The sequence below is a fragment of the Sciurus carolinensis genome, chromosome 6, assembly GCF_902686445.1.
Source record: "Sciurus carolinensis chromosome 6, mSciCar1.2, whole genome shotgun sequence".
Taxonomy (NCBI): Eukaryota; Metazoa; Chordata; class Mammalia; order Rodentia; family Sciuridae; genus Sciurus; species Sciurus carolinensis.
Genome location: NC_062218.1, coordinates 136420621 through 136492709, shown reverse-complemented (window position 1 = coordinate 136492709; position 72089 = coordinate 136420621). Strand labels below are relative to the sequence as shown.

The following is a 72089-nucleotide window of genomic DNA, read 5'->3' as shown; positions in this document are numbered from 1 at the left end:
TTCAGGGCCTCTTCTCCAGAGTTCCATCAGGATCTTCTGATCCTGGTCTTTCCAAGTCCCTGATCATCCAACCAAACCATTCACCATTGCTTAGGAATTAGAGAAGATTCCTATTTCTAGCCACTTCTGTGTGCACCATAGGTAGTGGACAACCATAGGTAGTTCGTGAAGTTTTATCCTCTGGGAGGATTTATCACCACTGTCTTCCATAGACACTGCTTACTAAGGTTTAAGACCATACCAGTCCTCTTCCAGAATGTGCCAGCATGTCATAACAAACCACATGTAAACTAGGTCCAGCGTTTCCCTCAGTCAACTAGTTACAAGAAACTTCCCATCTGGCCATTAGTGTGCATTGAAGGAAAGAAGTCAATGCAGTAAGAGCAGAGTCAAAGGGGTCTGGGTCACTTACAAAACTTAAAGGTACTTCCATTCTTTTGGATACCACTTTCATTTGACGGACTTCTGCTGTACAAGCCCAGTCTTATGGTTGGGTGCCAAATAACACCCAGTGCATGATGGGTAGCTCAGGTTGACTACTCACTCAACATCAGGCCCAAAAAGCCAAGAATTGCTTCTCAAGAGAGAATAGCTATTTACATAAGAAAACATAACTTTTCATCAAAACTCTCAGGGTCTATGTGGCAATCATCCTACTGGGACTTACTAGAGTCTATACTGCATCCTTACTTACCACAGACACCCCCAGTATTATTTGATCGGTTGGATCAGGAAGCCCAGGGTCAAAGTATTTAGTACTGCTGCCTAGACATCCTCCAGAGTCCCACGCAAAACATCAAACCTTGAAGTTAACAAATGGATCAGAGCAGAAAACTCAAATTAGTATCTAGTTCTTCCAAATAGAAAGAGACCCCCAAGCACTGTGCTTCTTCAAAGCAGAAGATGCAACAAGAAAGATTCCCCAACTCCCACTCTATATTCTCCAAACCATGGGATTCCCAAAAACTTCAAAGACTTTTCATGGGTTTATCTCCCACCCTCTGGTTCAGATGTGTTTTACGAGGACTTCTAAGATATAAAGTACTTCCGGCTTATCAGGTCCAATCAGCACGCTGGCATCAAGGCAGCAGATTCACTGATGTTTTTTGCAATGGGAAGATGATCAAGATCTATCTCTACAGTCTACATTATGGCCAATAGCAGAAAAGATGGCGTAACCCTGAGACAACCCAACAGTGCCTCTGACAGGTAAAAGTAAAAGCACGTCACATTAAAAACCTACAGGCCAGGTGCTGGGGCTGTGCTGATTTGTTTCAATAAAGATACCACAACAGGAAGAGCAGCTGCAATTAGAGTCTCCAGCTGATTTAGGTTTATGGTAATCAATCATAATTTTCTAAGATCCACCCACTTCCTGCACAGACCAGATAGATAAGTTAAATGAATATGGGAAATAAATCACCACCTCTGCATCTTTGGAGATTTTTTGATGCTAATGTTTGAAATCCTCCCTCCACCCCCTGCCAAAAATGCAATATTGGTTTTGGTTTATTATTTTTGTCAGAAGGGAAAACTTCATAATCGTTCTGGATCCACAGGTTAGGGAGCTAATGTAATGGTTCTGCTAATTGCGAAGTACATAGGTCTATTCCAATTAAAATTTCAGAGACTAGAAAAATATCAGAGAGTGGGTCCCCAGATCCAATTTGAGATGAGATAGGTTTATCACCTACCTATCCACCCACAGTGGCATTTGGAGGCTCCCAGGAATTAGCAAAACTCAAAACCCGGTGGCAAGCATCTCCTAAGAGGACTGCAGATTTCCTCAGTCCTCGGATTCAATGGCAGTGGATCCCAAAGAGGAATGCTCAGGGGCAGTTTTCCAACACACATGGAACCATGTTTCTGGCTCTGTTGCAAATTTCTTCCTCTGGAGGGTCCAGAGCCACCTTCAATCGAATACTTCCAGTATGTCAACTGGCTGAGGTCTGAGATGAATGTGGGACCATAGTCTCCATTGTGAAGTTTAGCTCTCACCCTCAGATCTAGCTTTCCCTGCTAGATCATCTTTGTGCTTCCTATCAATTTCATTCCAGGTCGTGGTGATAAAGTCATTGCCACCAAAAATGCCCATTGGTTCAAACAGTCTGGTCACTACATTGAGTAAGTGTGGAGGGAGAAGGAAGAGGACAGAAAAGACATTATCAGTGATCATGACCAAAGTCATCTTGGCATTGCCTTTCTCTGGTCTCAACTCATGTCTAAATCTGGTTTTCTCTGGAATCAGCCTTATTCTTATGGAGCACTTTTGGGGATTCTTTGAAGACCCCAACTTGGGACATTGGGTTGCATTTTTCTCTGGTTAGCTGCTTGATTTTCTCCTTCAAATCCTTCCAGATTTCTCTGGGAATCTGGGGGCCACCTATCTTTGGGGTCACCTTCACCTTCTGGGAAGAACTTTTTTAAGTTCTGTCCCTAGCACTCCACATCCATTCTACAAGAAACATTTGTCCACCAGCAGGCAAATACAGCTCTTCTCTCCCTCTCCCTCTCTCTCTTTTTTACCCTACCCACTCACCCACCCTCGCTCCTCCTCTCCTCTCTGCTCCTCTTGTCTTCCCATCTGCCCCACAGTGTCTCACTTTTAAACCCTTTGCATGTGTATCAGTCGCCAGCCCTCCCCTAGTCACACAGGCCACATCTAAGCTACCCAAGTGGTCTTCCTGAGGTCCCTCTTGCTAGACTGGCAGCTTTGGGGACATCAGGTGAAATTTAGAGTTCCTTTACAACAGCCTGTCACATATGAGTGTTTGATTTTATCTGCATGAATACACGAGAAACAATAGCAGTGATTACATCAGGGCAGAGAAACAGGGGGACTGGACAGAGATGAGACTTAGTTGTCACCATACCTTTTTGTAGGGCCCAAATTAATTTGTCCTTGCACATGTATTAGCAATTCAAAAAATAAAAATTAAGGTTTCACACTTTATATTAGATGATTTTAAAAGTGACCTTTTGCTTATGACCTTACTGGACTGTTTTTTCAGACAGAGATTATCAAAGTCCTTCTCAGGATCTATATTGCCTTGGAAAAGGGACCAGGAAGCTGGTAAGTTCCACTATTAATTAGTGACCTTGAGCAAGCTCCTACACTTTCTAGCCTCAGTTTCTCCACCTTCTGGACATCTGCCTTGCCATCCTCCTAGAATTCCAAGGAATCTGTCCTATCTATCAGAGCCAGGTATGGAAGAACAATTCTCAAGTCTAAAGAACAAAGCTGTTCCTCCCTGTTTCAAAAATTAGCTGGGGCTGGGGAGAGGACAGTGCAGTGTGGATAGTGCTCTGATCACAAAGCCCTGTCTCTCTCCATATCAGATGGGTGCCAGCAGTTGGCATGGGGAGGGATCTGAAACTTGTCTCCTGTTTGTCCTCTGGCCTCCTCTGAGCCCCTCCCCAAGTTGCTAGCTTGAGGACTTACTGAGCGTTTGATTCAACCTCTCCACAGCTCTGAGTCCACCTTCCACAAGGAGGCTATAGGCAGATAGCCACTTACATGTATTGTATTATTTAAGTAGGGAGAGTGTTTTATACATGGTGCCTACATCATAGGGTTCTTGTGAGAATTAAATTGACTAATCTGTACAAAGACCCTAACTAGTGTTAAAGTACTTAAGAAATGCAAGGTAGTATTTAGTATTAGTATCAACCAGAGTATATAAATAGCCCCAGCTGATATACTAGGTCAGGAATCCAGGAACATTTCCTCCACAGGTGAATCTCACAAAAGACCAGGGGCACAAGCAGATACCTACACCTCTGAGGCCCACAGAAGACTCCGTGCCCACACATGCATGCCAGCATAGGCACATGGGAACACCTACATGCATGTGCGTGCACACACACACTCAGAGGCAGCTTCCTTGAGCAGCTTCCCTAAGCTGTAGGACTTAGTACAGGAAAGGCTGGATTCAGGGAGTCACCTGGTAGGTGGGAGCAGGGCATAAGAACTGGACAACAGGCATTGCCCTGGGATACCCAGCAGGTCACAATTTGCAAGTTTTCTGATGAACCGCCTCCCACTGTCCAACAGTAAGTGGATGGTTATCTCAGGGTTGCCAGGCTGAGATAGGCCAGCCGTTTCTTCTCACAGGAGCCTAGAGAATTATGGAAGGATTGGAGAAGCTACAAAGATGACTCGGGTTGCTGTGAGCATCTGAACCAGGAGCCCCTATGAAGTTAAGGAGGTGGGCGGCACCAGCAACTCCTCAGAGCTAGAGCTTCCAATGTGGGCCATGCTGAGGGCCCAGGAACTGAACCGCTCACAGAGGTTGGTCAGCAGTCTCCCAGCCTATCTTTGAGGGTGACCAGATACCAAAAACCACTCTTCAGGAATGGAAGGAAGGAAGGAAGGAAGGAAGGAAAGAAGGCAGGGAAGGAGGAAGGAAAGAAGGGAGGGAGGGAGGGAGGAAGGAAGGGTGGGTGGGTGGGCCCTCAGAGTCCTGAGCAGGTCCTGGGGTTGTCATAGATTTCTGTGGAGTCATTTCTGGGAAGCTGTCGCCCAATCCCCAAACTGTAAAACCAAACCCAAGAGCTGGGTCAACAGAAATGGCCCAGAGCAGGGAACCAGCCTGTGCCTTACCTTCTCACCAAGTTCCCCTGCAGGCAAGAGTGATCAGAGCTTGACACAACTGTGTCCTAGCAACATCTCACTCACTTCCCTCCTGAAATTATACACTGGGCACAGCTGGCCCCAGTTATGGGATAGATGAGGCCTTTTACAAGCTTCTGGCTAATATGCTGTAGCCATCCAGGGGATTTTGCCTATCAAACCAACTGTCCCAAATGGCCATCTGGCCTCTCACCAAGCAGGGCCCATCACCTGATGTGTATAACATGCCTGGGAACCAGTGAACCTTCAATCTCTACTTCCTGCCAAGTGGTTCCTGGTGTGTGCCAGGTTTCCTGCCACAGTGTCAGCCTCATGCGCTGAGGCCAAGTCAGTCTCCAGGTTCACACCTACCCCGAGTCAAGGAAGCCCAGACTGAACACAGAATGACTTGAGGGTGGGACTGCTGGACCCCCACGGCGACTGTTGTGCTTCCTTCTGCACACACAGTCTGTCAGAGCCTTGGGCTCACTGTCAAAGCCAGAAGCAGCCTTCCAGGATCTGGCAGAAACGCAGAAGCTTCCCTTTCCCTGAGTGGAGGACAGTTCACTCTGTGTGGTCACACTGCCCCCTGCTGGAAAAAATGTTGTAAGGCCAGAAGAGGTTGCATCTGTGAACACTGCCAAGAGCCTGCTGTGGGCCAGGCAATGAGCACTGGCTGAGTACTCAGTAAGTGTCAGTTATTGTTATCGTTAGTTACAGTGTTGCTGATGTTGTTACATGGTGAGTAACGCAGGAGGGCAGAGAGTGAAGAGTCAGGGGATCTGGAACAGCCTTAGGAAACCAGTGGAATTTGGAAATTCATATGGGACCTGGCAGGAGAGGCAGAGGGACACCACTGCTTCCTGGCTGCCTCAGGCTGTCCACCCCAGAGGGGATGTTCACAGTGAGTAGCTGCTTGGCACCCACGGCAACCCAAAGGCACCTCCCGCTGTCATAGAAGGGCTCCACCAGCCTGGCCCCAACTGCCCAGCAAGCATCCATGTTTGCCAAGTTGTCTCTGTTCCCATCATTCACACACTGCAAATATTTGCTCATCTGATTCAGCTTCATTTCAGCTGTAGTGGACCAAAACCTCCAGTGAGCCACCGTGACCTTGCTGTTTTCATTTTCATCAAGATAATGGAATGCTAAGATAAGTAATTGTCAAAGTTAATCATTTAACAATGCGGTAGACCTTGTAATGAAAAATAAGCTGAAGGGGCCACCAAATGATTATTACAATATTTAAAGGGCCAATTACACAAACACCTCCTCTCCCTGTGACAGAAGATCAAGGAGGGAGGAAAGAGACCCATAGGAGCTCAGAGCACGCTACACATTGTGAAAATCCTTTCCTCAAATTCTGGTCTATCAGAAAGTTTTGAATACTGGTTCACATCTTTCTCTCTCTCTCTCTCCTTTTTATTGAGACAGGATCTCAGTTGCCCAGTCTGTCCTTAAACTGCCATCAAGTTGTACACTTCTTCCCAAACAGGTTTTTTTTTTTTTTTTTTTTTTGGGGGGGGGGCAGGGTATTTGTTTGTTTGTTTGTTTTTCCAGAAATCTAAGCCTAACCCATGGAAAAGCACTACACATGTGAACATCGTCATCCAGACAGTGATGAAGGAGCAAAGGGAAAAATGGATTGTGCCACTCAGTTGGGGAGGCAGAGTAAGGATAGGGCAACCAGGACAAGGCAGGATCAAGGGCATGTTCAACACGTAGGGTCCTGAGAAGCACCAAGCCCCAGACTGGAGGCTTTATCCAACATCACAGTCCGAAGAACTCCAAAAATGACACCCAGCATTAAGACAGCCCTATCTGAGAAAGAGCGTGACCAAGGAATGAAGTCCAAGGTGTATTTGCAAAACTAACAAAAAGAAACCCAAGATGCATCTCTGGAAACCTTGGAAGTCTCTAGAGTTTTAGAAACACCAGGCCTTTCAGAGAACTCCCTTCAACAGAAACAGGATTTTCAGAAATTTATGCCAAGACTATCTGAGGGGTATGAATTCGCTTTCCCAAAGAACACACAGAACCCCCAAAACGTTCACCCTGGCTAACAATCTCCCTGCTCCACAGTGAGACTCAGGGCAATGAAAACAGAGCTACCCCCTTTCTACCTACCAGAAACTTCCCCACAGACTGACAGCACCAACGATGGAGTCCTGCGAGCCACACCTAATCCTACCACGTGGGTAGACCCCCTCGAGTTCAGACATCTGCCCTAGGACAACTGATGAGGAGAGAACCAGAAGGTGTCCTCGACCCCTCACCCCCAAAAAAGACCAGAGATCATTTCCGTCTTCAGCTATGAAAACAATTAGGTGTGAGCTCCTAAAGGGACTCTGCTAAGAGGAGCGGGATAGGCAAGGGTAGAGGTCCCCCTCAAAGTGATACTTTCAAGCTCCAAAATAAAACCCCTGGGTCCCTTTCCAAAAAAAATTAAAATTGGCTTGTATGTTCTTTTCTTCAAAGGTGGAAACAATGAACTTTTGTCCTTTCTTCCTTCGTTTCCTTTGGAACCAAGATTTGACCCCAGTAGCCAACTCACACACCATGTTCTTCTTGAAGAATCTTTCCCCTATCCTGTATCCCCAGCTCAGCACAGGGCCTGGCTCAGTACAGGCAATCACGAAATGTCTGTTACGTGAATGAGTCGCCTGTGGGCTCTGGAGCAGGGCAAGAGGCCACGCTCCACATTCCTTTGAATGTGCAGCATGTCTCAGAGTGGCTTCTGGGCTCCAGTGTTTGACTTGGCTGGGCCTCCTTCCTAATGGGCTCAAAGACGTCCCTTGTGTGCCCCCTCCCCTGGAATGCTGTTTACTACACGGCTTTCTGCCTACAGGCCCAGTGCCAGGAGTCCAGCCCATGTGTTAATGACTTTTAGCAGCAAAGAATCCCATAGACCTTTGAAAGAGTTAGTTTCCCATCCTCCCTCAGCCAGGCAGCTCAGCAGCCTTAACTTCCTTTCTGCACAAGGGCAGGCTAAAACAGGCAGCACTAGATTTTTTTTTTTAATGAGAACTGAACACCCTTTTTATTTGTTGGTAACAATAAGGTGAATGAGTTCCAGGATTCAAATAATCTTGCCACCAGTGGTCTCATGTGGAAGTCCCTTCATTTGGAGCATGTTGAGCACAGGACCTGCAAGACATCATACCTGTGCCCTTGCAGAGCTGACTGACCAACTTACTGTTTATAGAAACCCAACAAAGGCAGAAATCAGAGAGTGGCTAACTCTGCCTGGCATCTGTCCCAACATATTTGCCAACACAAGCTTCATTTCATTAAGAAATGAAAAGGGGAACTTTTGCCTCTAAGTAAGATGGAGTAGCTGATACCAGACTAGTCCTCCCACTGTAAATAATTATAAAAATAGAAGACATATAATCATATTCATATTTGTATACATAATATGTACACACTCATGAATATCTAATGCTACACATACCTGGCTACAGCTCAGGCAGGGAAAGCAGGCAGAGCGTAGGACTATGATCCCTAAAAGAAAGGAAACTCATGAGAGAGTTGGACAATCACCCAGTCACCCAGCTCTCTGCTTGGGGACGATTTCTCAGTTATGTTTCAAAGAGGTAGAGGCCAAACAGCATGATGTTACCACAGCTGAGGATGCAGAGATCAGAGTTTGAAACAGCTAAAGAAGCTGGAAACTGGGAAGCAGATGGTTGGAGAGAAGAAAGCTGTGCAGGCAGAGTCCAACGGATCAGTGAAGGGGGTCCTGGGAAATCTGTGGCTGAGGGGAGGGAGAGATCACCTCAGGCTTGCCACTTGAGGCTACAGGAGTAGATGAGACTGCCCTCAGTGTGGTAGACAACATCCAATGTGCTGGGGGCCTGAATAGAATAAAAAGGTGGAAGAAAAGCAAATTCCATGTGTGTGGGGGAGTTGAGCTAGGATATCCATCCTCTCTGTTCTCGCCATCAGACATCCATGACCCTGAGTCTCAGGGACTGGACACACAACATCATACCCCTCCTCACCCTACTCCACCCTCATTTCTCAGACCTGCAGACTCAGACCAGGACTTATACATCAACTCCTCTGGTTCTCAGGTCTCTGGATAAGAACTGAATTGTACTCTTTGGCTTGCAAACTTCAGATCATGGGATTTCTAATATATCGTGTTTCTAATAAGTGATCAAGCTAATATATCATATACCTAATAAGTGATCATGACCTAAAATGAATAACACCGTCAAATCAAAAATCAAACAATTCAGTGTAAAAACAGTCAGAGGACTCAAATAGAGAAGTCTCCCAAGATATATAAACATCCAATAAACAAAAACTCAGCATCCTTTTTCATTAGGGAAATGTAAATCAAAACTGCAATGCAATACCATGCCACACCTATTCAGATGTTTATTATGAAAACAAATAAATAAAACCCAGAAAACAAGTTTGGACCCAGATGTGGAGAAGTTGGAACCCTCATACATTGCCAGTGGTGATATAAAGTGGTGCAGCTGTGGCGGTAAAGAACTTGGCAGTTCTTCCAAACACAATCTAGCATCACCAGATGACCCAGCACTTCTACTCCTCTGTATGTACCCAAAAGAATTGAAAACAGGACCTCAAATGACACTTGCATGTCAACATTAATGGCAGCAATATTCACATTAGCCAAAAGGTAGAAACACCCCAAGTGTCTATGAGTAGATAATGGACAGATACTATGTAATATATATATTAAATTGAATATGTATTGTATATATACACACACACACACACACACACACACACACAATGGAATACTCTTCATCCATAAAGAGAGGTGAAGTTCTTATATACACTGCAATTGAGTCAACTTCATACATTATGCTAAGCAAAATAAGTCAGACACAAAAGAAAAATATCAAATGATTTCAATTTATATGAAAATTTTAGAATAGGCCAATTCATAGAGACAGGAAGTACAATACAGGTTTCAGGGGCACGTGCAGGATGGAGTTATTGCTTAATGATTGCTGAGGTTCCATCAGGGTGATGAAAAAGTTTTGAAAATAATGGTAAGGATGGCACAACAGTGTGAATGTAATTAATATCATTGAAATTTATGCTTAAAATGGCTACAATGATAAAATTTATGCTACATATATTTTACTACAACAAAAGTTTTCAAAAAAAAAAAAAGCTCAACAACAAAAAGCAAATCATTAAGCCAGGAGTGGGGGCTCATGCCTGTAATCCCAGCAGTTCGGGAGGCTGAGGCAGGAGGATCGTGAGTTCAAAGCCAGCCTCAGCAAAAGCAAGGCACTAAGCAACTTGGTAAGACCTTGTCTCTAAATAAAATACAAAATAGTGATGGGGATGTGACTCAGTGGCCAAGTGCCCTGAGTTCAATTCCTGATACCCAAAAAAAAAAAAAATCACTGCATTACAATCAGAGCAAAAGAAGAGTTATGTCACTGAAGAGAATGTACACACGACAATAGGCATATGAAAATATGAAAAGATTTTAACATAATTAGCTATAAGGAAATACAAATTAAAACCATAATAAGATATTACTACATACCTATTAGAATGGCTAAAGTAAAAACTAAAAAATTAATGACATCCCAAATGTTAGCAAGGATTCAGAGAAACTGGATCACTCCTATGTTGCTAGTGGTACTATAAAACAGAACAGCCACTCCTCTGAAATACAACTAAAAATGCAACTACCATATGACCCAGTAAGTGCACTCCAGGACATCTATCCCAAGAAACGAAGACTTCTGTTTCACACAAAACCTGTACGCACACCTTTACAGCAGCTTTATGCACTAATGGCCAAAAACTGAAACTAACTCAAACACCTTTCAGCAGGCGAACAACGAAAGTAAATGCCATACCATGGAGCACCACTCAGCAAGGAAAGAGAAGGAAACATTGAGACTTGTAACCACCTGGATGAAGCTCCAGAGAATTATGCTAAGTGGAAAAGACAATCCCCAGAGGTTACATACTGTATTTTTCCATATATATAAAGCCTTCTCAAAGTGACAAAATTATAGAAATTGTGAAAGGAGATTAGTGGTTGCCAGAGATGACTAAAGAGGGGCTGGAAGTGCAGAGCTAAAAAAGGGCAACAAATAGTATCTTTGTGGTGATGGAAGTGTTCTGCATCCTGACTGTATCAAGCCAATATCCTGTTTGTAGTGCAGACCATATAGACCACCTAGTAGAGTGCCTGCCTCTCATGCTGGAGGCCGGGGTTCAAATCCCCAGCACTGTGGGATTGTGGAAATAACAAACAAATGAAACCAATATCCTGTTTGTGCCGTAGTGCTACAGTTTTGCAAAAAGTTATCATTGAGGGAATTGGGTAAAGGGCACATAGGACATAGTTGTTTTTTACAACCGCATGTGAATCTATAATTATTTTGAAATAAGTACATATTCACATTTAATATATATTAAATATTGTCATAAGCAATAAATAAATTATTGTTTTGAACTGCGTAAACCTGTACAGTGAGTTGCTGCTTCTGGGAATCCAAGAGTGCCAAGGGAAACGCCCATTTGCAGGGTGACTCCTGTTGATAGGGAGAATTCTGTGCTTGTCATGGAATTTATTAGTTCAAAAGCCTTGATTTCAAATCTCAGGAGGTAGAAGAGAGGGGTGCAAACTGATAAGCCCCAACTCAACTTCATTCTGTTTACCTCAAGAAGCCCTTTCTCAGTGAACCCCTTTGACGTTTAAAACCTAGAAAAAAAACATGCAGATCCCATTGTTTGTTAGAGGCAGACCCATCAGACCTGATCGGCCCACCCAGTCCTGCTTCCACTCATAATTGAGTCCTTGTCTTTATTTCTATAATTTCTAAATTTCCTAATCTTACCCATGATCTGCACTTGGAAGAACTGTTCAATCACCGTGCAGGCACGGGGCGAGAAAATATTATCAAATATTAAAATACATAATAATACATCAATATATTTATAATGCTAAATCCAAATATAAATGTATTTGTTTACATGTACACATATACAATGAAATGATACAAATTTGCATCAGTAGAAGAGTAGATAAACAAATTATGGTCTATTTGTTCAATGAATACAATAAAAAAGCATGAGTGCTGGGCTTGGTGGTGCATGCATGTAATCCCAGTGACTCAGAGGCTGAGGCAGAAGGATCACCAGTTCAAAGCTAGCCTCAGTAAAAACAAGGCACTGAGCAACTCAACAAGACCCTGTCTCTAAATAAAATACAAAATAGGACTGGGGATATGGTTCAGTAGCCCAGGGCTCCTGAGTTAGATCCCTGGTACCAGGAAAAAAAAAAGTGGGAGGGGGCATGAGCCACGAGTAATGCACATATTAACAAATCTTTCATGTATGATTATATGAATGGTGTGACTCTACATCATGTACAACCATAGAAACGAAAAGTTGTATCCCATTTGTGTACAATGAATCAAAAGGCAGTGTATAAAAATAAAAAAATAACAAAAATGATAAAATAAAAATTAAACTAATAAAAATATGTTGACTGAAAGAATGTACACGTTTTATTCAGTCTATATGGAATTTAATAATTAGGCAGAACTAATCTCTCAAGACAGAAACTACAGAAACCAGAAAGTAGTTACCTCTGAAAGGTGTGTGAAAAATTGTCTGAAAAGAGGCATTTGGGAGTTTTTAGGGGGTGATAGAAATATATATTGTTTGGTATTGTGGTTATATGTGGTTGTACACACACACACACACACGTATATATTTTTATACGTATGTGTATATATGCATATATGTATATATTTTCATATTTTTGTCAAAACTGATCTGAACACTTGAAAATCTGTGAATTCATGTATGTAAGGTATGCTTCAATAAACAGCTATAATTTCCTTTTTGAAAAACAACTTTGAAGGGCGCAGTGACATCAGCAGCAACATGGCAGAATGGGAAGTTCCAACTCTGCCTCCTCTCGTGAATGTACCAAATAAACACCTATTGATCTATCCATGCATCAGTTTCTGAGAGTAAGTGAAAGACCAGTTGAGAGATTCCTATCCACTGGGCAACTAAGAAAGCAAAAGCTAAGACACATCCCCACCCTCAGTATGGGCCACACAACCAGGAAAGGTCTCCCTGACCCCAGCTGTTCCCTGTGGAGAGAAAGGTTCAGACTTAGCACACCACCTTAACCCTAAGGTTCCCTCTTGGCTCTGGTTGCAGAGGAGTAGACGCAAGCTGTCTCTTTAGACCACAAGCAGAAGGTAGAGGTCTTGCAGGGTGGTGGGGGGGCAGATTAGTAGTTTGATAAGGGCACTCAATCACCTACAGGAGCTGCATCCCCAAGAGAAGTCCCAAGAAGGAACTTTCTTCCAGGAGTTGTTTATGATGCTCTTCCAGTAGCTACTTGGTAACCTGACTTCTAACTAAGTTGCATTAGGGAATTAAAGGGACAGACAAATATTAAACCGGCAGACAGCCTGAGGAACCAACCAGCATTTCCCAAGCCTGTTCCCACAGGTGCCCCAGCCCTAACTCCAAGTCTCTTAATCCCTCCTAGAAGGAGTTTGTCCACACATAGATGCCCCAACTTTCACAGTTCCTACCTGAGGAACCACATCTGAAACCCCCTACCTCTGGGAACAGAGGGAACCTAGTATATGTAGTCTACCTAGGCCACAGAAAAAAAGTCGCTGTTTTAGCCAGGCACAGTGGCGCATGCCTATAATCCCAGCAGCTTGGGAGGCTGAGGCAGGAGAATCGCAAGCTCAAAGATGGCCTCAGCAACTTAGCAAGGCTTTAAGCAATTTAGCAAGATCCTGTCTCAAAATACAAAATAAAAAAGGGCTAAGGATGTGGCTCAGCGCGGTTCACCACCCCTGGGTTCAATCCCTGGTACCAAAAAGAAAAAAAAAAGTATTCATTTTTTATAGGCATGTAAATACTTCCTGGGGCTTCATCACTCAGGAACTGTGCAGACAAGGGGCTTTAAAAACATAACTCCCTGATTTATGCCACACATGGAATTCCCCACTCTTACAGCTATCTCCCAAAAGACTCCATCCTAAATCTCTTATCAGGCATAAGGGCCTCCCTAGATCCCAGAATGAAGAGTTGGTTTTAAATGGATATGCAAGCACTTCTGGGATTACAGAATCTAACCCTTGGAGCAGTACCAAGAAGGGGCGGGAATGTGCAGTTCTCATTTTCTCTCTGTAAGGAGCTATGGTACACAATCCCAGTGGCTACTCAACATCCTGGCTTCTAATGAACTTGCATCAAGGAGCTAATGGGACAAATAAATAATATGCCCTCTGGTATCCAGAGCCAGAGCTCAGGACTTGATGAGGTTTCCCTCTAGCTCACCCCAGTGACTAATCCAGGTCCATCATTCTTCATGCAAGGAGTATGGCCATGCACTAAGTGTCACAACTTCTATAGCTCCCCCACAAAGGACGGGTTCCTTAGCACACTAGTTGTATTGCATTCCTGAGTGGCCTTAGATCACAGAAAACAGGGAGATGGATGTAAAAGAGGCCTACTTCCAACAGTTATCTCCCCAGAATCAGAAGATGCAGCCTGAACATGAGTACAGGCATTTGCCACAGAGCCTTTGTTCAGCTGTGCAGAGAGAGTGGGAGATAAATGCTCATAGTCACCTTCACCATGAAGATCAAAGGAACTGGCACACAGTCACTGCTCTGACCTTTCCAGCTACATCTAGATAGTCTGCCTTGGGGTACTACAGGACATGGTACAGAAAACCATCAAAAAAAACCCCAGAAATCTGGTCAAACACAGAGATTTGAGAGGTACCTTAAAATCTTTGACTGTATAGATTGATGAGATTCTTCCCATATGTGAGGCCAGCATGACAAGACTAGAAGAAGTAATGTCTTACCTGATTTACAGATACCAACATAAGGAGACAAGGAAAATGAAGAAACAGGAGAATATATTCCCAACAAAGGAAAACTCTCCAAAAATCAACCCAAGTGAAGTGGGGATAAGAGATTTACCTGACAGGGAATTCAAAATAATAGTCATAAAAAATGTTCACCAACATCAAAGAGCAATTCAAGAAGAAACTGAAAATTTCAGCAAAAAGATGTAAAATGTTCCAAAGAGAAATCATAGATCTGAAGGATCACAGTAACTGAACTGAAAAATGCAATACAGGATTTTAATAGTTGATCAGATCAAGCAAATAATAGGTCACTAGATATCATCCACTATGAGAATCAGAAAAAAAAAAGAATGAAAAATAGTGAAGATAGTTAAGAGACATGGGCTGACCCACGGAGAAGAAAGAGAGAAGGGGACAGAATACATATTCAAAGAAATAGTGGCAGAAACAGAAAATGAGAATGAACCTAAAGGATATTATGTTGAATGAAATAATCCAGGCAGAGAGAGACAAATACTGTATGAACTCACTTACATGTGAAATCTAAAAAAAAAGTCAAACTCATAGATATAGAAAGCAGAAAGGTGCTTACCAGAGTCTGGGGATCAGGAGTGGTATGACTGGGGAAAAGGGATATATTGGTCAATGGTATAAAGCTATAGTTAACAGGGATAAGTTCAGGTAATCTATTGCACAGCAAGGTGACTGTAGTTAATAACAATGTATTATATATTTCAAAAGAGTTAAAAGAGAGGATTTTGTATGTTCTCACTACAAAGAAATGATAAGTATGAGTTGACAGAATAATGACCAGAGTTGACAGAATTAATGACCCTAATTTGATCATTTCACAAGGTATACATGTATCAAAACATTACATGGTACCATAAATACATAAAATTATTTGCCATTTTAAAATAAAACTCAATAATAATATTATTATAACCAATGAAGTGTTCATATCCAAAAGAAAGGACTCTCCCAAACCAGTAAGAAAAAGATAGAGCTGAGGATGTGGCTCCATGGTAGAGCACTTACCTAGCATGCACAAGGCCTTGGGTTCCATCCCCAAAACTACCACCCGAAAAAGGGGGAGGGGGTACACCTCAATAGAAAAATAGAGACAAGCATTTCACAAAAGACAACATCCAAATGTCCAATAAACATATGAAAAAAATAATCACTATGATTAATCACCAAGGAAAGGAGAAGTCAAACCATAAGGAGATACCACTATCCATCCTCCAGAATAGCTGAAATTAAGAACACTAGTAATGCCAAGCCTTGGTAAGGCATTGTCCCCTTTAGAACAACAGGAAACTCATATACTGTTGCAATTACTTTAGAAAACTGTTTGGCATTAGCTATTCAACTTGAATGCATACATTCAGCAATTGAACCTTCTAAGTATATGCCTGCAAAGCAACAGAAGTAACAAAAGTACATAAGGTGTACTGTATGACTCAATTTATCTGAAGTTGCAAACCATCCGGTGATGTTTATGAATATTTATTTCTGTGGTAAATCTAAAAAGAAATACAAGGGCTGGGCGTGGTGGCACATGCTTATAAGCCATGTAACTCTAGAAGCTGAGGGAGGAGGATTGCAAGTTTGAGGCCAGCCTCAACAACTTAGCAAGACCCTAAGCAACTTAGGAAGAAAGTGTCTCAAATTTTTTTGTTTAAAAAAGGACTGGGATTGTGGCTCAATAGTAAAGCACCCCTGAGTTTGATCCCTACTACCAAAAAAAGTGGGGGTGATAGAAGGGAGTGATTCCATAAAAGTAAAAATGATAGCTCCCTGTGGTAACAGGGTAAGGGTAGTACTTGAGTGCTTGGAAAGAGGGTTTGGGGTGCCAGCAAAGTTCCAGTTCTCTACCTGGAGTGCTACACAAGCATTGTTAGTCATAATATGTTAAGTTGTACACTGATTTATGGTTTTTTTTTGTTTTTCGTTTTTTGGTTTTTTTGGTACCAGGGATTGAACCCATGGTGCTTACCCACTGAGCCACATCTCCAGCCCGATTTTTTATTTATGTATTTATGTATTTTTTTTGTTTGTTTATGACATGGTCATGTTAAGTTGCTAAGGCTGGTTTTGAACATAACTATCTCCTGTTTCAGTCTCCTGAGTTACTGGGATTACAGGCATGTGCCACCATGCCCAGCTGATTTTATGTATTTTTCTATGATGTGCTGTCATAATCATAATAAAAGGAATTTTAAAGGAAGAAAAAGAGAATATACCTAAATATTGAGGACATTTAAATAATCTTTTTCTAGCTCTCTTGTGTTCTAAAGCAATAAGGAATCTGGAGCCCAACCTCAAAAAAAAAACAAACAAAAAAAAACCTATCTACTCCTCCTAACAGACCTGGAAGCTAATCAATCGCCAACAGTCGTAACTGAGACACGAAAAGCTCAGATCAGGGTAATCCAGCCCCCTGTCCCATTCCACACCCATCCTTTTCCTCATTTTCTCCCTAGGTCTGTATTTCTAAAGATCAAGTAGGAACAACATGGGCCAGGCCAACCTTCACCCCAATCAGGCCCAAGATATTTAGATCCCTGACCCTTCCTCACTCCCAGGCAGGAAATATGTTTCGCCTCTTTCTATAGGCTACAAAATGGGCTGGGGGAAGGTCAGGCCCAGAGTGGGAATCCTGACCTCTGAGATTCTAGGGTCCACCACAGCTCCAACCCACTGCAAGGTGCTGCTTCCCTTGGAAGGGTCTCAGGTGTCAGTGTATCCAACCCTCATGCCTGTGAGAGGGGCACAAAGGGTATAAAGAGAAAGACATCCAGGAAGTAAAGTGTTCATGGAACATGGTATTTCTGGGGTTCCCAGCAGAGAAATGAGGCAGTTTGAAGATTTCAGTATAGAGATATTAGAGTGATAGATAAGACTTCCTAAGTAGGAAGCAGGGGCTTTTAAATCTCGAGCTTCATTAATGATAGAAAATGAGTCAATGTCTCTTTCAGAAGGAGCTGGAAAAGTGAACTTAGAGCTCACTCAGAAGTTGTTGCTTATCCAAAATCAAATACCTTGAGTTAACTTAAGCTGCCTAGACAGTAGGTCATGAGAGAAAGTTCCTAGATGTGAGTCAGAAATGGTCCTCACTCGATTTCCAGAATCTATCCCAGCAACTTCCCTTCCTCATGTCAAAGTGAAAATAAAGGTGAACAGAACCCAAATACATAAAAATTACAGCCCATATATTCTGGCTGAGACTGTACTGGATCAGGCCAAACAGGCCTCAAACCTCAGGGTAGCCTTCTTCAGTTGCCTTGAAAGACATCTTACCTTCAGAAGACAGGATGGAACAGCTTCAGGTAGAGCCCTTAAGGGAGACAAACTGTTAGAGCAGCAAACCAGGCTAAGAAGGCAGAAGTGCAATCATCCCTAAACACACACACACACACGCACACACGCACACACACACACACACACACACACACACACACACACACAGAGCAGGGGCAGGGAGAGCTAGGACTGTCTGCTGTGTCAGCAGTGACCTTGATCTCAACAGGCAGCAGCTGCTCTAACCAAGACCTGGTATTTGGGGGAAAGGGTGACATCTCATAACTAATATAAATTTCAACTTCAAATAGGAATGTGGATGTGCAGATAACAACTGACAGGCTACATCCTGGCTCTCACACCTAAGAACCGTTGTGTCCAATTTGTTTATATAAATTATATACTATGTGATTCTCTGCAGAGCTGGACTATCTTGCTTTTTCTTCATTTCTCAAACACTGCATTGAATATCTCAGAAAGTGCCAGGTATAGTATCAAGTTGGGGGTAGGAAGACAGCAACAAGCACCTCCTGTTCTCAAGAGATGCTGAGGCAAACTACATGCTCCCAAAAGAGCTTGCACTCACTCTGAGTTTACACCTAAAATCAAGAAACCCTCATCAAGACATGCCTGCATGCCAGCCTGCACAAATTCTAAATGTCTATTTCTGTCTGCCTTTCGAGGATCAACACATTCTTTTTCAGTTAAGACACAGATGGGAGCTAAAGGGTAACCTATCATGCCATCAGTACCAACATTGAGCAGAGCTTCTGGTCTATCCAGAAAGCAAGTCTGGGACAAGGGAGCAGATCACACACACGACTAAGACACATTAGTGCTGTGAGGTTCAAATGTGAGTCTTCAATCCCTTGTCCAGCAGCGCAGATGCCTCTGTGACTCCAGCAGCATTTTTAATCAATGTATAATCTGAGACTCCAAAAGTCAAATGCTGCTTGATGGCAGCACTGGAACTTGAGTGGCAAAGACTGTGCCATCAGGAAGTACCTAGGAGCCCTAGATCCACTAAAGCAGGGTGAGACTCCAGGTTGAAAGGCTCCTGTCCCAGACAACAGGCAGTCCAGGGTGCTAGGAAGAGCACATTGAGCATCTCCTTTCCTTTACCATCATACTTTACTTCTGTTTCAATAAACTTCACCACCCATTTGGAAATTGAACCTAAGGAAGAATTTAGAAATAAAGGTGGCTTTCTTAGAGACAAAGTTCTATAGCTTAGAGGGAACGATAGCAAGCTAGTCAAGTTCACATCCTCCCAGACAGCACTGCCTTCTGTCACCACATTACCACTGAAATGAAACACAATTGTAAAATCATGGAATTATATCTTGTATTTATTTTTTAAAATCTTATTCAAAATATTAAATAATACAATTTCAGATATGAAAAAAATTACTGCAATAAAACGTTCAGGTGTATTTCCATTGTGCTTTCCTTCCTCACTAGGGCAGTCAAGTGTCCAGCCAAGAGGAAGGATGGACAGTGCTGCTTCTTCCATCTCTACACAGAGCCTACAACCATGGCTCACCAGGCTTTGTTTAACACATAGTAGAGGTGACACTTTCTGAAAAGTTATAGTGACACTTATAAGTCAAACACGGTTCAAATCACTTATTTACATACTGATCAATTCTTGGTGATAGAAAGACAGACTCAAATGAAATATAGTAAATAATTTCCAGTTGCTGTAAAAAAATAAACAAGAAAATAGAACAAGTCCAGGAGGGGAAAAGGTCATTGTACACATATATATTTTATGTATACAAACAACTTCATTCAGGTATAATTTTAATTTGAAAGATCGAGATACAGTCTTATTTAAGTGATAATGGGCCCTAAAACTTACTCAAACTTGCTACACAATAAGAACCAAAATGAACAAATTCTGTAATTTTAAACTCTGCCCATCACTTGAAACCTTTAAGGAAACCGTGGTACAATCGACTGCTAACTAAAAGTAATTCTTCATCTGTTTTACATTTTACCAGTTTCTACCTATAATTTAATTCAGTAATTCAAACCAAAAAATGATATATATATAACATTTTATCTATGTTCACGGCAAATTTCAGTCTCTTCTGCAGAATTTCTAGACATATTTAATATATTACCTAAAATTTTAGTGGGATTGAGCAGTCTCGCTATCTTAAAGTGTGTTTTAATTGTCTAAAATACACAAAGCAGTTTTCTGGAGAGCAAAAAGCATAATACTTAAAAGCAAAGTATTATTACATATGCCCTTGCACATTTCAGTTTGGGACCACAAAGTAATGTGTGTTTAAAAAATAGTATCTGGGTGGCAGAGAATGAATCTAAGTCAATAGTACTATGTTAGAATTTAGTTACAAGTCTGGGATCTTTCAAAAGTAGCATTACTTCCAGAAGAAATACAATGAATGGAAATAATAAAACTACCAGTGTAAATGAAGGTAATGCTCACATTTCAGACACCTGATTAAATTCAGCTCTAAAAATGTAGATTAAAAAATTATATACTCCCTGTTTGTGACATTCAATTTCCAAAGCACCAAGGCAAAAGAGAGATCTGCCTCTCATTTAAGTACCAACTGCCTATGGCAAACATCTGCACAACATCATATAAAAAGTCAAGCAAATAAAATTATATAATGAGCAAACTCAAATCACAGTGCTTTAAAAAATATAATCATTGGTAATCTTCAGAGAAGGCATGGCCTCATTAACGTTCTGGTCTAGACGGTGATATTCCACTGTTTTAGAACAAAGGCCATCACGCCATTTCCTGCTTTGAACTAGGAGGAAAATCTGGAATAAAAAAAAAATTAATAAGATGTACACAAGAGAACAAAAGGATATGATAAAAGTTTTTACAAGTGAAATATCTCTCCTCAGTTCCCAAACACAAAAGTATCATTAACAACAACGACCAAAGGCTATTTGTTTTTCATCTTATATACAAGGTCAAATAGTGCTTCTCAGATGTCCATGGACACAGGAGTGACTCTGATTCTGAGGCTCTATTTTCAGGCTGAATTAGGAGGTGAGGTAGAGCCCAGGAGCCTACTTTTTCACAAGTCCCTTAGGCATTCATAATGCAGACAGTCCAACACCAAACACTGGGATACAATATCACCAGCATTCAAAACTCTGTCTACCTACAAATACAAAACCAGTGATAGGTCAATAATGACAAATAACCTGAGGTTGGTCTTTTTTGCTATTTTCTATTATTAGATTCATTGATTCTCAAAGCTGTAGGGTATTTTGAAATTACCTGGTCCAGTTTTGCCATTTCTTGGGTAAGAAAATGAAGCCCCAAATAGGAAGATGACTTTCAAGGAATAAAGTCATCACAAAGCAATAAAGTCAAGAACTGAGATTTCCTGACCATAAAGTATTAAAAAGGAAATTATGTGTTTCTCTTTGAGTATTCTGAAAGGTTCAATTCTTTAGCCTTTATGGGACTGTATGATGCAGAGATGCACTCTCACATTAAATCACCCATCCGGTGCCATTTAGGTCTCCTTTGCCTCATTAAAGGAACAAACTAATTTTAGCACAGAAATGTTTGTCACAATATTATTTATGAACCAAAATTTGGAAATCATCTAAATGCCCATTAGGAAAACAGTTGAATCAATAATGCAGGTATCAAATCATGTTTTTAAAGAATATTAATATTATAGAAAGTGCACATGATTTGATGGGAAAAGATAAAAACTATATAACATTCATTTTTAAATAAAACACATATATGTAAGAATTATATATGTACTTATAGATCAGAAATATATCAAAATGTTAATACCCCTTGGGTAGTAGCTCAAATTTTCTTTTCTATACCCATGTTTTCTGAATTTCCTAAAATAAACATTTAATACTTTTAGAGTAGAAAATCATTAAGTTCAATGCTTAATAAATTAAAAGACAAAAATATTAATTTAACCTTCCATAAGTACTTATACTGAGATAGCAATGCTAAATTAAGATGTGAAAATTTTTAAAAATTTAAAAAAACACTGAGCTGGGCATGGTGGCATATGCCTGTTACAACAGCATCTCAGGAGGCTGAGGCAGGAGGATCCCCAATTTGAGAACAGTTGTGGTAACTTATTAAGACCCTGTCTCAGCCAGGCACATGACACACCTATAATCCCAGCAACATAGAAGGTTGAGGCTGAGACAGGAGATTTGCAAGTTCAAAGCCAGCCTCAGCAACTTACTTAGCAAGGCCCTAAGAAACTCAATGAGACCCTGTCACTAAATAAAATATTTTTAAAAGAGCTGGGGTGAAGCACCGCTGGATTCAATCCTCACCACCAAAAAAAAAAAAAAAAAATCCTGTATCAAAATGAAAAATAAAAAGGACTGCAGATAAGCCTCAGTGATACAGCAGTCCTGGTTCAATTCCTAGTACTGGAAAGAAAAAAAGAAAAAAAAAAGATGGCCTTGGGCTTTATTCATTAAGAAGTAATTTGACTAATTTTTTTTTTTTAGAAGCACATACGGTCAACCATTCTGTCTGTAATACGTTAAAATATATCATAGATTTACAAACCAATTAGACATCTTGATATTTTACCAAATTAACATATAATTGATAAGAAATATGACTGAGCTAATAAGGCACAACTAGAGAGGCTGAAAAATTCCCAAACTTACCTTTCTTTTGTTGTGATATGTAACATAAACAATAGCAATACAGAAAGCAAAAATAATAAGATGAAAAAAGAAGTGGCTGTCTTCCTCTTCTACATTTGAGGATGGGGCCTTAAAAGATTTCACTGACTGTTCAATTTCCATGTAACCCCTATTTTCTTCTAAAGTCTCATCGGACTCATCATCCCTGGGGCTGGTGGTCCAATCATAGTCTGGTTCTCCATAATCTCCATTGTCCAGAGTGTCTTTGGCTGTGGATGGAGAACTATTCAGTGTGAGAAGATCCTCCTCCTCTATGCTCGGATCTTCATTGTTATCAGCTTCCTCTTGGGACAGAGAGGTCATAGGAGAGGGATGGGGGGCTGCAGATGCTCTTCCACTTTTCTCTGTACTGATTGGGGGAGGGAGAGTGGTACTGACTTGGGAAATAGAAGGTTTGGTTGGGTTTTCATGTGTTAAAGCATTCATATTTGAAGTAGAAACATCTGAGTTTCGTACACTTTGGCCTGGTGGATCCGTTTGTGATACAGCTGAAAGAAAAGAAGAAAGACATTACCCTGAAATCTCCAACTCATCCCTACAAATCTAAAAGCAATATTAACTTCAATTTTCATTAAGCATTACTCTCAGCTAAATTCTTATAACTTTCTCTCAAGAACTAGTTATTAAGTCCCAATAGTCACCAATCAGTTATATTTCTTCTTAAGTCAATTATTCAGCTGGTAACAATTGCTTTGCCATTAGTAACAATTTGAGTAGCATAAAGGACCCACTGTGCCACAGCCTGCCACTGAAAGAAAACAGTAGGATCTGACTTTAGGTCAGATAACAAAGTCCACACACAGCCCTTACCCGTCCCTGCTGCTTTCCTTACAAGAAGAGGCTGGACTTGAGTCATCCTTGTCCAGGCTCCACCCTAACCCCAGAACAGAGAGCTAGCTAGCTAATCATGGCTCGGGTAGGTCACAAAAAAGATATGTAATTTGGAAATGTAAACACTTTCAACAATATAACTAATCTAAGAGAAGGTATAAGCAAGATGTCCAGCATCCTAAGTGATACCTGAACTGGAAGACTTCCTCATTCAGATATTTTAAAAAGTACCCACAGGAAAAAGAAAGGGAAAAGTCATAAAGGACAAAAATTAGAAACTGGAACTTGAAAGCTAAGTGACAGCTGTGTTAGACTATGACAACTGAGGAAGGGGCAAGGTACGTAATCAGTGATACAGCACTTGCCTAGCATGTATGAGGCCCTGGGTTCAATGGTCAGCACCTCACATACACAACAAAAAAAAGTATTTACCGCCTGGTGCAGTGGCGCACACCAGCAATTCCAGCAACTTAGGGGGCTGAGGCAAAAGGATCGCAAGTTTAAGATTAGTCTCAGCAGTTTAGTGAGGCTCTAAGCAACTTAGCAAGACACTGTCTAAAAATAAAAAAGGGTTGGGAGTATAGCTCAGTAGAGGACCCCTGGGTTCAATCCCCAGCAATCCCCCCCTCCCCGCAAAAAAAAGGGAAATAATATCTAGTAAACACCAATTCTTATTTTCCTATGCTGCTACCTACTCAGCATGGTTTACTAAAGTAAAGGTGAAATTATTTACCTAAGTAACTATATACCAAGAAGTAGCAACAGAAGCAGATTCCACAAAATTAAACAGTGTTTCTAGTTCATAACTGAATGTAGCACTTGTTGAAGACCTTCAAGGACATCTATCATATTTTAAAAAATAAACAGTCTTGTGGGATCTAAATATATTTAGATAATATTTTAAAGTCTATCAAATTAAAGTAAACATTTTATAGGGATAAGATTAAACCAAGTCACACTAGGCCTTTCACAAATGTTAGCACATACAGACAACTCATTGTGCAAGTACACTCATTTACCTAACACATTGATATCTATTTTATGTAGCTGGTGTCAACTGGGATGAACAGAGTCTCCTAAGAAATAATTTAATAAATCATTTTAAAAGATAGTGGGGCTGGGGATGTAAGTCAGTGATAAAGCATTTGCCTCGTATGAATGTGTAATGTCCAGGGTTTGGTCACCAGCACTGCAAAAACTAAAAAATAAAAATAAATAAAATGATAGTAGTCAGACATGGAGGCACACACATATAATCCCAGCTTCTCAAGAGACTGAAGCAGAAGATTGAAAAGTTTAAGGTCAGCCTGGGCAAAAACATAAGATCCTATCTAAAAATAAAAATTTTTTAAAGAGGATGGGAATATAGTTCAGTGGTCATGTACTTGCCTAGCAAGTTGTCCTAGGTTCAACCTCCAGTACTACAAAACTAAAAATAAAAAAAGAAAGAAAAGATAATAAATTAGTTAAACTCTCTTAAAGCATTCTCAGTCATTGGGTGCCCTGAAATTTTTAATTAGAAGAAAAGAAAAACAGGACCTATAGCGGAGTACATAATTCAAAACTATTAAACAGGGACTTCTAAAAAGAATTTACATTTATCATTTCCACTTAGTTACAGTTCAGGAACTTATACGTTACTATTTCTATAAGACATTTAATTTTCATCCCAAAGTGAAGCCAGACATGTTTTTAAATAAAATTAAAAATTCAAATAACTGGGAGCCAAGTAATTAAACCTTGGCTTTCAAAAAAACTTTTGTCTAACTTTTTGGATACTCATTTATGTCTAACAAACACAAGCTGATAGGAGTGGGAATGATTATAAAGAAAGTCTCCATGGAGCACTCGAGAATTCACAATCCTCAGCAGATCTCTCCTTCTATCCTTCACTCTCTTGGTATAACTAGAACCGAACTGTCCCTTAAAGACACACTTGCCCTACAGCCCTTTTAATTAATGGCTATTTTATTCTCCCACATGCATGCACCACAGATTCTGCCCCATCCAGACTAGTCCATTCCCTCCATAAGCTCCACCAACTGTGAGTCTCACATAAGCTTTCACTCATTCACTTTTATCAAATCATACCCTCAAATTCTTAATGATTTTAGCTCTTGGCACTAAAGTTTAATCCAAAACAAGTACTTCTGACTTAATTTCAAAATCCTGACCTCCTGCTTACATTAGCCTCTCTCACCCATGGTCATTCTCTGTTATCACAACTTCCATAATCTGTTTCATGCATCCTACTTGTTGACACACAGCCTCCTATCCTTCTAGCTCGTTCCCTGGTATTCTCAATCCATCAAGACTACTACTCTCTGATCCTAACACCTTTTCAGCTGCTCTTGGCCACCACCAAACTCCACCAATACACACTCTTCTCTTTTTTACCAAGATTCAATTCTGTCAGCCATTACAATCCCTCTCCTACATCCACATTCCCATCCCTTCCTTCTCTTTGTCCCATTCATTTGGTGAGGCAACATCTACCCCGAAATAAATCAAGTTCTCTGATTCTTCACCAGGGGCACCAGGTAGGTGAACATGGCTAGAAATAAATATACAACCACACCACTGTTTTCATTTGAAATTCAAAACCAAAAATCCAGGTCTATGTTTAAAGATGCTAGCAATTATACTGTTTTCACCTAGTCCATTTACCCTCCTCCCCTCTTAAGAGGTCATTCACATTTTCCTCTATCATCAAATCTCCGATACCTTCTCTGGTATTGGAGATACTCTCATTTTCAACTGACATCACTTCCTAACTTCTCAGAGAAAAATGAAGCCATCAGAAGGGAATCCATGAACTCTGGACTCCAGACTCATACATGTCACTGCCTGCTTGACATCTCTCAGATGTCTGACATTCAAATTAACAGGTTCAAAATGAATTCTCACTGGCTTATAGGAAGACAGATGTACTCTTTCCTATTTCCACCACTAAGAACCACTAAAACCTCTGTATATTATATACATGTAACATAAGAATACTCTGAAAGGTGGAAAGAACAAGACAGAGTAGTTACAAGACCTCAGGACCTAAGAAATGACATGGTGGTGACCTCCTGGTACTATAGTTTGGATCTGGTTTGTTAAAGTTTTAGTGCACAGCCAGGCAGTATGGGAGGTGGTAGAAACTTTAAGAGGTGGGGCCCAGTGGGAGGTCAGATCACTGGGAGCTCCCATGTAGGGGATTATGGACCCTATCTCTTCCCTTCTTCCTCCCTCCCCAACTTTGCTTCCCAGCCATGAGGTACACAGTTTTGCTTTACTAAAAGCTCCTGCCATAATGTGCCACAATAGACCCAAAGCAATGGGGTCAACCAATCATGAACTGAAACTTCTAGAACTGTGAACCAAAGTAAACCTTTTCTAAGTTCAATATCTCAGGTATTTGTTAGAATGATGGAAAGTTTACTCAGTCCTGTATTTTCTTTTTATCTCATGTATCCCAGACTTGCAGTTTAAAAAGCAAGCAACCTGAAAACAAGGAGGGGAACAGACAGAAATGATCCCCCAAAAGGTTACTTTCTCTAGCCAAAAGATTGGGACAGAGTAACAGGGTACCCTCTTCCCCTCCCCAATGGGACAGTGTCAGAGGATGAGCACAGAGTCAAGACTTCAACCATCACCAAACAATTAACAAGGACACCCCCACACAATTATGTCAGTGCAGATCATGAAGGAAGCCAGAACTCCTACCCCAACCCAAAAAAAACCAAGGAGACCACCACTATTCAGGTGACAATAGCACAGATAACAAGATTTCTACAGTAATGGGAAATCAGTAATGCAGTAATGGGCAGCAACCCCTGCCATAGCAGTGCTTAAAAAAATAAAAAAAAAATAAAAAATATTTAAGAGAAAGATTAAATAAGTCCCACAGCATAGTACAAAAAAGTTCAGGTTTCAATACAAAATCATCTGTCATATCAACAATCAGGAAGATGTCAAGTTATACGAAAAACACAGTCAACAGATGCCAACAAGGCCAGGCACAGTGGTGCACTCTTTAATCCCTGTTACTCAGGCTGAGTTAGGAGGATCACAAACTGGAGGCCAGCCTATGCAACTTAACAAGATCCTATCTCTAAATAAATAAATAAAAGGGCTGGGATATAGCTCAGTGTTAGATTGCTCCTAGATTCAATCCCCAGAACCAAATGAATAAATAAGATGCTCAAAAGGTGGACTCAAGGGCAGAAAGAAGGGAGTCAGGAGAAAAAAAATCAGTGTACTGAAAGACAGAACAATAGAAATTATCCAGGCTGTGGAAACAGACTGTAAGAAAAATAAACAGAGCCTCAAAGACCTGAGGGGCATTAGCAAAAAACCTAACATGTATTAAACTGGAAAGAAAGGAGAAAAAGGGTTAAACCAGATATTGAGGCTAGGGATGTAACTCAGTGGTGAGCGTGTGCTTAGCATGTGTAAGGCCCAGGGTGCAATCCCCAGTATTACAAGAAAAAAAAAAAAAAAAAAAGAAAGAAAGAAAGAAAAAGAACAAACATATTAATAACAGAAGAAGGTGGCTGGGTAACACACAACTGTAATCTCAGTGACTCAGGAAGCTGAGGCAGGAAATTGCAAATTCGAGGCAAATCTCATCAATTGATCAAGACCCTGTCTCAAAATTTAAAAGGGCTGGAGATGTTGATCAGTGGAAGAGCACTCCTGGGTTCAATAAGGAAGGGAAGGAGGGAGGAAAAGAAAAAGAAAAATCTTCAAACATTTGGAAACTAAACAATACACTTTTTTTAATCCCAGTACTGGAGATTGAACTCAGGAGGACAAGGGTTCAGCCACTAAGCCACAATCACAGTCAGCTCCCCACAACTTTTTTTTTTTTTTTTTTTTGAGACAGGGTCTTGCTAAGTTGCCCAGGCTGGAACTTGTAATCAGCCTTCTGACTAGGTGAGATTACAAGCACGAGCCACAAAGCCCATTTTAAACAACACATTCTAAGTAATCTATGAATCAAAGAGAAAGTCTCAAGGGGAAAAAAAGCATTGGGCTGAATGCAAATGAAAATACAACATATCAAGGTATGTGAGATACAGATAAAGCAACAACAAGGAAATTTATACCACTAAGAGCATACATTGGAAGAGGGACTGTCTCAAGTCAATCATGTAAGCTCCTATCTCAATAACCTAGAAAAGAGGCAAAATAAACTCAAAAACCAGAAAGCGAATAATAAAGATAATGTAAAATACCAACAACCAATGAAACAAAGAGTTGATTTTTTGAAAAAATAAAGATGAGAAAAACTGACAAATGCCTAGCAAGAAAGACAAATTAAAATGAGAAAAAAGACGTGAATAATGAATATCATAAATTAAACAAGGGATATAACTCAAATGCTACAGACATCAAATGAAGAATAATCATGAACCACACCACACACATAAATCTGACAACTTAGATGAAATGGACAAAGTTCTTAAGAAACCCAAACTATCACAACTCACCTCCTATGAAATACATCATTTGACAAGCCCTATAAATAATAAGGAAATAGAATTCTTAATTTAAAACTCCCAAGAAATAAATCTCCAGGCCCAGATGGTTTCACCAATTTCCACCACACATTTAAACAAGAATTAATACCAATTCTACACAATCTCTTCCAGGGAATAAAAGAATAATACTTATCAATTCATTTTATGAAGTTAATACTATTAACCCGAACACAAAATCGAAACACCCTATGGAAAAAGGAAATTACAAATTGATAACTTTTGTGAATATAAATGAAAAAAATTACTAACAAATATTAGCAAATAAAAATCTGCAATATAAGTGCTATATTTTGGATGCTGAATGATGCCCAAAAACCCATGTGTTTAAAGGCTTGATTTGGTTCCCAATGTGGTACTATCGAGAGGCTGTGGAACTTTTAGAGGTAGAGACTTGTGGAAGATCCTTAGGTCATTGGGAACATGCTCTCAAAAAAGAATTTGGGACCCTTCACTCTTCCTCTCTCTGCTTCCTAGTTGATGTAAGAATTTGCTCCTCCACACATTTCCACTATGATGACTGCCCTCACCAGTGACCCACAGCCATAAGACCACACAATCTTAGAATGTAACTTCCAGAACCATGAGCCAAAATAAACCAAACTCTTTATAAGTTAATAGCTTCAGATATTTCATTAGAGTAACAGAAAGCTGACTAGTACAATAAAAATCAATTAAAAGATCTGGAGCTGGAGCTTAGTGGTAGAGCATACATAGGCCCTAGGTTTCATCACAGCACCACCAAAACAAAAATTAAAAGTATATGCCATGAATGACGAGGTTTATTCTTGGGATGCAAGACTCACTCAAATATTTAAAGCAATCAATGTAATCCACCATTTTAGTTATACAAAAATTAACTAAAAATGGCTGGGCACCGTGTTGTACACCTGTAATCCCAGCTATGCTGGAGGTGGAGGGAGAGGCAGGAAGATTGCAAGTTCAAGGACAGTCTGGACAACTTAGTCAGACTGTCTTAAAAAAAAAAAAAAAAAATTTGTTTTTAAAGACTAAGGATATGGCACCTGCCTAATATGCATGAGGCCAAGTTCAATCTTCAGCACCATAAAAAGTCAAACAAACAAAAAAATAACTAAAAATAAAACATATTTAAATATAAAACTATAAACCCCTTAGAAAAAATATAGGAGACAATCTTTGAAATTTAGGGTTAGAAAAAACAATTCAGTCACAAAACAGTCAAAAGTCAGGAAGAGATATTTCACCAAAGAAAATACACAGATGGCAAATAAGCATATAAAGAGATAATAAGCCATTAGGAAAATGCAAATCAAAACCACAATGAGATATCACTACACATCTATCAGAATGGCTAAAATGAAACATAAGGACAACACCAAATGTTGGTGAGGATGCAGAGAAACCAGATCACTCATATGTTGCTGGTGTGAATGTAAAATAGGACAGAGACTCTGAGAAACAATCTGGTAGTTTCTTAAAAAACTAAACACATAACTATCACACGACTAAAAATTATACACCAAGGCATTTATCCCAGAAAAATGAAAACTTATGTTCAGATAGAAATCAGTACACAAATGTTTACAGCAGCTTTATTCATAATAGCCAAAAACTGGAAACAACCAGACATCCTACAACAGATGGATAATTAAAGTATAATATATCCATACCATGGAATACTACTAATCGGCAATAAAAAGGAACAAACTATTGACACATACAAGAACCTGGATGAATCTCCAGAGAATTATGCTGAGTGAAAAAAGTCAATCCAATGGTTACATACTGCTTGATTCCATTTATATGAGACTCCCAAAATGATATCATTATGGAAATGGAAAACAAATTTGCAGTTGCCAGAAGTTCAGGAAAGGGTGGAGCAGGAAGGAAGGCGGGTGGCCTCAGAGGGGCAACAAGTGTGGCAATGGAAATGCCCTTGATTGGAAATGCAAATGGAAATCTTGACTATATCAATGTCAATATCCTGGATGTAATATTATACCACAGTATTACAAGATGTTAACTACTGGAGAAAACTGAGTAAAGAGTATGGAAGATCTCTATACTATTTCTTACAACTGCTAGTGAATTTATAATTATCTCAAACAAACAAAACGTTAAGGAAATTAAATGTCTAAATCCCAAAAATTAAAAAAAAAAAAAACACCTTGCTCTACCCACTCTTCATCTCAAATAATGGCAACTTCATCATTCTAGTTACTCGATCCAAAAATCTTGGAGTTGTCATTTTCTTAACACCTCACATTCAATCTGTTACTCCACGTTTAAAATTTGAATACTTTCACCTCTCCACTGCTACTGCCTAGTCCGAGCCCAATCTGGATTATCACAACAGCTTCCTAATTGATCTAGTTCCTCCCACCCTAACCGGTGCTGTCCACACTCAACAGGGCAGCCAGTCACCTGTAAACATTTAAATTGGATGAGGTCACTCCTCTACTTAACCCTCCAGGGGCTCTCCCTTTCTCTCAAAACCCAAAGTCTATATAGTCTACAAGATCCTACATGATCTGGGCTGGTTACCTCACTCTCAGTATCACTTGCTAATCTCCCTACCTGCTCCACCCCCACCACCTACTTAGCAGGCAGTAGGCATCTATCTAATAAACGTGTGTTTATTGAAAGTGCTCTTCACCCAGCTTTCTCCACCAACTCCACATGGCAGCCCATGTAGTGTCTCTGCACCTACCCCTGTGCTCTGGAAAAGCTCAGGAAACCCCACTTATTGCCCTTACTCATTGTTTAACTCGAATACCTAGCACCAACTAGGACCAGAATGTGTACTCTTCAAGAAATAAAACTTAAAAGTAATACACAAATACCACACAAATAAACTAAGAATTCATCTGAAACATTTGATCCAAAGTAGATCACCTTCCTTGACCTCCTCTCCTTCAAATCTGTGGAGTTGATCCTGTTAGCTATGAAGAGTTTTTAAAACAAAGTGACAACTCCTGCTTTATGGATTTAATTGCTTAGCTTCTACAAACATATGCACTACTCTAGATGACTAAATCTTCCATTTCTACCCTTTCCTAATGGATATTATCTCTTTAGCTAAAACTTAACATTTTAAAAATAAGACTTTTAGAAGTTTTCTTAATTTTTTTTTAAAAGCCACCTTAAAATAAAATTATATTGGCACTTTTCAAACTTGAAAATGCAGAAGATCCTGAGAATTCATTCACATGCTAGTTTAAGAAAAGTTATCTTAAAAATTAACTGCATTACAGAGTAAATTAAGGTGATCATTTGGGAACAAAGATAGCAAATGTAGAAAAGCAGGCACTTTTGAAACAGTTCAGCAACGCTTGGACATAAGCTGGTCATCCAGTGATCCAAAATGAGTATCTTTTCTTTATTTTATCAAAACAAAAACATAAAGCTTAAGAATTCCTACACACTTCCAAGAACACACCTAAGCACTGAAATTTTAAGAAACCTAATATGAAACAAGTTAAATAAACATAATATGGTCACTTTCTCTAGGCTTTTTTGAAATCTGAAACTCAACACATCCTAGATTTAAATTTTCTTATAAGAGTGATTACTTTGAAATTATTCCACATAAGGCATGCTTGCAAAAAACATTACCCCAAGTCTTATAAATGCTACACTCCTGCAATGGAGCTGCTCCCCAATAAAAAGCATATGTGTTCATTTTTATTTAAGTTATTTTCAACAGGAAATACTCGGAACTTACAACATTCAAAATAGGTATATATAAAGACAATTTAAAAAGATAAAGATTCAGCCGGTCATGGTAGCACACATCTGTAATCCCAGCAGCTCAGGAGGTTGAGGCAGGAGTATCATGAGTTCAAAGCCCAGCCTCAGCAAATGTGAGGCAAAAAGCAACTCAGTGAGACCCTGTCTCTAAATAAAATACAAAATAGGGCTAGGGATACAGCTCAATGGTTGAGTGTCCTCCTGATTTCAATCCCTGATACCAAAAAAAAAAAAAAAAAAAAAAAAAGACAAAGATTCCCTAAAACTTTCCATATGGTTGGGAGCAATATTTAAGTACTCTAAGAAATAAAAACAGACACCTTAATACTCCACAGTCCCCTTCACTTGCCCCTCTCCCCCAACACAAGATTTTCCACCAAAAAGTCTTATTTCTGTAACTAGTTCCCAGCTATACATACTTCTTAACCATTCCAGCAGGAAATACAGATATTTAAATGTCATTTTTTTCTTAGATGATTAAATGATCCAAACAATTATGCTACTCAAGTACTTTAGGAACAGGGAAATCCTCATTATATTTTACTAATGATGAAAGGGCCTTGAGAAAATGGATCACAGTGACCACAGTCCTTCCCCGCAGACTGGCAAACACCTCCAGGAAGGCAGTGCATTGTACTGCCTTCAGTTCACACACTATTTTTCATCTGAAAACTCAAAAAGACTTTGGAAGAAAAGGACTGTGTCTTGGACTGAAAGAAAAACGATACTACTAAACAAGATACTGCTTAATCATTCTAAGTTTTTTCCCACTAAGTCTCAAGCTTATCTTGATTTACAATGTAACTTTTGCAAAAGAAGAAATCCTTCCTCTGCCAAATCCTACAGATCCATTAAATATGAAGCCGTGTTGTCCTGGTTAACCCAAGATACAGGGAAAGGGATCACGTTTACAAAGAATCTTCTTTGTTCCCAAACGTCTCTCCTTTTCCCAAGCTCCTCAGGAGCCCAACGCCCTACTCTCGATCTCTCTACCAATGCACCAGAACCTCCAAGACCTCAGAAAAGCAACCCTACCCGAAAGCAACTCTTTCTCCTTCCCTCTCACTTTCTGAAATATTCATTCAGTTCAGTCCAGTCACTAGGTCACTGCTCCTGCCCACCTCGGTCTTTACTTCTGACCTCATCCATTCTAGGGGGCAGGGAAGAGATTCTCCTTCCTTGGCTCTACTAGGTCCCCGCCCACCCACCCCCACACACACACACTTTGGGACCCTCTCTAGACACCACACCATATTTCAGGTTAGGGGTAACCTGAAGCATCACTTCAGCCCCTGTCACCTCCAGCCCCTTTTCGAGACCCTTACTCCCCATTTCAAAAACCTGTGGAAACCCCACGGCCGCCACTCCCGTGACAGTCCATTCTTCAAGACTCTCTGGACCACACACCACTCCCCCGCTCCCCGCCCATCTACACTCTGCTCCCTGCTCCCTGGGTGTCCGCATCTCTCAACCGCATTTGTCAGGCCCTGGGAGACCCCACTGTCTTGAACCCCTTCAGACACCACACGCTCCCTCGTAGAATGGGCAGACTCTGCCCCAACTAGACACCGTCTGCTCTCGACACTCAGAAGCGCCCTTTCCCCTGGCTCATGTCTCCAGACCCGCGCGCAGGCCCTCGCCTCCTTCCCGCACCCGCCCTGCCGTCGCGCCCAGTTTACCAGTTGACACGGCGAACGCAAACAGGAGCACGAGGACCAGTGTCCACGCCAGCCCTCCAGGGGTCTCGATGCCCGGCCCGGGAAGCAGGTTCGCTTGCACTGCCCCCCTCATCCTCCCTAGGGCGGCTGCGGCCATAACGGACTCGGCCGGGAGCCTGCGCTGTTGCTAGGCTCTGCGTCCTGACGTCAGACATTTCGTAAGGCGCCGCGGCCCTAGGCTTCTACGTCCCAGCGTGATGACGTAGCATCTGGAACCGGGATTAAGGAGGAAAGGTGGTGGGAGTTGCAGCTGGGACCGGTTCGAGGCTCGGCCGCGAGTTAAGGAGCCGGTGTGAAAGGTGCTGAAGAGAGAGCCTCGCTGCCTCGCACGTGACGGGGTACAATACTTCCAAAAATAGCGGTTTAAAACTTTTTTTAAAAGGAAATTGTAGCTGTTTCAAGTAGACAGATCACGAAAGTGAACCTCCACCTCCCCATGGCAAGGGAAACGAGAATAGGCATATCGGGGTGGTGGAATGATATTCTTATCGTTCCCCATAATCATTTATTATGTCAACAAATATTTAGTACTTCTCCATATTTCAAGATACGTCAGAAAACGAAACGAACCACAAAGCCTGTGTAAAGTTCATTGTGAGGAAGACAACAGCAGAAAGCATACAGTATATTTAAGATGGTAAAAAAGAAATAGGAAAGGTAGCTAGAAAGTAGGGGTGCCGGGTTGCCATTGTGAATAGCTTCCAGATTTCCTAAAATACACTTCCGTTACTTTTTAAATTTTGTAGGTTAAAATACAAAACCCCCAGTATAATTAAATGCAAATTTAGAAACTTCCAGGAAGTTCATGTGGGCCTTGACACAATGCTTTGGTCTGTGTGTTCCTTCTGTGAATGTTTCCTTAATAAACAGCTATAGGCTTCAATTTATAAAGGTCCCATTTGATTAATTGTCACAAATGTTAGCATGGCATAAAAGCATTTATTGTGTCCACAGTTTCCCCACTGTCTGTGACTCCCTCAGAAAGTTGCTGCTGTCCCCAGAGAGCTCGGGCAGAGCTGAACTGCCTCTACAGAGTAGAGAAGGGCCTGTGTTCTGAATCTGTTTTTCCCATAGCATTTATCTGGCTCCAGAAACAGCTCAGAAACACTTAACTCTGTGTTTAGAAAACTAAGAAGCCATTCATCTGCTTATTTCCCAAAGTCCACCACAAGCCCATATACACCCAATGGTGCCCTTATTGCAAACCTTCCAAGTTAGCCAAAGCACATAGTCCCCTCAGGCGCCCAGGAGCTTTCACTTCTGTGAGTACAGAAAACACCCCTCAGGGTAGGGATGAGCTAAGCAGTACTGCATTTGCCTAGCATACACAAGGCCCTGGTTCCATCCCCAAGACTACACACACACAAAAATTAAAAAGGCCAAGGGCATAACTCAGTAGTAGAGCACTTGTCTAGCATGCTCAAGGCCCTGGATGGAAACCCCAGTACCGAAAAACAAATGAAGTCTTTTCTTTAAAGAAAACAACACTCAGTTTAACAAATAAGTCCCTCAATTCTAGCTCTTGCTTGTTTGGAAATTGCTTCAGACTTAAATAGGACTTTGCCTGTAATAAACACACTCCAATCCTCTTCTCTGAACCTTTGTCCACTTTGTTCATTTCCCTTCATAACAGATTGTTTCGGTTCTCTTAACTGATATTAGAAACTCAAGGCATTTTCATTTTTGCACATATTCCAACCACAGCATACAATAGGTAGACACTTATTAAGTAATTGGTGAGCAAAATGTTCCCTCATACTGAGGGCCCTTTTTACACTTGCAAATATTTAATACTATACTTGGAACCTGATCAGATACACCCAGCAACCTGTGTGTGCCAGAATCTCTGGAAAAATTCTAAAAGTTTTCTTACAAATAGCTGCAAGTCCTTATAAACCTAATGAAGATAGTATGACAAATACTGAGGCCCACAGTTGTGGGTAATCATTTACACAAAATGCTAAAAATAAATGTGATACCTGTTTTGAATGTCACTTTTAAATATATATTTAAAAAAGAATTCTGCCTTAACACAATCAATGGGGAAAATGTTCCTATTTGTTAAAGTTGGGTAATGTGAAGTTCATTACTCTTTGTGTGAATTTTCCATAATAAAGTTATAAAATATATATACAAATGTATGGAATAATTCCAAAATGAGCCCCTCCATGACCCACAAGGAGAAATCCGTGGATATGATGGTATTTTTTCTATGATTGGGTTACTTTACCCAGCAGTTAAATTTATGAAAACATTACCCTCAGTGGGCCTAACCTAATTCACTAAGTCCTTAAAAGCGATGGGGGCTCTATTGGAAGAGATTTGAACTGTAAGATGAATAAGACATGAGAGACTTTTTCTGTTCCTGGCACTGAAGATGGAGGGGACCATGTGGTAAAGAATGCTGGTGACCTCTAGATACTAAGGGTGGACCCCAGCTGACAGCCAGCAAGGAAATAGGGCCCTCTATCCTATAAGCAAAAGTAATTGAATTCTGCCACGACTACGGAGGCATGAAAGGACACCAAGCCTCTTGCTGGGATGCAAACACAGCCTGGTTAACACCCTAATTTTAAGCATTGTGAGAACCTGAGCGGAGAGGCTGGCACACCTGCCTGGGCTTCTGACCTGCAGACTGTGACAGAAATGAGTGTTCACAGTTACATAACAAGAGAAAACTAATAACACACACACACACACACACACACACACACACACACACAGTGTGAGGGAACAAAAAACAAATCTAAACAAGTGTCCTGTTCATACACATTTTTGTTAATAAGGACAATAGTAGGAGGATGAGGTTTCAATATTTTATTCAAGTTTTATTTTAAGTGATGTTAATTACAGCATTTGAAGGGGAGGATCTAATTCCACACAAAATGGAAGACTCTAAAATGTACCCATTAAACTGCTAAAAAATAAATTGAGTGGTGAGAATACAACAGAAGTCCAATTTAGATTCCTAGTGTTGTCACCATGTGATTACAATCACACAGACTCTTCCCAGCCTATAGCTGGAGCTCCTGGAAGCTATTTCATACACTGGTGCAAGGGCAAGAAAACCACAACACAAAAGGAATTAAGTCCTGAATTATTGGCTTCATCACGTCCACCCTCTCCACCCCAAAATGGCACAAAAAAGAAACAGTGACCACACCCTGCAGACTACTTTTGGTGTAAAAGAGGTGATATGGACTAGGGTGGAAAAAGGTCAGGAAAGATCTGTCTAAAAAAGTCCCTTTCAGATGAGTTTGTACACACCACCAAGCAACGAGCTCCTCATCAATTAGGGTTAGGAAACCAAGGTTTGATTCTCAGGAAGTCACAATCCCATTCATTTACTCAATACAGATTTACAAAGTGCCTATACATTATCAGCTTCCACTTGCAGCCATTTCTAGATTTAAAAAAAGAAACCTGGCATCTCTAGAGGGACCACCAAGTCCCTCACACACACAAGTCTACAGCTGAAAGGACCTTTTTTTGGACTCGGTTTCTTCTGTACCTCTGAAATGGTAACACTTTAAAGCTGAATCCTCTTTAACCCGGAGGTCTAACATGATTTTTAGCAATTCTTGCATCCCAGACATACAACATTAAAAGGTACACTAAATTCTGAAGGTAGCTATGCTGCAAAATAGTTTAAAATTAACGATTGTACAGTATTCATTTATGCTTGAAATTCCAGTCCTAGACCAAGCTTGTGGCCACCAGCATTGACATTCTTGCCATCCAGCAGAGCTGACAGTGTCAGTTTGATACCTACAGCAGGGAAAACCAGGAAGAGAAAAGGAGGAAGGACAGAAGAAAGAAAAGGGAAGAAAGGTTAATATCAAATTCAGAATCTGTATCCTAGAGTGAGTTTATACAACAAATTATCATTATTCCACAAACCAGAAAGCCTGCCTAAATCCACTCTGGAACCCCACCTTCCTTCTCTGCTCATCATCTCCCAGCTACAGGTAGTCTGTCTACTGCTGGTACCACACAGTAAGCTTCTTCAGCAACTGTCCCTTGAAAGGGAATCCCAACCCAAATCAGACCTGAGGTCTTACATTCACCTTCATAGCATGCACACACATATAGCATGCATACACACATGCACACACACACACACACACACACCCCAAAGTGATTTTCCCAAGAGTAGCTTGTAATCTTAGATTTAATGGACTGATTTTCCCAGGAGTAGCTTGATTCTGTCATCATATAATCCTAGCCTTCCTGGGTTGAAAGGTGGAATTATCTCCTGGAACTCTCACCTAGCCAACTGTACAGAAGAGACCTGAAAACCATTTATCCTATTTCTCTTTCTATAATGGGAATGACTTATAGGCTAGTTTTCAGAATTTGCTGAAAATAAGTATCATTATTTATACACATTGGAAAAAAGGATGGAAGAAAGTAACCAAAACTGTAATAAATGTTAGTCTCAGTCTTTTTTCCTCTTGTTATTATTTTTCAAATTCTCCTAATGTTTTATAATGACCCTGCAGTTCCTTTTTAAACATTTAATTATAAAACTTTATACATACTTTTTTATAATGTCCTATATGGGTATTTTATAAGCCACAGCATAAATCAACAAGCCAGCATTACAATTTTCTTAACACTGAGAACTGACTCCACCCACAAGCAACACGTACCTGGCTTTAGGGTCTGAGTGTATCCTAAACCAATCAGACTGGAGTTGTTCACTTTGGCCTAGATAGGGAAAATATAAAAGCAAGTGAAAACACTAGTCCTTCATACATTCACCTTCAAAATGAATAATTAGAGATTTTTATTCTACCATTTCAGGGCTTCAGAATCAAATCATCTTTATCATAACCACCTCATTTATGGGATTCATTAAATTCAGTATGAAATATCTCAAATGTAGGTAATGTGTTTTCCTGCTTGAATTGTTAATAACTCTGGCATTTCTCATAAGAACAAAGCAGAGAGAATGAAGGCTCTTGGCAGGCAATGTCCCTTATAACTCTTTCTTTTTGTTCATAGTTTCCAAACAATGAGGCCCTTTCTCCCTTGTTTTTAATGTGCCTAATGTTAAGACAGTCAAATTCAGTTCCCAGTTCAGAAGACTTAAAATGGGCTATCTGTACATTACACAGACCAACAGAAATCATTCTGCAACATGAGACTTCCTCATTCCACCCCAAAAAGAGTAGAGCCTATAATGCCCTGTGACCACAGAAATGACCCAACGGAATTTACTACAAACACTGTACAGCAATTCAAGGACTCATGAGCAAAGCTCTTGTCTGCAAGATAAGACACCAACTAACCTCTGATTTCTAATGTGTGTACTGCAAGAAATGAAAAGAAGAATGAAAAATGAAGGCAAAAATAAGCACTTAAAGCCCTAGGTTTCACGGTGCCCCTCTTTACAGTTTGTATTATGGAAGAGGGACTGATTAAAGGAAGAAGCTCATAGCAAGGTTGTCTGGTCAAATCCAGCATTTACCTGCTGGGTGCCTTTGGGCAACTTAATCGGCTTCCCTAAGCTTCCAGTTCCTCATTTGTAAAAACTGAGATGACTTTTAAAAAGCAAAGTCAAGACAGTATTTATCTTAACTGGAATTAAATGCAATAATCCACAGGTAAAAGATTCCACACAATGCCTAACACCCATAGTAAACCTCAAAAAAAAAAAAAGGAATTCTGCTATTATCATTGTACTCATGTGGAACTCTTTTCACAGTGAGAAAATCTCTAAGTACAGAACTCCAGCAATCCTGGGACTTGTGTAATTCCACAGGTACCTACCGAGAAGCAGGCATCAGGGTCAATTTGATACTTGGCTGCTATTCCAAAGCGAGTGTTACTATTTCCTGCTGTCCAGGCAAGATTGACAGCAGTCTCCAATTTCTTGTTCACCTTCTGATAAATGGAGCCACCAAACTCTGTCCCATCGTTCCTGCAAATAAGTACAGCACATATGCCAAGCTACCCAGGGAATGGACTAGAGCCCACGCAGGGCTGCCCCACATCAGCCAGAGAGCAGGGATCCTGGAAATGCACAGAACCCATCACTGGTATGGAGAAGATCAGAAGTTCGCCAAATTTCATGAAACAGATACTAAATTATAAGAAGCCTAATAAGAATGGGAAACATACAAGAAGAGTCAGGAAGGCTCAGAAGGTAAGAACAATTTCAACCATGCTGGGAACACCCAAAGGCAGCCCAGTCAACTACTAGAGCTATAAAGAACTATGAAGTTTGCTTCCAAATGTTCTTTAAAATAGAAGCAACAACAAGGACAATGGAATTGAGTTATTTTTTCCTGTTGCTCATGTTATTACTTTTATAAATGATTCTATCATAAAAATGGAATGGGAAGAAACACTTCCTCACTGCAGAAGGAGTGGGGCTACATGGCCAAGTGGCATCTGGTGTCTATCCAGACCTGTTCCACCATGTCAAGGGTTTCCTTTAAGATCATACTGACATCAGACCCATAGCTACTATACAAAGTTCTCAGAGTTTCTGAGCATATGCCTTTCACGGCAGTCTTAAAATTTGCTGCAGCAGAATTTAAAGTTCCTGCAGCAACACAAGAACTATCACCAAAGATGGAATAGGATTAAATCCTGCACAGACTGCTGGAAATGTTTTTCTCAAACATGGTTCAGGACTTCAAATTATTCCTAGAGACTGTGTTGGAAGTTGCTGATATCTGCTGTGGGGAACATACAATTACTTTTCAGACAAAATATAGGTATTTTGTTGTTGCTGTTGTTGTTATAAAACTGAAATTGGGCACCTAACATACTATGAAAACACCAAGAGTCGTTGAAACAGCGAAAGGTGGACTCTCTTTGTCTCTTCTTTGTTCATGCTCTTTACGTGAAGAGCGAATGTTTGTGAGCAGAGGGCACTGCCACCCCAGATGTTTATATGGTCATTGATTGCTACCTCACAATACAAGCAGGGGGTCATTTGTGGAAAAAAGATTGCCCACCTGTGTTTTTTTTTACCTGGAGGATGATTCTGATCATTCTGAGAACTTTGAGAAAATTAAAATTTACTGGATCTTACATATTTGTCTTTGAGTTAAAAAAATGTAAAAGGATGGGTACAGGGATTGTGGCTCAATGGTAGAGCGCTTGCCTAGCACGTGTGAGGCACTGGGTTCGATCCTCAGCACCACATAAAAATAAATAAATAAAGTAAAGGTATTGTGTCCATCTACAACTTAAAATATTAAAAAAAAAAAAAAGGATTATAGATCATAGATGTCAGTTTGCTTGATAGCGTCGAACCGTCACTCTTAAACGGTTTGGTTCTTAAGTGTACAGTTTTTAATTATGGTTACAGACATATCAATGATAGTTAACTATCTTTGATGTGGATTTATTTCTTTTTTTTTTTTGCAGTGCTGGGGATTGAACCCAGGGCCTCGTGCTTACAAGGCAAGCACTCTACCGACTGAACTATCTCCCCAGCCCTGATAGTTAACTATCTTGACTTTTTATCATATTTAGGATTTTAAGTTTCAAACTTCATGTGTTAAATAAATTTTAGTATCAAAGAACCAAACATCAAAAAAAAATTTAAACAAGTTTTTTTTTTTCCCAGAATGTTGTCTTGTAATTTTATGAATTGTTTGTTTGTTTGGGGGTTTGGAGGAATTGAACTCAGGTACTTGCACATGCTAGGCAAGCTCTCTACATCTGAGCTACATCGACCCCCCCACCCTTCCCACCCCGGCAAAAAAAAATTCAAAATTTATCTAACTTTCAGGTGTATAAATTCACATCCCACAACAAATTGTTTTTTAAGTGATCCTGCAGAATTCAATATTATATTATAAGAAAATTCAAATGAGTCAGCATCTTAAGGCTGATATAGATTAGTAGTTTAAGAAATTATCAGATATTATTCACAAATTTGATGAATGACCACCAGAATTCCAAATTATCAAAGAAAATTCCAAATTATCAAAGAAAACAAAATATACTACTAATCTTTGATGTCTTTATTATTATTAAAAAAAAATGATCTGATTCTTAAGGGCCCCTGTTCCTTATAAAATTAAGCATAAGTTAACCAGAAACACATATATTCCCTGAATTTGGGCATTAATTTAAATTTCCCTCCATTTTGCGTCTAGCACAAAATCCTACCTGCTGTTTGCATAGATAAGTTTATGGTGTCTTGTGCCATAAATTGGTTTATTTAATACTTCTGTTCTTCAGATTTGAAAATTAGATTGTAGTTCTCAACATTTTATTAAACAAGGTATCTTGTTATTAAACGCAATCTGTAAGCTCTTTGTGCAAAATATTTGAAGTTTAAATATATTACTAGTCCATAATTATTATCTTGTGGAAATACACTATAAAAATGAAAACAAAAGGTGGGGGTGAAGGAAAGCAAATGAAAAGAGAACACATGTTCCTTGGAAGGTAGGCTATAGCCCTTAGCACAAAGCCACAGCCACAGCTGGAGGTGCACTAGAACCCATCCAGCCCCTTGTAGAAGCAGCAGTAACAAAAGAGCTTAACCCCCAATTCAGGCATCCACTGTTTACCAGTACTGCAACATCCAAGGTCCTATGGGATTTGAAAGGGAGTTTCTTGCTATGTTACAAAATGTTTCTATCTCACAAAAATACTCTAAATGAAACCCCAACTGGTCAAACTCCCTCCTCTTTCAAACATACTGTACTGACTTCATCACTGGAAATTCCTACTCACGCCCCCATTCATTCAGATCTTCCATTTCCTCTTTTCAACTGGGAAGTCTGCCCCACCCAGAGAACTTGCAGAACAACATGTATATGTAATGTGGTCATTGCCATCCATAAAAAATACATGAAGAGCTGAGGGTCCACTTTTCCTTCTCTCTCAGTCTGGCAGGTGGACCAGGCAGGCTGGACCCACTGCTTTTCATAAGCACTTCTGTACTGTTTGATTCATAAACAGGGGCTCAGACTCTTTTAGTCAATGTTTAGGAAAATATTTAATGCTGTAATTTTTTGTGGGGGGTGGGAGGTCCTAGGGATTGAACACAGGGGTGCTTAACCACTGAGCCACATCCCCAGCCCTTTTATATTTTATTTAGAGATAGGGTCCCCTAAGTTGCTTAGGGCCTCACTAAGTTGCTGCGGCTGACTTTGAACTCTCAATCCTCCCACCTCAGCTTCCTGAGCCACTAGGACTACAGAGCTCCTAGGATTACAGGCATGTGCCACTGCACCTGCTAATGCTGTAATTTAAAAAGAGGACAGGGATAAGTATCCTCTGAGCATCAACTGGTCTTCAAACCTAACTGAACCTTCTCGGATATTTTTAACATAAAATCAATGTCAAAGTTCTGCTTCATCACTTTGGGTACTTCTAGTAGAAAGGGCATGGGTCCTCAGTTGGACCACCAAAGGGCTTAAGGACTACAAATTTCACCCAATTCTGCTCTTTACCATACCCTCTCCCTGAAGCAAATGCTCACTAAATGCATTCTAAAGTCTTAAGTTTCCCCTGAAACTCAGCTAGACCCCATGCTTCCAGCAAGTTCAGAAAGAACCCAGGCACAGATTCTTAGGGAATGCTGTGTTCTTCAAAAGCCCAAGCATGCTACAAAATGGCAGCCTGTTGAAAGCAACAGATTTTCTAATGGCTTTAGCATGATATTCAAATAGGGAAATTTTCTTAAAAAAGATCATAGTTTCCAGAATATTCTGGAAAGCATAACATTGCTTTCCTACATTTAGTTTTTAAAACCATAAGAAGAGGGAACTCCCTGTTCACATTTACCAGCAGGAAGCACAAAGAATATCTGTTCCACATCTGGGTTCCAGCAACACAGGGCAGCCCTGAGAAGCTGGGTCAGCTGCCTCCATGCCAATAACAAAAATACACTGTGTCCACTTCTTCCTTATTGAAATGACTGAAGCTCAGGTATGAGGGAAACACTGACTAGCCATCATTCCTCCTAGAACTAGTACCCACTCCCAGTTCCAAACTGAGGAAACACCATTCCAGTCAGAATTCTGAGTTTAAAAACACTTCTATCAGTAGAGCCCTGGGTTCAATCCCAAGCACCACAAAAATAAATAAATAAATAAATAAAAACACTTATATGCCTTAATATTTTTCCTATGACTATTTTGTATGTTACTTTTTTTAATTAAAAATTAAATCGGCCTAGTATGGTGATGCACACCTCCAATCCCAGCTACTCCCTGGGAGGCTGAAGAAGAAGGATCACAAGTTCAAGACCACCCTTGGCAACTTAGTGAGACCCTATCCCAAAATTTTTAAAAGGGGTGGGGATGTAGCTCAGTGGTAGAATTAACCCAGGGTTCAATCCCCAGTGGCACTCTTAAAAAAAAAAAGAAATCAATCTTGCGTTGATGTGCATTTCTATGACTTTCAACACATACAGATTTGTGTAGCTATCACAACAATCAGAACACAAAATAATTCCATCTTCCAAATTCTCTGGTGCTGCACTTCTGTATCACACCTCCCCACTTCCCTGGTCATCCCTGGACTGCCTCTATTTGTTTTTCCTCTGACTTTTTAGTTTCAGAAGACTCAAATTCTTAGCCGGGCATAGTGGAGCACACCTGTAATCCCAGCGACTTAGGAGGCTGAGGCAGGAGGATCCCAAGTTCAAAGCCAGCCTCAGCAACTGAGTGAGGCCCCGAGCAACTGATCAAGACCATGTCTCAAATTAAAACACAAAAGGGGCTGGGGATGTGGCTCAGTGGTTATGTACACTTGAGTTCAATCCTTGGTACAAAAAACAAGACTGAAATTTTCAAATTTTAAAATAATGATAAAAAGTTCTCAAGAATACAAATAGTAATTTACACATTAATGCCACTTATTGGTCTTAAGTTTAAGAAGTCGCTTCTGTAGTGACCTCTAGTGGAAGGAAACTTGGTAGAGCTATATTTATCTAGTACCACAGGTTCATTCCTCATCGGAAGTAACTAAAACAAGATTTTTATGATTGAAATTGTTGTTCCCTTTAACCTAAATCATCACTCTATTTCAACTCTCAAGTCTGATTATGATAAGCTCTCTAAACACTAAGCTTAATCCTTTCTTCCCTTCCTTACACTGTCCATTAATTAATAAACTTAAATGCCCTACCATTCTGGGCATGGTGCATGCCTCCTATTCAGCTACTGGGGAGGCTGAGGCAGAAGGATCACAAGTTCAAGACCAGTCTGGGTAACTTAGCAAGACCCTGTCTCAAAATAAAATAAAAAGGGATAGGTATGTAGCTCAGGGGTAAAACATCTCTGGGTTGGGTTCAATCTCTAATACCAAAAAAAAAACAAAAAAGAAAGAAAGAAAATCCTCACAGTGCAGAGAAGACCTTTGCACTTCACTGAGATAATCTAATCTGTCTCCATTCCACTAAGCATGAAAGTTGATCCTCAGGCATTATCCAAGCAAGAGAGCTTCACCCTGTCCCCCCATTTTGTTAACTTGAACTGAAAGGACCTCCAGGATCCAGAACACTGCAGGAAAGGGACACCACCTGGACTGACACCATGCCTTGTTATAACTAATCAGTCATCCTGGGTACCAGTGGCAGTGTTTGCTGTTCATAGAACAGAAGCTAAAAGATTTGAGGAAATGGGTAGGTGGGAAACAGAAAAATGCCAAGAGGCCAGTTGGTTCATCTGATGCCAACAAACACACATTTTAGTGATTAAAAATTGCACTTAGTGGGCTAGGGTTGTAGCTCGGTGATAGAGCACTTGCCTAGCATGTGCAAAGCACTGGGTTCAATCCTCAGCACCACATAAAAATAAATAAATAAAAATAAAGCTATTGTGTCCATCTACAACTAAAAAAATTTTTTTTTTTTTTAAATTGCACTTAGGCCAGGTACAGTGGTGCACGCCTATAATCCCAGTATCTGGGGAGGCTGAGGCAGGAGGATTGTGAGTTCAAAGCCAGCCTTACCAACTTAGCAAGGGTCTAAGCAACTTAGTAAGGCCCTGTCTCTAAATAAAATATAAAAAAGGCTGCAGATGTGGTTCAGTGGTTAAGCATCCCTGGGTTCAAACCCCAGTACCCACCACCCCCCCAAAAAAAATTTGCACTTAGGAAAAAAAAAATGAAATGAAAATCACACCACCACCACCACCACCACCCCATGATACACACTCAAACCCTGCAACATGCACACTTACACATTGGTGTGAAGCTGGAATTCGTCAGTCTTGTAGCCAACTGCAAAGTTGCTCTGGGTCACTCGGGACTTTGCAGTCTCAAAATTCATCTGGTAACCAGCCAGCCAGCCCTCATAACCCAGCACCAGAGCACCCCGGATTGAAGGCCCAGCAATGTCAAAGTCCACATCGCAGCCCAGGTTGATGTGCTCCCGCTTGTACCCTGTCTTGATTTTAGCATTTTTTTTCCTGAAGGAAAAGAAATTATATTAAAATCAGAAGCTAACTCACCTTGGAATCATCATGCCAAGAAATGCAAATTTCTTTTTTTAATCCCAGTTTAAATGGGGAAGAGGGGGTGGAGATCAAGTCAGGACCTCAGGTCTTTGGTAAGCAGTTACTGGGTCAGAGTGGGCAGGATACAGCCTCTTGTCAACTGGAATCCAGTCTGTAGAGGCACAGTAACAAAGTGAGAGCACAGGAGAAGGGACCTGAAAAATAAGCACTCAGTAATCTTCCTTTTCGACCCTCTCCTTAGCTTAATGGAGCAGCCTACAGAGGCATTTGTTAGGCAGAGTGCTACCATGTAATTATGAAACAGATGAATCTTTGCTGTCTTCCACACCTGTGGAAAAGATATATCTGTCATGAAGGCAGCTACCTAAACAGCAGTTTTAAGGAGATGGTCATCTTCTTTGTTGATAACCCAGTAAGTATAAAAACAAATACTACATCCCTCTAAGTGAATATAAAGGTAAGAAGGCTTTCAATGACATATTTGTGAGACCTTACTGTGTATATTATTCAGAGAATTGGCTCGTGATGTGGAGGCTAGGGCCTGGCAGTCATGGGGGCCAGAAGTCCTAGTCCCCAGGTCCAGGCTAACGGTGCCACATTTGAGTCTGTGACCAGTTCATGCCTCAGAACCAGAAACCCCAAAGAAGGGTCATGTCACCTGCAAATATACTGTCACCATGTCTTTTACCAAAAGCAAATGAAGAACAAGATCATACTATAATTTTATAAGTTTAATATTATAGCATGTGAATGTTAATGTGAGGATACCTGTTCGATACTAAATTTAAAAATAAAATATAAATATATGAATACTTATTTTAAAAAAAAAGAATCTGAACTCTGTTCATCTGGTTGTTTCTGGCATTCAGCTATAAAATGGACCCATCCCCCAGCCACCTGCATTTTCGGCAGAGACCACGGGAGGAATCAGATCTGCTCAGAGCCCCCAAGGACAACACAGCCCTGGCCCACTCTAGCTTTCTTCATTCATACTAAGATGAAAGCTTCACCCCCAGCACTCAGACTGTGGGCTTTAAAAACCATTCCCTCCTCAGAGGAACCACTGCTCCTTGAGAAATGTCCAATTATAGGTCTGGGCAGAAAATGTACAAGGTGATCCTGTACTAGCTACCAAAGCTATCAAACATTCCTGGGGTTGGAGCAAAAGGACTGAAGAGCTCAATGAAGAGGTTTTGAAAGAAGGGCTTTGGTAAAAATAATATGCACTTTAATGAAAACGTTTTTCAAAAAATAATAATATTGGCAGTGGATTAAAACATATCAAATGTTTAATCTATGAATTCATAATGACACAAAAAATCAGCATCTCTGTATACTAGAGAACCAACTTGCTACTCTGAAAATAAAAAAGGAATCAATTCCTCTCCTGTACTAATTATGCCTCAAGGTCACCAAATAGTTGATGAGAATTTTCTCTTTATTGTAATACTCCAGCAACAAATGAAGGAGAAATTATAAAATTAGGCTTATGAACAGTGCTGACATCAGACAAATGGAGAGCTTATGTGTACATCCCACCAACAGCAGAAGCATTCACAACTACCTCTATTTTTAGCCCCATGCACCCCATAACAGAATCTAAACGTGATAAACCTCTAGACTTACTAATTCACCAAAAAAAAAAAAAAAAGGGGGGGGGGTAGGGGAATTAATGTGTAAATGATACTACAGAAATACAAAAGGTAAAATCCAGTCTATATGTAACTCTATAAACTCTACAGAACCAACAATTTCCTTGTAATAAGTGGCAAGGGGAAAAAAAGAAAATCTGAAAATTAAGAGACTAAGAAGCCATCTAAATAAATTTTCCCAATTTTACATGGACAGTTTTTTTATTCTATTTTTTTTTAAAGTCATGAAATAATCACATAAATTTGAACAAACTAAAGACTTGACAATATAGTCTGGTGTAGTGGCAAACACCTGTAATACTAGCAACTCAGGAGGCTGAGGCAGGAGGATCACAAGTTGTTGAGGCCAATCTCAGCAATTTAGCAAGACCTGTCTCAAAATATAAAGGACTGGGCTGGGGATGTAACACAGTGGTAGAGTGCTTGCCTAGCATGTGACAGGCCCTGGGTTCAATTCCAGGCACCACAAAATATAAAAAAGGACTAGAGATCATAGCACAGTAGTAAAGCACCTGGGGGTTCAATATCCAGTATTGACAATATAAAGGAATTATGATTAACTTTTTTCAATTAATAATGATACTATGGTTATACTCTTTAAAAAAGAAACTTACCATTTAAAGATACCTGCTATAATATTTACATATGAAATTATGTGCTGTTATTTACTTAAGTAATATGTGGGTGGAGGAGTAATTTATGGCTATCTAAATAAAAAAAATGACTGGACATGGGTTGGCAATTATTAAAGATGGATAATGAGAAAATGATTAGAGCTTAGTATACTTTTCTTTGTAATTTTGTATACTTGAGATTTTTCCATAATTAAAAAAAAAAAGTTGAAACCATCCATGGTCTCAATGAGAACAGAATTTCAGAGATCACAGTTAAAAATAAAACCAATAGCCTTCCCAAGAGACAATGAGACGGGGCTGGGGATGTAGCTCAATGGCAGAGTGCCTGCCTAGCATGCACAAGACCCTGGGTTCAATCCCAGCACTGGAAAGAGACCAAAAAAAGAAAAAAAAAAAAAAAAAAAAAAGTGACAATGAAACTTTGAGACCTCAATTTTGTTCAAGTTGCTTCTGTAGGTTTTAAAGACAAGTACAAACAAACTACCTTTCAATGAGTCAAATTCCAAATCCACCTATGCTGGTCTGCCTGTTCTTTGCAGGAAGGAGACTTGGATTTGGGCACCAAGCTGGGTGGGGTGACTGATGACAAAATAGCTGTCAAGAGGCTGGTATTTAAAAGAGCAAGAGGCCATGAAATGTAGAAATAGGGCATCTTACGATTATCAGATAAAAACTGTTGTCAACCACAAAGTGTAATGCCATGGCAAAGCTTCTGACCAGTGTGTGTACCACCCCCACCGGTTTCCATGGCACCCAGTATCTCATGAGATCCTGGTCAGTGGTTCAAGCTCCCCAAAGAAGGAGCAGGACGGGGGCAGTGGCTCAGGCTTCACCCAAGGTTCCTGTTCTTTCTAGCATAGGGCACTACAGCTGTGGAGCCTTTCCTTTCTCGAATATCACTGGGTTTTTTTTTTGTTTTTTTTTTTTTGTTTTTTTTTAAGCTATTTAAGCAGTGGTGCTAATCTGACAGGCACCAAGAGAGGATTGACTCTGATTTGTGGTTAGCAAGCAGTCTTTATCCGTAGCAGACACTCAGGATAAGCGCTAGTCCCTAAGATCTGCAGCGCTGTCCAGATGTGGACTACAGTATCTTCAGGAGTCAGCTGCTTTCCAGGCAGCAACCCTCAGTGGTTTTGGAAGCCAATGTTTATTTCCAATCTCTGTCAAGAGTCATTAAAACTTTCCTCAAATACCCAGTAGGAAAAGGTACACACAGTTTCTACAACCGCATCTTCTAAACTCCATTCTCCAATATAAGGAACCAGGTCTCCTTGGAGAAATAGCTAACAGCAGGTAAGAGCAAGTACAAGACAAACCCAGTACATCTTCTAAAACCAGAAATGAAGATGAGTTCAAAAAATTGAGAGGAGCTTGTCAAAAGCACACAAGATGTCAACCTGAAGGAGCTCCCAATGGCCACATCTAAGGCAATGTGAGCAACAGAATAAATGATATGATGGGTTATACCCCATGATATAAATACCCACAAATCATACTAATATAAATTACTAGTATAAATAACCAATTAAATAAGTGAGGGACAAGGGACAGCTCTTCCTTATAATAGATTCCAAATTATAAGTGAAGGAACAACAGGAATAGAAAAATCACCATTTCCCAAACACAAGTGTCACAGGCAAGAAAATCACCAAAGGGTGCTTTTATCTGTGCCAAAGCAGGACAAGAAACAGAATGTTTGCAGTCTTAAAATATCTTCTCCTAAGATACCTACTAATTACAAAGAGAAAGAACAATAGCTTTACAGTAAAGAGACCTAGCAAACACTAACTGTGATCAGAGTCATTATCACCAGTAATGAGGCACGCTGACATATTCTTCCTGAGAGCATGTATTCAGGGCACAACACAACATCACTTCTATGGTTGCCAAAAATGTGTAACATGAATAATTCTTTTTTTTTTTTTTTTTTTTGGTACCAGTAATTGAACCCAAAGACCCTTTTTATTTTGAGACTAAATTGCTGAGGGTCTTTCTAAATTACTAAGACTAACCGAACTTGCAATCCTCCTACCTCAGTCTCCTGAGTCACTGGGATTACAGGCCTGCACCATCATGCCTAAAATTTAATCATGAGGAAACATCAGGTCAATCCAAACTGAAGGACATTCTATAAAATAATTGGTCACTTTTCAAAAATATCAAGAGAGACAAAGAAAGATGAAGAATATGTCCCAGATTACAGAAGACAAAACACTAAATGTAATATAGGATCCTGAATCATGGACCAGAAAGAAGACCTCAGTGGGACAACCATTAACAATATAGTGGTAACATTAATTTGCTGCTTCTGATCATTACAGTCATGCTTGCTTAATGACAGGGACACATTCTGAGAAATGCATCATTGAGCAATTTCATTATTTAGCAAACATCATTGAGTGTACTTACTCAAACCTAGATGGTCTAAGTCAATCACTCAATAGAGTAAGTAAATATGTATGAGTGTGTGTGTGTTTATAAACTCCCTTTGGGAAGGTCTGCAGGGAGACCTGCTGCCATACACACGTGTATGTTTATATGTGTGTGTATGTGTGTGTGTGTGTGTGTGTGTGTGTGTGTGTGTGTGTGGCAGCAGGTCACAGAGACTTCTCTGTAAACTTCCCCAAAGGTCACGGAAAAACCCAAAGTGTGCCATCTCACAGCAGCAAAAAAAAGTCCAGGCAGCAAATTCAGGCATGTGATCTTATCTTCCAGCCCCTCACCCTACCAGAGGCTCTCTGTGGATAACTGCTCCCTATTATGATGGCATGATGCTGGGGTAAGCAGACCAGCAAAAAGGCAATGCTCCTGCGGGAGAAACTGTGGCAGAGAGGAGACCAGAGTTATCCAGTTTCTGGCCAATCATCCAAAACTGAGTTATAAAAAGCCTTATCAGTGGGGCATGGTGACACATGCCTGTAATCCCAGCAACTCAGGAAGCTGAGGCAGGACAACCCCAAATTTTGAGGCTAGCCCAGGCAACTCAAATAAAATTTTAGCCAGGCATGGAGGCACACATCTGTAATTCCAGCAATTTGGGAGGCTGAGGCAGGAAGATTGCAAGTTCAAATCTAGAGACTCAGCAACTTAGCAAGGCCCTGTCTCAAAATAAAAAATAAAAAGGGCTGGGGATGTGGCTCAGTTGTTAAGCACCCCTGGGTTCAATCCCTGGTACCAAAAAAAAAAAAAAGAGAGAAAAGGAGGAGGAGGAGGAAGAAAGGAGGGGGGGGGGAGAGAAGGAGGAAAACAAATTTTAATCAATTAATTAAAAAATAAAACAAAATTTTAAAAGCTGAAAATATAGCTCAGTAGTAGAGCACCCCTAGGATCAATCCCTAGTACCATGGAAAGTCAGCCTAGTTGCCTGTGGTCACCTCATACCTAGCACAGCCTCTGGAGTTAGGAGATGTTCTTTCTAATAAACACTTGTTGGAAAGAAAAAAAGATAACATGGAATGGTGAAAAATAAAATTCACAATGCCAATGAACTTAGATGATGGAGAAGCTGAATTTTATGTATTTTGTCTCAACTGTTAAACTTAAAAACTAAAATTCAGTACATGCTTTGATCCCATCATCAGTGTAAAAAACAACCTTCCCCCACTTGAGAAACCCACCATTCTAAGTGGGAAGAACAGGAGTGTACTCCAGAAGAGAACAGTTCCTTTTAGCCACTCAGGCACCCAGAAGCTAAGGCGGACTAACAAGTTCACTTGCCTCCTGACAAATGAAGAACCAACAAACCTATTCTGCTTGTGGCCAGAGAGTCCAGCATGGAAAGTGCAGCCTCAGGAGCCACCTTGTGGGAGTTCTCAGTGGGAGAAGGTTCCCTGGCACCTGACAAATGTGCTGGCAACAGTGACCAGTTAGCCCCTTCTTCCAAATGTCACCTGCTGCCCGGGGGCACTGGTCACATCACCAGCAGGCTCGCCCAAATGAAACATCATTACTAGACCAGACTCCTGCAGCCTGCAGCCAAAAGTATAGGACAGTACAGAATCTTATTAAAAAACACTGCTAAACACGAGTCTGCACGCTCCATTAAAAAGGAAGCTCCTTGTGGCGGGGAGGAGGGTAGCAGCCTGACCTGGACAACCTCAGATCCTCAGATGAGTACAAGGTCAAGTACAGGCACACCAAGTCCTGGGTTTGGGTAAACACTGTTCCTAAATTAAAGAGTGATCACTATGGCACAGCTCATTAATGAACGGATGTGGATGGAACCAAATCAAAACCAGAGAATTTGTATCTCTAGGTCTCAGAGGCTGCCTTTTAGGTAATGTCAGCCCCATTCCCAAAACCCTTAAGCACAAAAGGCTTCCAGGGCCCACCACAGAAAGCCCTCACAGGGAAGAGATGAGAATCTTACCCAGTGTTAGGTGAGAAGGATGAATCGAAGGTCAGCTTCAGTCCACGTGCAAGCTGAACAAAAAAGAAATGTGCCACCAGGTTTAGTCACAGGACAGGCCGGCAGGTGTGAATGAATGAAACCCATGTCCCTTCGCAGGCGCTGTTACCTGATCTTCCACAGTGATCTCAGTGCCTAGTGTGTTGTCCGTGTTCCACTTCTCTGTAAACGTCAGGCCGTATTCAGTCCACCTGTACTTGGTTTCCAGGCTGCCTGTCACTTTGGTGGTCTCTGTGTTGGCTGAGCCTGAGCTCGTAAATTCCTTCAAAAGAGAGGGAGAGTCATAGCCTGCAGCCCACTGCGTCCTTGGTACTACTTGGGCCATCGTGTAATGGTTGAGACCGGGAGTGTGGGCAAGAGACAGCTAATTCCACGAGTCAATTAGATATTTAAAATGCAGAAAGGGGTAAAAGAGTCTGCTGCTTCAAGGAGTCACATAGGGAATGCTTTGTCATGAGACAGATTCCTTCCTCCCCTCTAACTCTTTAAGTCTGGCCAGAAAGATCTCCCTCCCTTTCTGCCTCCTGCCTTATTCAGAGAAGAAGCACTGGGTTGAAGCTGACAGGGCAGCAACTCAATCCAAATCTTCCTTCCAATAATGACTACAGGCACAATCTAAAAGGGACTTCTAAGATTGCTTCTAAAAGAATTATATGGCATTAAACACAGGTTGATATTAAAATAAGAAACACAAGGAAGGGTCTGGGAGTATAGCTCATGACAGAATGCTCACCTAGCACACTTGAGGCCCTAGGTTGGATCCCCAGCATAAGAAGGAAGGAAGGAAAGAAGGGAGGGAGGCAGGCAGGGAGGGAGGTTTCAAGTGAAAACACCACCATTTTCCTGTGAGCATCAACAGCTGCTAAACTGGAGGCCTTGGACATGGTTCCCTGGACCACCCTTCACACAGATGCAATGAATGACAACTTCAAATTGCCACAATCCAAAAAGGAGTTTTAGTTCTGCAGTTGGGACAGGACAGTTATCTGCTGATCAACAACAAATACCCATGTTCCATGTGAGTTGGATAACTTACCAATCCATTCTCAGATTTTGTTTTCAAATCGAGTTTTATTAAGCCAAAGCCTAAAGAAAGAAGAAAACCATGAACAGATTAAGTAACTAAGCCGAGGACAGCGTCTCACTCACAGCTGTTTGGAAATCCTTTCTAAAAGGAAGAACACTGAGACAGACCCTGAAGGCTGAGGGTCCCAGCCCCTGCTGCTGGTGGCCTCCATGGAGCTCAGCAGTCATGGAAGAGCAGCAGATAGAAGAAGTCCACCTGGGCTCCCAGTGAGGCCTGAGAGGAAGGTGCCTGCAGCTGGCAGAGACAGTCATCAGGGCCTTGTGGGCACCACAGGCTATATTTAGAAGCCGCGCTCCACTGCAGCAGCATCCAGGGCTGCTCCTTGCTTGCAAGAGAAAATGACAATATCCACTTGTTAGCAGCAATCCAAAAGCTGCCCCTACTGAGTGCGCAACCAAAGCTGCTTCACTAACCATAGGAAGCTGATTTCTTTTCCCAGACATAGAAGTTCTAAAGAGTTGACCAACCCAGGTCTCCCACACCATTAAGGGCAAAACTGCAAACATGCCAGTTAGGTTCATAGCTGAGAGGCCCCTGCCTCCCAGCAGCACTTACCATAGCCCTTGGTGAAGACATCCCTGGCAGATTTGCCAAGATCAGCATATGTGGGAGGCACAGCCATCTTCTGCTACAATAAAAGAACCACCAGAATAAATACATTGGTAATTATGGAAATTAGTTTACCATCAATAAAAATTATTAGACAATTAACAACCAATAAAAATTATGCACCACTAAGAGTTCCAGGCATCATATACTCCCAAGAAGTGGGAGAGGAAGCATGTGTTGTCTTGTCCTTCACTTTGGGGCCACAGTTGAGATATTCAGTAGATTTTTGTTGACCAGGGATCAGTCTCTTCTGGGTATCCCCAGGATGGAGCACAGGCCCAGAACATAGTGGGAGTCAGTAAATTTTTGCTGAATGAATTATCTATCAAAGATACAGTCCCATGAGTTAGGTCTTTTACTGGATTGCAGGACTCTTGCCAATAAAACATATCATCTTACAAAATGTCAGTTGCTAGGACATTAAATGCACTGGGTAAAAATCAGAGTTTTTTATGGTGACATTTCTACAGGGTTCTGATTTTATTCAACCAATAAATATTATTGAGTACCTACTATGTGCCAGAATGGGCCCTACTCTACACAAAACTTTTTTTTTTCTCCAGTACTGGGGATTGAACCCAGGGCTTTGAGAATGCGAGGCAAGTGCTCTACCACTGAGTTATATTCCCAGCCCTTAGGGGACTCCACTTTTAGAGTGTCATATTCCTCATAGAGAATAAAATAAGATCTAACTAGTTAGGCAATCTCTCATATGAAAAGAAATCCAACCACAATACAAAAAAAAAGTTTTAATTTAAACAAAACTTCATTGCACTCCAGCAAGACTTTATTTTAAAACCAACTATCCAAGTACAACTTGGGGGACTGGGGATGGAGTTCAATGGCAGAGTACCTGCTCAGCATGTATGAGGCCCCAGGGTTGATCCCCAGCACCAATTAAATAAAAAGATAGTACTATTTGGATTGTTATATATCACAAAGTCAGTCAACAAATATTTATCGAAGACACTGATGTTCAAGGAAAAATAATAACTCAGTCTTTGCCTGAAAGACAATACTACATCCCTGGAAGGCTCTGCTTTAACAAGCTATGTACACAGAACTAAAATTCTAATCCAAGATAGTGCATACTGTGTGTCTGTCCAGGAAGAAAGGGGGTCATGAGTAAGACACACCATCTCCCACACCTTCTCCATCCCCAGAATCATTACAGAATATTAGTCTCAATTAACCAGATGACAGTTACTTTCATTTTTAAAATGCATTATACCTAACTTATCAAACTGAATCTGCATATGCCGCATCTGAAATCACATTTAATATGTATGCAATTACTCAAATAAACACATTCATGGCATGTTCCTGGGGAGCAGAAGCCCCCTGAGGAGAGGTTCAAATGACCCCAGGGGAACAATATCACCACTAGAAGCTGCATTCCTGACCAAAGCCTTCACTTCAGAGACACTGCCAAGAGCCCACTGAAACTCTGGGTACACTGCAAAAAAAAAAAAAAAGAGTCTCTAAACCTGCACAATGTTAAATCACGAAATTATGGTCCAGGCCCTATTTTACTTTTTTCAGATGCTTTGCTAATTTTGTCCCAGCTCACTTATGTGTCAAAGCAGAGAAGAGCAGTGAGCTGTTTACTCTGTCCTATTTTTGTTGCTGCTGTTGTTATTTCTTGCACATGAGCAGGCTACCCTGGGCAGGTCAGCCCACATCAGGGTCAGAGCACAGAGAAGATGGGAGGAGATCCAGTTCAGGCTGCCCCCACTGGCTCTTTCAGCCTAGGAATCCCCTCCTTCCACTTGTTCTTTCCTCCCAAACTAACTCTGCAGGGATATCAACCCCAGGGTCACACAAGGAACCACCTACCAAGTCCTACCAAGAACATACCATCTGCCTAATGGCAGAGGGCCTTAGTACAGATAAGCCTGACCCCTCCTAGGAGAAGCCAACACAAAACAGCCCTAGAGGGGCTGGGGAGATAGCTCAGTCAGTAGAGTGCTTGCCTTGTAAGCACAAGGCCCTGGGTTCAATCCCCAGCACCCCAAAAAAAAAAAAAAAAAAACAGCCCTAGATTGAAAGCTAAGGTAATATAGCCCCAAGAAGACTTTCAGACATCTTGGCAAAGGACCCAGAACATTCTCCATCCCTGCCAGGGTTAACAAGCCAGTGGACAGGGCACCTCTGTCTGGTGTTATCCCTCTGTGGATGGGCCTGGGGAAGAAGAGGAGTGTCTAGTGGCAGTACCTTTAAATCACCCCAAGTACCTCAACAGTCAGGGTCCTCCCCCTACTCTTCCCCAGCCCCACAGGAAAGACCCTCCAGGACCTGCCTCCCAGACACAGTCACCTTTGACACTGGACTGGTCTCTCCCTCAGGGAAAGAAGCAGAACTCTCATCCCTTAATGCTCCCCAAATGCTCTCTCTCATCACTTAATCCCCAAAACCCAACAGGCAATGCCACCTGTCAAAAAAAAAAAAAAAAACCACTCCACCCACAGCAAACATCAGCCTACAAGCCTGAGGTTTCTAAGGAGATTACCATCCAAGGATAAGGGGTCGGGATGGCAGAGATTGGAAGAGGGGCCCTTAAGAGCTCAAATAAAGCCAGCTTTCCCAGAGCTGTGGAGTCCCTTCCTTAAAGTCCCACAACCCTTCCTTTATTTGAAACCAGCGGCATGTAAGTGAAGTTGCCAGTTAACTAAAACAACCGGAAGTGCCAACACTCCATGTCAACCATTCTGGATGCCAGCTTTCTCACGAGTGTGTCACGTCCCTTCCCCATCTGCTTAAACATAAAAAATGGAGCATAACCACCCCCATTCTGTGCCCTCAGGCAGATGTGCTCCATGCTCAGGGAGGGGTGCCCATGCTCTGGCACGCTCCCCAGCACAGCACCTTGCAGGAAGGACTGCTAGCTGAGCAGAGTCAAACCCACTCCTGGATCTGAGAACAAAAAGATGGCTTGCCCCTTCGCTATCCCCATCGGCCCCATTGCTGTGAAGCTGTAGCTTTCCTTCCACCTTTTTGTGCACCCACTCGCCCTCCTTTGCTTCATTTATTTGACAGGATTAAGGAAAGGCCTGAGATGGACAGCCTTGCCTCTCCCTGAGCTCAGTTTTCTTACAACTATGAAGAAAACACCCATTTTTATACAATTCTCAGAACCCACTTCAAAGACAGTTTTATGATAGAAATAAGGATCTGTATTGTTTCTTCAGGCCAGGCCTGGAGGGAGGAGAAGGGAGCATTCAGCTTTCTCACTTAACCCTACAAGTGTGCTGACTTTGAGGTTGAACCTTGGCCCTGGCCCCTCCCCACCTTTCCCACCCAGACCTACTCCCAGTTGCTGTCTGTGCAGTTTGCTAATGCACTGCTCTCTCTGCATGCATAGCTCTCTCTGCATGCACAGCTGTCTTTGCAGCATCTGCCCCACGTGCCTCCAGAAGCCCAGCCTCTAGAGGCCAAGCAGGAATCAGGGCAGTCTTGACGTGGGCCACACAGCCAGTCCTGCACAGACAGAAACAGAAGACAGCCTGGGGAAGACAGGACCACAGTCCTCTGCCTGCAGAGGGGCTTCTGGACAGACCTGAGAGCTTCAGGCCCATGATGAGCAGGAAACAGAGGGATGAACAGGGCAGTCACTGATAACTTTGAGAAGGACCAGCAAATCACACCAGAGACAGTAGCCCTGGTTCCCCTCCACAGCCTGCCAGCCTGCCTACCCAACCCTTCCCTGGCTGACCTTGAACAAATTATGCAAGCTCTACTCCAGCTAAGGAATGTAAATCCAGCCATACTGGAAGCACAAGAGGGGAGGGATAGTATATCACCCAGCATAACACACTTACATAACCTCCATCTTGGGGGGACACATCCTCCCTGACTCATCAGCTGCATGTCAGTGACAGTTCTGCTCATCGTGCACCCACCTCCCCACACTAACTCCCCAAACACACCTTTGAATTCAAAGTACCTCAAAGTCCATCATGCATAAATTTACCCAAACTGTAGAAAAAGCTAGAAGTAAGTGATCCCAAGGTCTGGCACAAGATAGGTATTAAGAATTACGTTCAATGAGTAAATGAGCAATGAACATCTAAATATGCCAGGCCCAAGCACACACCTGTAGTCCCAGCTACTTGGGAGGCTGAGGCAGGAGGACTTCATGAGCCTAGAAGTTAGAGGTCAGCCTGGGCAACAAAGCAAGACCTTGACTCAAAAATATTTTTTAAAAAAATTTTAAAAAGCATTGTAAGAATGGTAGGGGTAGAAACTTAGTATCTAACAAGTGGGAGTAGAGAGATTACAATGTAACCAGGAAATAGGAGCTCCCTGTTCAGGGCAGCTCCAACGTCCTGAGTAGAGAGAGGGAGAGACTGGACTAGCACCCCTCACACACCTGCCCTAATCCTGGCCTAACGAGGGCTGAACTGGAGGTGAGAAGACCCAGTGCCTTCAGAAGTAAGAACCAGCCACTTCTGGTCTCAAAACCGAGCATGGTCCACATGGGGCCACATGGGGCCACTACAGAGTGATGACACATCTGTTTGGAAATCTCATTTAAGCAGCAATTGGCAAAACTGTAAGTGATGATACTCAGTGTTGGTGAAGATGTGGAAGTCACTCCTGTTCACAATGAGTGTGAATACTACAGGTACACTTTTTTTGAAGGGCAATTGCTAAGCAATTAACCCACCATTAACCCTAGTGGCAATTCGACTCCTAGGAACCCACCCAAAGTAGTATCCAATGCATATACATTACCTGTAATGCAAAACCCAGAAGCAACCTAAATGTCCATCAACGGGGAAACAAAAGAACAAAATTCATTTTAGCAAGTTTGTACTTGCTAAAATAAGAACCACCATGATCACTGAAAATAATGAGGTGGACTTATTTGTTCTGACAGTCATCTATGACACAACTGAATGAAAAAAGTCACAAAATTTCTAATTCCTCATAATGAGAGGAAAACCTTTTTACGTACATATCTGTACGTTCATGAATTTGTGAATGGTGGGAATGCATGTGGAAAGATACAGGCCACCTACAAACTGCGGCTGCATTGGAGTTGCTTCTAGAGAGGGAAGATGGTTTGGGGATGGTGTGGAGTTCAAAAAGGATTTTCATTATTCTACTTCATTATTTAAATTGTTTGTATACATTGATAATTTTAAAAGCCAACCATGGTCCAACAGGTGTTGCAAGTAGAGATGCCAGAAGAAAAATTTTGTAGACAGTGTCCATACTGAGAACATATTCTAACCATACTGAGAAGGGAGGGTTATCAGAAGAAGTCTACAGGGGCAGAGTCCACTCCAAGGTGACCATGAATGGCTTGGCCACTCTGCCCAAATGGCAGCAGTAGGGCAAAGCTCCTGTATGCATGAGAATCCCCCAGGACAAGCAGGCAGCAACCCTCCGTATTCCTACCCCCAGCCTCTGGCTGTCCACAGGTAGGATGGTCCCAGATGCCACCAAGAAGAACAGGCTCACTCCCTGCACCAAGCACCTCTTAGAACCCCTACCTTGACCTATGCTCATTTCTCAGCAGAAGGATTCAGACAGGTGACCTTTGGTGCCCTCAGAGAGCCAACAATGACTGCAGTGGTTGAAGCAGGGAGTGGGGTGGCTGTCAGTCCCCATAACCCAGTCAGGAATTCTGGGAGGGAAAACTTCTTGAACACAGGTAACACCCCAGGGGGTTAAGACACCACTTCCAAAGACAAAGGGGTGACAGGGTTAGGACTCACAGACCAGGAGCTACCCTGCCATGGCATTTCCCAGCCTACCCAGGTGACCACAGGGCACAGCGACTACAGAAGGGCTGAGCCTGGCAGTGAATGCTCAGGTCCACACCCCTGTCAGGTACCCTGCACCCTGCCCACATCTTTGTTAATGAATGCCTTCATTAAACTCTTACTGGCTATGTGACTTTGGACAAGCCACTTACGCTCACAGGATCTCATGTTGCTCATCTATAAAATGGGGGCTGACAATGGAGTCTACTGAAGGGAAGTGTTGCAAGGAATAAATGAACAGAACATTTAGGAGTATCTGGCACAAGGAGAACACTCAGTGGTAGTAGCAATATAATCTATCACACTGCCCCCCAGATACACGTTCCTCCCTCCCATCCTGCTCTGTGCCCAGAGCTGATCATTATGGGCTGTTAGTAATGGGTTTATGGTTGAGTTCCACAAATGTGAGGCATGTGCAGAAGACGGGAGTTCAGCAGAGAGTATGATCTGGTACTTGTCCCCCACGTTCCCTCCCCTCCAGGCCTCAGGTGGACAGCAGCTGCTTTCTTCTACCCAAAACCCGAGCTGCTGACAGGGAGCTTCCTCCAAGCTCCAGCTCTCTCCCGGTTTCCCCAACTGCCCCCTCCCACTGAAAGCCTCAGGTTGTTAACAGAGAGGGGTGCCCCCCTTTGGGGCTACCTCCACCCTGCCCACCTATCTGCACGTGATGCCCTCACTAAACTCTCAGATCACTACACAGAAGTGTGCATCTGATGCCTGCTAAGACACCGAGCAACACAGCGCTCGAAATGAACGTCATCATCCCAGGAATGCCCTCAGGAAGAAAGAACTGTGGAAAAGACTTTGGCCATGCCAGGGCACAAAGCCTATAGAAGGGGCATTAGACCAAATGGGGCTGGATTAGAGCAACAACACTTTGCTCCAACCCTGGGGACCAGGAAAAACAACTTCCCAGCACAAGGTAAGCCCAGAGGCCACTCTGAAGGTCAGCCTGTGGTGGGGGCAGATCATACTCAGGAGCCTCCCTCCAACCCCCACATACAGTACTTTCTCTCCAGGAAGAGGCAGCCCAGGGGGCAGTCCCTGCTTCCAGATGCTGGCAAAGCCAAGGCTCTGTGCTCTGGTAGCAGGTTTGTGTTCGCAAAGCAGCTGCCCTCCCCCTCCCCCTTCCACAACAGTCGCAGAGGGCAGCCCAGCTTTCCAGGCGTTGCTTCTATTTTAAAACACGCTGGAAGCTAGGCCATCACCAGCAGTTTGGCCTTCCCTGAGACACAGGAGAATGTAGCTAACTCGGGGGTGGCTGCCTACCTGCCCACCCATCAAGGGAAGAAGGCCTGGCTGGCAGCCAACACAGCAGGGTCCAGGGTTGAGGGTCCAGGCACACCAGGTGCTCCTGTCTGACTTCACGCACCTCACTTCTCTGAAGCTTTGCTGCCTGGCTTGGCCCACTGGGATTACACAGACTGCGTTTGGGACAGGTAGCCTCAGGTGTCAAAAAGACGAGTTCTGGGCTCAAAAAGAGTGAGTTCTGGGCTGGGAGATAGCTCAGTTGGTGGAGTGCTTGCCTTGCATGCATAAGGCCCTGGGTTCAATCCTCAGCACCACAAAAAGAAAAAAAAAAGACCTGAGTTCTGATCCTATTCCACTACTTTCTAGGCCTGGGCAAGTCACCACCTCTGTGCACCTCACTCTTCTCTGTGCACCTCATTCCTCTTCAGCTCTAACAAGAGGAAAGAGCACCTGGCTCAGCATCACTGAGAAATACATTAGTTTGTTAATATAAAGCACTCACTACCATAGCTCATCCACATTAAGCATGCAACAAATACAGCAAGTGTTTTATTACAAGTTACATTTTGTAAATTTCTCATAATAATGGCTGCTGAGCATGTTGCCAAAAAGTCACCCTGAACCTCAGGGTCCAGAGTTCTCCCTGTCCATAAAGAGGCATTGTTTAGCTGAATACTGTCTGGCCAGGTCCTGGAAGAAAGCCTCCCACCTCATCCCAGGGAACACTGACCCGTCTAATAGACACCAGCACCACTGTCCTGACCACTGGAGTCATGCACAAGCTCACTCTGATTGCTGTGAAAGAATAATGTCTCCCATCCAAACAGCAATTTCTACTTTTCAAAAGGCGTTCATGTCTGTTAGCTTCTTGAAATGCCCCCTGGAGCAGTGACTGCAGTGTGAGAACACCAGATGGACTACCAAGGTGGGCCCAAATCACCCTGCCCACCTATGTGACACTTATCTCTGTGCCCAAGTTTCCTGACCAATGAAATGGAAACAACAGAACCTCTCTCCAGGGCTTGTAAGGAGGTGGACTCAATGTCACAGAATATAAATCCAGCCCCCAAGAAAGCACTGAGCAGACTCTAAACAAAGAAAGTGATGATGACAATCATGCTTTTGCAGCAGAGAAAATGAGGCACAAGAAAATGATTCAGCCTGTACTAGACTCTATGGCTTATTTTGGACCAGTGTTGCAAGCCCAGGCTGCTCTCTGGGTCTCTTTCCAGTCCAGTTGTGGGTAAAGAGCATAGATTCCCCTTCCCTCTACCCACTGTGAATAAGTAGTAAAATAAAGAAATGTGCCCAGCTGAAACTCTTCCTGCTCTTTCTTGGTAGATCCCACAGGAGGTTGGCGGATCCCAAAACCAAAGACTACAGATCCTTGGAGACTACAGACCCTTAGAGCACCCTGAGAGGCTACCTCCTGGCTTGGGCCAGTTCTCAGCCACACATGTGCCTCTCAGTCACTACCACCAAAAACATCACACTACAAGAAATTCTATCATGGGCAAAGTGAATGTCAGTGCCTCAGAAGCATCTTGCTGGCAAAAGGGGGATGACACCCCTTAACACCACCAGCCTGGAGTTCAGAGTCCACGTGTGCTTAGTATCCAGCAGGGCCTGAGGCTCAAAGCACCTCCTAACTGTATAGTCCCCCTTAGTCCCAGCTTTCTGTGCTACCAGTAGCCCCAGCCTATAGCCCAACTCTAGCAGAAATAAAACAAAAGTAATCAATTGTGAGCAGTCAGACCTCTGGGCCAGCCATGTTACTCTGGACAAGTTAGACAGAAGACATCAACCCACCCACAATCAGGAAGGAAGGGGTACCAGGACCATAGCCTTGGCTAGAACCCCATTCACCCATGTTACCCTACCTTCAAGCCCAAAAACATCAGTTCACCAAATTTCCCATGGGACTTGGGAAGTCACAGAATGAAGGACAAGTGTTTAAAGCAGTTATTTCAAATCAGAAAAGTTTTGCCTCCCACAAAATGCTCTAGGGCTGTATATACCACTATAGTTCTTCAAAAATTTGTGACTCTCTGTGAGTCAAGACTATTTTCTGTGAGTGCCATGTCTGTGTTCATCAGAAGGATGTCCAGGATCAAGGGACCATGGCCTGGGTCTTCAGCCCCTACATAGGCCTGTTCAATCATTCCAAGAATACTTAATGTCACCTACTATATGCCATGTGCTAGAATAGTAAAGCCAACTCTGCCAATGAAGGTGGATACAAAGAGTGCATTTACTACCACAGACCCTCTGACGAACCTGCCTACGCCAGGTGGCCTAAAACTGACTCTCTAGGAACTGTCAGTCCAGAGCTAGGATGGAGAGAAAGAAGGTTGGGCCTGGGTAGTTTGTCCTGGCCTTTGCAACAGCAGAATATTAGGCAAAAGAGGAGCACTTTCTCCCATCTCCCCTGGTGAAGGAAAGCTAGTCAAGGGAACTTCAGGTGAGACAGGCCTATGTTAAAACCTGTCTGTTCCTGCATTCAAGTCCTACACATGCAAACTTACTGCTCCAGTCTGACCTTGTCATTTGTAAACTGAATAGAATTTTTCATGAACTATCCTGAAAGTTAATACCTGTATACGAATTCCTGATAATAACGCAGCAATGTTTAAAATAACAGAAGCTACATTTATTGAATCCCTTTTAGAACACCACATGGAGCAAAATGGTCTGCAGGGGAGGGGCTACATCGTCTTCAAAAGTCTCAAGGGTAAATGTCAAGGTTTCTATGGAGGCCTTGTGCACACTAGGCACAGTTCTGAAGTCATTCACTCATTTTATTCTTCCCCAGGACCCAGGGAAGGAGAGGTACAATTGCTCCCATTCTACAGATGACAAAACTGAGGTTTGGTATCTTCCCAGCTCTATGACCTTGGACAAATCACTAGGGTGGTGGGCCTCAAATCTGAAGTCAGGCTCAGACTAGTTTTCCTAAACGCACAGTAGCATTTGCTGAATGAATGAGCCACCGAAACAGGAATTCCTTCTAAGGATAAGGAGGCCACATAGCTTCCCGGAGGGTCTCCTTTTCCGAGGCCAAACCTCCTGCCCTGGCCCGAGTCCTGGCCTCTGAGGCCTAAGTCGACTCTCCGTTCCGCCCGGGAAAGCGCTGGCAAGCGCTGGAGGTGCTGGGCGCCAGCTCCTCCGGGCGTGGGCCGACCAGAGCGTGTAGGGCCGGGGTCCCCGGAACACCGACGTCACAGGAGTTGATCCCTGCGGCGGCAGCTTGACCCACATAGGCCCGGGGTTCTGGACTAACAAGCGTGGGAGTCGGGAGGGTCCCCACCGGACCGACGCTGACACGATTGAGGGCCAGAGGGCGCAGGCCGAGGAAGGTCACCTAGACCCGCGGCCGGCCGGGCCTCCACGCGGTGGCTCATGCCCTTCCGTCCGCAAGTCCGGCTGGCCTCTTGCCCCCAGTCGCTCGTGCTTCTGGACTCTCGTCCTCCAATTCCCCAGTCAGGACCATCTCGGGGTCCACCCGCCAAGACTTCTCTGCCTGCGGCTGAGCAGCCAGACCCGCGCCAGCCGTCCCCGCTCTCTTCCCCGGACCGGGTTCCTAGGCCCTTCGCCCTCGCCCGCTCCTCCCGCCATCGCCTCCCTCTCAGCTCCCCAGGAGCCCAGCCCGCGACCCGGGGCACAGGCAGAGCCCAGGCCCTTTTCCGCTGAGCCTACCTCGGAGACGGTGGCGGCAGGATCTGCGGGAGCGGTGGCGGATACGGCCCGGGATGCGCCGCAGGGGAACCGAGCTGAGCGAGCAGCGGGGCCGAGGGCGGGGCCGAAAGGACAGCGGCGGCGCGGACCCGCCCCCGCCCTGCGCGCCCCGCCGGGCGAGCTCCGCCCTAGGCCACGCCCCGGGCAGCGCCCTAGTGGGGCCTGGGTCCCTTCCCTCCCGCAAACCGCGCTCTTACCCTTCTGGTTCGCTATGTGCCCGCAGCAAACGCGCGAGCCCGTAAGCCTGTGCCGGCGCGCGTAAGGGCCTGCGTGCGCCCGGGCACCGGGCGACCGAGAAGCGTGAGACTGACGTGCACGCGGTGTGTGCGTGCGCAGGGACACGCGGGTCACTGCCGGAACCTCGGGCCGGGTGGAAGCTTTTGGGAAGGGGAGGGGGATCTTCCGGTTAGCTAAGCGGTGCCCTGGAGGTCCAGGCGCTGTAGAGCCTCGGTGGTGCCTCCTGTTCGTCCTTGGAGCTGGAGACCCCCCCTCGCCAGAATTGAGGGGGCAGCTGGCTCTGGATCAGGGCCGCACCTGAGTGGACGAGGTGTCCCCGATGCTCCGGTAGCAAAGTCCGCGCGAGTGATAAATCAGGCTCTGAGCCTCTAAGGTCAGTCCCGCGGCCAGCCAGAACACTGGGCCCCCGAGGCGGTGCCGTATTGAGCTGGGCGGCCACTGTTGCTCTGCGCTCCAGGCTCTGGACACAATGTTTCCAGCGCCTCATACCCGCCCGCGCGCTTCAGCTTGTAAATCGCGAAGGAAACACCCCAGTGCGCCGAGTTTGCTCTGCAAATTACTGTCCCTCACTGTGCGATAAGGTCATGCCTGTTCCTCACGCCAGCAGGGAGCCTCTCAGGAACCCCTGTCCAGCTAGTACCTGCCCTCCTGTGTAGAGTGAATGATCACTTTCTCCCTGCTAGGCCTGAGCCGGTGGCCTGGTTCGTCACTCTTGTGTCCCCATTGTCCTGCGCCAGACCCACCTGAAGCAGGCTTAGAGGATTAATGAATTCTAGGATGAATGAAGATTCTGCACACCCTTGGCCTTGGACCAACGACGCACTTAAGGCCCCGTGAAGGAAATGCCAGGTTGCAGAATCAGGACACTAGCTCACAGCCAGTAGTGACTAAAGTAGTAGGCAGCTGGGACATTGGCATGGACAATCAGGATAGGCTTCTATATGGAAGCAGCAGATGAAATGGGAAAGTGACTACTAGTGTTAAGGACTTGGGATGTGGCTCAGTGGTAGCGCGTCCCTGGACTCAATCCCCAGTTATGGGATGGGGGAATGGTGCTCCAGTGGGTCAAGATGCTGAGAAAAGGGAACTAATTAGGGGGAAGCGCAAGGCCCTGGAGGAGGGGGAAATGTATGCTCAGAATACAACTGAGCGTATGTAACTGAGCATATGAGGAAAGGCCATTTCAAATTGGCTGTAGCAAGTGGAGCCCTAGGTTTGATCCCTAGCACCCCAAGAAATTATTTAATCAATAACAGATCCTAGGGAGCAAAAAATAAATAGATGGTTTGCATACCAGGCCCATGAGTTGCCCCTTCTCTGACTGGGGACTTCCTGCTTCCCAATCTGGGGGTGTCTACTGCAATACACAAAGGCCCAGCCGCTCCCAGAGACTGGCAGGCAAGGAAAGCTGCTGAGTCACCCAAGAGTGCAGTAAAGCAAGAGTTTGGGAGGATAGGACCTGAGGGAGGAAGCTCAGGACTAGGAAGAGGAGGCCCCACCCCTGCCACAGCCACCACCACCACCACCACCAACAGTGCTAACCAGTTGTGAGGCTGGGAGAACCGTCCTTCCCGCCCTTCCAGCATCACCTCAAACCTGTCTTAAGATCCCTCAACCTGGAGGGCTCCCCTGGCTTCCCCTAATCTCAGCTGCTGTGGGTGCTATTTTGAGATTAGTCACCGGATGCTCTCTGACACACTTCAGCTGTATGACCCTGGGAAAACCTCTGACCTGTCAGAACCTCAACTTCAGAGTGCTGGTATAATTTTAAAATGGGACAGCTTAAGACCAAGCACTCAATAAACACTGAAGGAAATCAACCAGGGCCCCCAAGGGGGCCTGGAAGTCCTTGGGATGGAATCTAATCAAACTAGAACATGATTCAGGGACTCCTCCCCTCACAGCCCTGAGCCAGAGAAGCTTGCAGGCAGCATTTTATACCAGATTTGCCACCACCACACCCTCAGCCCCACCTCCACTCAGTTTGCCACAGCTGATTGGGCTGGGAGTGGCATGCGACCCACTCTGGGCCAATCAGGTCCTCACTTGAAAATTCGAACTAAGAAACCCGAAGTGAGGGGGTAGGGAAAGTCCTGAAACCTCAAGTCCCTCAGGCAGTTCTGGATCGGGTAGCCCTGTTAGCCTTGAAAAAGCTGAGGAGAGCATTGCACAGAACAGAGAAAGAAGCAGCTGCAGGCGAGAGGAAGGTGGCTCTGGGGCCCTGTTTCCTGAATGGCCCTGTTCTTCCTGCGCTTGGGTTTAATAACGCAGCTTCAACTTGACCCAGCTGCAATGAATTCTTGAGGAGGACTCTTGGGTGGCCGTGAGTGGGAGAAGTATGTTTGTGGGCACAGGTCAGTCCTGCCCGCAGTTTTTTGTTTTGTTTTGTTGGGGGGGAGGGGGCTGTTGATCCTAATTCACCTTCCCTGTCCACAAACTTTGATGGAGCTGATTCCAGGGCCAGTGACCATGTGGCAGGGCACAGCTCCACACTGCCCTAGCTACAGGGAGAAACCAGTGCAACTGGATGAGAGTTCCTGGGGCTAATGAAATAAAGATTTTCCTTAAAAATAGAACCAGCCCTTAAAAGAGGTAGAATTCAGATCATATGCATATCCTGCTCCTAGATCTAGCCATGTCTGAGTCCTGCTCTTTCCAGCTCTCTGAACCCCTTTCGCCTTATCTAGTTTAGATTGGGTTTTCTTACAGATCCTAACCTCCCTTCAAATAGAACAATGTACAATATTCAGAACAGAATAGATTTTTCCTTGCTGGGAGTGGGGGGGTAAATCAGGGAATTCCGTTTGTTTGTAGCAATACTAGGATTGAACCTAGAGGCACCTGACAACTGAGCCACATCCCCAGCCCTTTTTATTTTCTATTTTGAGATAGGGTCTTGCTAAGTATCTTAGAGCCTTGCTAAATTGTTTATGCTGCCTTTGAACCTGTGATCCTCCTGTCTCTGCCTCCTCTGTTGCTGGGATTACAGGCTTGGGCCACCACTGCCAGCCATAATCTGCTTTTTAAAAAGGAAAATATTTAGCTTGTAAACAGCATCAATTATTTGTCATGCTGAATTGTCATGAAATCTAACCTCTTTAACTATTTTCCAGTGAACTCTTCAGACTTCAGATTAAGTAGGGGAGTCAGGATTTGTGGTTCCCACATTGGAACCTAACATTGATCACCCAGGGAAGGAAGGATCCACCAGCCTTCCAGATTCTGCATGACATGGAAAGTAGTCATCCATGGAAAAAAACAGGACACTATGCCAAGACAAGTACAATAAAATATGCATGTATAGGCCCTGTGGTGCATACCTATAATCCCAGCATCTCAGGAGGCTGGAGGAGGAGGATCTCAACTTCAAGGCTAACCTCAGCAACCTGACAAGACCCTGTAAAAAAAATTTTTTTTTTCTTAATTTTTTAAAGGGCTTGGGGTGGAGCTCAGTTGGTAGAGTGCTTTCCTAGCCTGCACAAGGTCCTGGGTTCAATACCCAAAACAGTGGGGAAAATAAAATTTATTTTTTTCTTGCATATCTAAAAACATGAAGCATCTTAAATCTAAAAAAGTTCTAATATCATATCCATGTTTTTAAAGAGTTTTATACATATGCACACAGAGAAATATTAAGAAATACATTTTGTATTAATGAAATAGTTACAAGATTGTAATTAAGTCATGTTTTATGAGATTGTGAAAGGTTTGGGCTCTTTATATTTTTCAAATATTCTTATTAAATATTTATTATTTAGAAAAGAAGAACTTTTATTTTTAAGAAAGTCAAATGGGGTTCTTCAGGAGAGGCTGGGTAAATGGATCGTATCCTTCTGGAAGGCAGCAAGGCAGTACGTAATAAGAATCATAAACCTATTCTCTTCTGACCTGCTGCTGGGAATCTACACTAAGGCAATAATCCTAAATACGGGGAATGTCAGCTGCAGAAAATGCAGGGCAGCAGGGTGAACAGTCTGGTTTCCAGCTTGAGCAATCTGATATATAGCGCACTCATGCAGCCTTGAGGAAAGATAGTTACAAAGACTTCCTGTGGGGAAATCTTTCTGTTACAATGTTAATGGAAAGGGGTGAAAAACCAAACCTGTATATATGTAGCATTCATCTCCACGAGTTTGCAGATAAGTAAACATCCTTGAAAAGATTGCTACCAACAAGGCCATAAAGAAAAGTCATAAAGATGCCTGTCACCTCCCACAGTTACCCCCCCACCGGCTTTTATGTTTGCGTGTTGCAAAAACCCGCTAGATCTACCATCTCAACTATTTTAAGCATGCAATTCAGTATTGTTAGCTATAGGCCCAATGGTACAGTGCAGATCTTTAGATCTTCAGGACTTATTTATCCTGCATAACTGAAGCTTTGTGCCCTTTAACCTGTATCTTCCTATTTTCTTTTGCCTGAACCCCCTCCACCCGCCACCCTACCCTCACCTCCCCACCCCCCATTCCCTCCTAGAAACCATCATTCCACTTACTCTCTGCTTTTATGACTATGACATTTTTTTTTAAGTCTGGGTCTCACTCTGTTGACCAAGGCTGACCTCAAATTTGTGATTCTCCTGCCTCAACTTCCTGAGCAGCTGGAATTACAGGTGTGGGCACCAGCAGCTGAGTATGACTATTTTAGATTTTGTGTTTAAGTGGGATCATACAGGTGTTGAAGATATTGACAAAGGAGATTATCTTGGATTATCCAGGGGGGGTGTCCAATGTGATCACAAAGTTCCTCGTGAGAGTCAGGTGTGGATGCCTATGGTCCCAACTGCTTGTGAGACTGAGGCAGGGAACCAGGGGTTTGAGGGCAGACTGGACAACATAGTGAGACCTCATCTCTCAAAAATAAATAAATAAAAATTTAAAAGAAGGTGGGTGTGGTGACACATGCCTGTAATCTTAATAGCTCAGGAGGCTGAGGCAAGAGGATGGTGAGTTCAAGGCCAGTCTCAGCCATTTATCGAGGCCCTGTCTCCAAATACAATATTAAAAAGGACTGAAGAGGTAGCTCAGCGGTTACACCCTGGGTTCAGTCCCTAGTACCAAAATATTTAATTTAATTTAAAAGGGTCCTCATCAGGCTCAGTGGGGCACTCCTATAATCTCAGCCTCAGGAAACTGAGGCAGGAGGATCACAGATTCAAAACCAGCCTCAATAACTCAGCAAAGGCCCTCAGCAATTTAGTGAGACCATCTCAAATTTTTTTAAAAAAATTTTAAAAAGGGCTGGGAATGTGACTTGGTGGTTAAACACCCTGGTTCAATCCCTGGTATAGTTAGCCATGAACAGGCAGGTAGATGGACAAAGAAAGATGGGTATCAGGCATACACACCAAGAAAAAATCCAAGAATCACAAACTGAAACTGTGGGGAACCTTATCTAAATAAGCAAGCATTTGGGAATGAGATCTGCAATGCCTAACCTTCCCCAAGTTGTAGAGGAAGTAAAATCCCTTGAGGGAATTATTTTAAGTGCTGGGGACCCTAACTAAAACAGATAAGTATCAGAGAAGTGGGGTCTGGTACCTCAAGATACCCCTTCCAGCTACAGCTAATTATAAACCCCTCCAGGGGCACTATGGTTACCAGAAAAAAATGGCATGCCTGTCTCTTGCAACCAACCCTCCCTTATTACCAAAACTATGTCACAACCACCCAGTCAACCAGAGTATCGAGACCCTCACAAAGAAAGCTTGCTGAGAGCTATCCCAAGGGAAATAAACAATTAAGGAGGGACAGGGAAACTGAGGCAAGAACAGGGGACTCAGTTTCCTTAAAAACTCCAGCCCTGTGAGCACCACACCCTCCTCTCTTCCAGGTAGTCCCAGGATGTACATCACCCTCACTTATGCTATGAAACTTTTCCTTACTACTCTGTTTTGCTCAAATTCTTTCCAGCAGAGTCACAAGAACTGGCACCCAAGGATCACAGTGCCTGCCCCAACTCAATCCAG

General features: G+C 42.5%; 2 protein-coding genes and 1 pseudogene across 3 annotated transcripts; 1 reads left to right on the top strand and 2 right to left on the bottom strand.

The window, feature by feature from the left end:
- Positions 1-19120: 19120 nt before the first annotated feature.
- C6H5orf15 (chromosome 6 C5orf15 homolog) lies at positions 19121-34433 on the bottom strand. The gene is made up of 3 exons (XM_047555885.1): positions 34255-34433; positions 22446-22972; positions 19121-20588 (listed from the first exon to the last, which is right to left on the bottom strand). Exons 1-3 carry the CDS (start codon positions 34388-34390, stop codon positions 20457-20459), a joined length of 795 nt encoding a protein of 264 aa, XP_047411841.1. The 5' UTR covers positions 34391-34433; the 3' UTR covers positions 19121-20456.
- A 2662-nt stretch (positions 34434-37095) lies between these two features.
- Positions 37096-66160, bottom strand: Vdac1 (voltage dependent anion channel 1). Of its 2 annotated transcripts, none has more exons than XM_047555718.1 (9): positions 66082-66160; positions 55074-55146; positions 54468-54517; positions 53541-53693; positions 53393-53445; positions 46461-46688; positions 40069-40219; positions 38946-39003; positions 37096-38061 (listed from the first exon to the last, which is right to left on the bottom strand). In XM_047555718.1, the coding sequence occupies exons 2-9, from the start codon at positions 55138-55140 to the stop codon at positions 37970-37972; spliced, it is 852 nt and encodes a 283-aa protein (XP_047411674.1). In that variant the 5' UTR covers positions 55141-55146; positions 66082-66160; the 3' UTR covers positions 37096-37969. The 2 variants fall into 2 exon arrangements, with proteins under 2 accessions (XP_047411674.1, XP_047411675.1); XM_047555719.1 differs by lacking the exon at positions 66082-66160 and adding an exon at positions 65846-65991.
- Positions 40720-40976, top strand: LOC124986881 (ubiquitin-fold modifier 1-like; annotated as a pseudogene).
- Positions 66161-72089: the final 5929 nt, after the last annotated feature.

Bases quoted from the DNA above. Each gene is read 5' to 3' on its own strand.
- Vdac1 (XM_047555718.1), bottom strand. From the start codon at position 55,140: ATGGCTGTGCCTCCCACATATGCTGATCTTGGCAAATCTGCCAGGGAT. The intron at 40,220-46,460 runs GTAAGTGTGCAT...ACTTATTTGCAG, and splicing joins TTCCAGCTTCACACCAATGT to GAACGATGGGACAGAGTTTG. The intron at 38,062-38,945 runs GTACGTGTTGCT...TCCCTGCTGTAG, and splicing joins CACTCAGACCCTAAAGCCAG to GTATCAAACTGACACTGTCA.
- C6H5orf15 (XM_047555885.1), bottom strand. From the start codon at position 34,390: ATGGCCGCAGCCGCCCTAGGGAGGATGAGGGGGGCAGTGCAAGCGAAC. The intron at 22,973-34,254 runs GTAAACTGGGCG...CTTTTCTTTCAG, and splicing joins TGCGTTCGCCGTGTCAACTG to CTGTATCACAAACGGATCCA. The intron at 20,589-22,445 runs GTAAGTTTGGGA...TTTTTATTCCAG, and splicing joins CATATCACAACAAAAGAAAG to ATTTTCCTCCTAGTTCAAAG.